Source organism: Nelumbo nucifera, chromosome 3 (genome assembly GCF_055504915.1).
Source record: "Nelumbo nucifera cultivar China Antique chromosome 3, China Antique-T2T, whole genome shotgun sequence".
NCBI lineage: Eukaryota > Viridiplantae > Streptophyta > Magnoliopsida > Proteales > Nelumbonaceae > Nelumbo > Nelumbo nucifera.
Genome location: NC_142651.1, coordinates 31,313,858 through 31,371,996, shown reverse-complemented (window position 1 = coordinate 31,371,996; position 58,139 = coordinate 31,313,858). Strand labels below are relative to the sequence as shown.

General features: G+C 35.3%; 3 protein-coding genes across 30 annotated transcripts; all 3 read left to right on the top strand.

Moving 5' to 3' along the window:
- The first annotated feature begins 3,317 nt into the window (after window positions 1-3,317).
- Window positions 3,318-6,949, top strand: LOC104589501 (increased DNA methylation 1-like). The gene is made up of 2 exons (XM_010247877.3): window positions 3,318-3,603; window positions 4,485-6,949. The coding sequence occupies exon 2, from the start codon at window positions 4,791-4,793 to the stop codon at window positions 6,552-6,554; it is 1,764 nt and encodes a 587-aa protein (XP_010246179.1). The 5' UTR covers window positions 3,318-3,603; window positions 4,485-4,790; the 3' UTR covers window positions 6,555-6,949.
- A 12,927-nt stretch (window positions 6,950-19,876) lies between these two features.
- LOC104589324 (Tetratricopeptide repeat (TPR)-like superfamily protein) lies at window positions 19,877-41,126 on the top strand. 27 transcript variants are annotated; one of them, XM_088901888.1, is made up of 6 exons: window positions 19,877-22,965; window positions 37,977-38,057; window positions 40,176-40,277; window positions 40,398-40,442; window positions 40,605-40,704; window positions 41,013-41,126. In XM_088901888.1, exons 1-5 carry the CDS (start codon window positions 20,110-20,112, stop codon window positions 40,692-40,694), a joined length of 3,174 nt encoding a protein of 1,057 aa, XP_088758014.1. In that variant the 5' UTR covers window positions 19,877-20,109; the 3' UTR covers window positions 40,695-40,704; window positions 41,013-41,126. The 27 variants fall into 27 exon arrangements, 16 of the variants coding, with proteins under 16 accessions (XP_088758014.1, XP_088758013.1, XP_088758015.1 ...); XR_016084392.1 differs by having other exon boundaries at window positions 19,878-22,965; window positions 40,176-40,273; XR_016084391.1 differs by having other exon boundaries at window positions 19,878-22,965; window positions 40,176-40,273; window positions 40,398-40,500; window positions 41,013-41,027.
- Window positions 41,127-49,116: 7,990 nt separating this feature from the next.
- On the top strand, window positions 49,117-50,890 carry LOC104589195 (uncharacterized). 2 transcript variants are annotated; one of them, XM_010247529.3, is made up of 5 exons: window positions 49,117-49,354; window positions 49,489-49,646; window positions 49,734-49,821; window positions 50,189-50,377; window positions 50,461-50,890. In XM_010247529.3, the coding sequence occupies exons 1-5, from the start codon at window positions 49,264-49,266 to the stop codon at window positions 50,739-50,741; spliced, it is 807 nt and encodes a 268-aa protein (XP_010245831.1). In that variant the 5' UTR covers window positions 49,117-49,263; the 3' UTR covers window positions 50,742-50,890. The 2 variants fall into 2 exon arrangements, with proteins under 2 accessions (XP_010245831.1, XP_010245761.1); XM_010247459.3 differs by having other exon boundaries at window positions 49,124-49,354; window positions 50,165-50,377.
- The last annotated feature ends 7,249 nt before the right edge of the window (window positions 50,891-58,139 follow it).

The window sequence follows — 58,139 nt, the reverse complement described above, 5'->3', positions numbered from 1 at the left end:
TTCGGTTTAACGATGTTTGTGATGAGATGCAAAGTTCCTCTGCAACACAGTTCAGGTGGTCTCTGTTTTTTGGTTAGATGTTCATCCTCGTGATAGAAGCTCTTCCCAATAGGTGTAGTGATTGTTTGTAGCGGTAGAGAAATGAGGAAACAATGTGGGAAAAGAAGAAGTATAGACATTAGAGAGATGAAAAATGTGAACTGTTGGTGGCGATGATTTTAATTCATTGATTCAGTGAAGACGGTGGAGAGAGAGAGAGAGGGGGGGAAGATTCAAAAATTATAAATGGGCATTTTGGGGAACATCGTCCGTGTTTGGTTGCAGTGCAATTTTATTTGCACTAGTACAAAGGCATGGGAGTGCAAATGAAAAGAATGCAAAATTTAGTTTGATTTTATTTTGGATTTTATTTTATTTTGTTTATGTTTTAACTTACTTTATTTATACTTCAAACAAAACAAATTAAATTTTGAAACAAAATTAAGTCAAAATTAACATTCAAATCATTTGCATCGTCTCAGTGCAAATTTATTTGCATTACAACCAAACACAATCTAAAAGGATTTTGAACGTTAGTTCGGAGGTACCACCGAACTATCCCGAAACACCCGGGAAAGCAAAAAAAATTCAGTGCTCGGAGGTTGATTCAATACTACTGGACACCACCTAAGTTCGACATGCACTATCAAAAGCCTTTTACAAAATTAAGCAACGTTCTTCATCTCTGCACTATCCTAAACAAAAATGATCTTAAAACAATATATTGAAAAACATTTGCAACGTCTTAGTCAAAAGCAAAAAGAAGCAGAGATCTTGTATGCAACTTATTCAACAGACGCAGACCTCTAGTATTGTCCTGTATAATGGCCTGTTTGATTCACGGGAATGTCTAGAATCCGATTCCAATTATTTGGATGGGTGGAATTAGAATCTCATTTTTATTCCTGGTAGAATGACATCTCCTCATTTTGAGGGAATGGCCATTCCCTCCCTCTCCTTTAAGAATTAAATCTCATTCCAGCTGATTTCAATTTCTGTTTGAATCAAACAAATTATGAGAATAGACCATTCTGATTCTAATTCTAGGGACTCTGGTTCCAATTCTAATTCAGATTTTGACTGCGAACCAAATGGTCCCTAAAAGAGTTTCTCTATTTTGGTCCTAAACTATCAATCCCATTTAAAAGCTTAGTGATGTTCACTGCATGCCAATTATTTCTTAGTCTTGTATCTATTCTCAAAAATAGAGTTTGAAAATGGAGAAGGATTTCTTCTTGGGGTGCAAATGGATCGGATGATCTGATCAAATAGAGTTTAAAAATGAAAAAGGGTTTCTTTTTGGGGTGCAAATGGATCGGATGATCTGATCTAATCCAAGATTCGGTCATATTTTGTCGAATTCGGATCTCCCCCAATTCGATCCAGATCACCACTATCCAATCTGATATATATGTTATTTATTTATTTGTATAAATAACACACACACACACACACATATATATATTATTTATATTGTATTTTTATAAATTTATTATATTATTTATTTTTATAAAAAACATGTATATATATGATCAAAATAGTTGAAAAGATACTTGCATTTTTTGTGTTTATTTAAATTGTTATATTTTATTTTTCTTTTAATAATTTATTTATTTTTTAAAAAATATAACATATCGAATTAGATCTGAAGATCCAACTGTCCCATCGAATTCAAATTCAAATCTACGTTTATGATATTTGATTGGATCAGATCTCTCCTTAACAGTGTCAAATCGAATTCAGATATACCCTGTTTTGAATCCAATCTAATCCGTTTGCATCCCTAATTTCTTCTTGGTGGGAACGGGAATGTTTTATTATAAGTTTCCAAAAAGCAAAAGAACATAGAAAATTGGTTTGGGTGCAACTTGGGTGGGTCCAACTCAAGCTCGGATCGATCCAGCCTGCAATTTTACAAAAGTTGTACTTGGATTTCTGGTCCTTTGCTGTAGGCTTAGGCCCAAAAGTTCAGATTTTTCAATTTTTAGGTTGGGCTCGGGCCTTGTCCTTAGTTAGCCCAAATCTGGCCCTAGCCTGACCTGACCTTATCCCATTCCAAGCTTGAGCACAAACCCAAATTTTAGGTAGGGCTGATTTTCAAAAGCATGATTAAAATTTGAATTCGAATGTATTATCAGATATCTGTCTCGATTAGAATTATATTTATATTATGTAATATAAATAATATATATTATTTATATAATATAATAATATATAAATAATATATAGAATAGACATATAATATCTAAATATTATAATATTTCATAATTAACGGATCGAATAAGTCAATATCCGAATTCATCTATTAAGTTAATTGATGGCTTTTCCGATCCAATCTGATTTGTTAGGATCAAGAGGTATATCAGAGTCCACCTCTTAACAGATCAGTATCGAATTTGAATCGGATCTGGTCCAACTTATTTGCTGCCCTAATTTTAGGCCCAATTCTTAGGGTTGGGCTAAAACGTGGTCCATCGTGCTTGTCTTGCATCCCTAAACGTGGATGAGTTTAATTAGTTGTGAGTGAACTTAAAAATAGTCTTATATTTAATTTTTCAAATTAAGAAAAACAAAATTCTAAGAGTTGGAAAGCAAACGAGTAATCTAATGTAGACAATTGCGTTTTATAGAATAGAATCTATAGATTATAAGTTATTATTACGAGAAAAATAAGTATTAAAATTGAGGTATTTGGGAAAAAAAAAACAAAACGTATCCTGACTAGAACGTAATCGGGCATTTTAGAATCGGATTCAATCCAATATTCGGGAATTCAGATTGGATTTGGATTAATCCGACTCCGTTTTATTATCGTTAAAATAAAGAAAAATAAAAAAAATATTTTTAAATTGATGCATATATATAAAAGATGTACATAAATACAAAATATCATATCATAATGTCTATATATCTAATATTATTACGTATAATTGAATTCTGATTTTTTATCAGATCAGATGGGTTATATCTGCATGACTGCATCTGATCTGATTAATGAACGGATGCAGGTTTTAACTTATAAGTTTTGACATCCAAATCAGATAACGGATTCGGACCCACACCATGTATACGGAGCATTGTCATATTCACTCGCGATTGGTTACGTAGGCGGTAGGCCGTTAGACGCAGCGTGGCGAGCAACAAATCCCGAAATCCGGGCTCTTCAAAACGTCTAACGTGAGGATGCGAACCAATTATGATGCGCCACAAATGCATGTTATATGGGACCCACAAGTACACAGTTGACGTGGCGTATTGTGATTGATCCAGTATTACTCGTATAATTCTAGACAATTCGAACCTGAAATGGTTTACTCGGAAAAGGTCTCTACTCTCTACTCGTTCAATCGAACAAACAACCCAGCCAAATTGGAAAAAGGTTTCCTAAAATCCAACCGACTCCCCTCTTCATAACCGTCTCCAAATTGGAAACCCAGAATAACAGTTTCAATTTCTTGTTGTTCAGTATATGATACAAGGAATGAGATGCTATCCGCTCGCAGAAAAGAAGAAGAAGAAGAAGAAGAAGAAGAAGAAGGATCAAAAGTTTTTCGTCACGTTTTTGTAAGTTTTAAATTAAATTATATGTTCTCTTCTAATGAAATAATCCTTTTTTCTTATTTAGTTCCAATTAATATTTGCATCCGGGGAAATTGTTCGGATCATTCTGTTTTTCTTATTTGTTTTCGATTAATTACTTGCTATTTTTTACAAAAAAAAAAATACTATCTTTATTTGCTTGATGGTTTAGGGAGAAACTTAATTCATCGGTTATTATTCTGTATTAGTTATGCACTGATATTGTTTGTGGAAATTTCCGTTAGATTATGCATTGATGGTTTGAGTTTTTCAAATGCATGGCCTATGTTACCGAAAAGAAAACACTTATAATCGTAGTAGAAGCTATGAAACTCAGATTCTCTCTCCCCCCTCTAATCATCATCACTATCAGTAGATAGTGTGAGATGGTGTGTTTGAATGTCTTTAACAGCAGGATCTTCTGAAAGCAAAAGTCAGATTAATAGCGCTATTAATCTGTTCAAGCTCAAAAAGCTTGGGTCAATCCATGCCATTTTTTCAGCTCAAAAAGTCAGATTAATAGCGCTATTAGAATATTATGTTTATTAGTTTTAAACATAGTGCTGACAAAGAAACATATAGAAAAGAATTTATGTACGTGTATTGTTTTCTATTTTTGTACATGTAAATGCATGCATTTTTTATCCAAGTTAATGTTTAATTTGGACTAAGCACTCAAATTGATTCAATTATTTTTGTTTATTACTCTTTCTTTGATTTTGTATCTTTTATAATGTAAATAATAGAAGATTGAGATCATTCCTCTCTGGCTCTCTGCCTTATCTTCTCTTTCTTTTCTTCATTTGATTTTTTTGTATATTTTTTATATCATGCATGCTAATCAGGATTCAACTTATAATGCCTAGGTTAACAGACAACACGAGGCCCTATCAAGTCAATTAGATAAACCAATTAAGTGAACAAATCTTGTAGCCAAGGTTGCCTGAAAAATGGATTCAGTTGTTATTAAGGTGATTGAAGAACCAGAGTACTGCCCTCAGGCTGTGATTGATTGGTGCAAGCTTGGAGTAGACGAGATGAAGAAGAATAAGCATCTAGGTGTCAAAGCAAGGAAACATCTTTGATCTTTCAGCTGTTGGTTAGCTCCAAAGAAAAGCAAATTTGAGATGTGCTAGTCTTCTCCTGCAGGGAAGTGTTATTATTCACTTAAAATGTCTTGCAAAGGCTGCATTGAAGAAGGTTATCTTTATAGAAGTGCCCTTCAGAATTCTAAGGCACAGTTGAATTTCCATATGAAAGATGGAAAAGAAGAGGTTGTTCCAGTTTTGGGATGTAGAGAGCATACACATACACAGGATGGTGATAATGGCTACATAGATTCTGCCAAACAGATCAAAGGGGAGATTTCTGGTGCTGTTATCGAACAACATGAAGCGAATGTAGATGTTGAAATCACGGAGGGAGCTAATGAGACTGCATGTGACAGTTCTAATGCACCATTGAATGCCCATTTAAAGATCGAAGAAGACAAAATTACTGTTTTGGGGTCTCTCTCTAGAAAGCGCAGCCTCAAACCAGCTGAAGAGAACAATGTAGATTCTGTCAAGGTGAAGAAAAGCAAAACTTTTAAAGGCTCTCAAAAGAAAAGGAGAGAAGACTTTGATGTGAAACGTCCAAAGAAATCTAGTACAGTGCGGTCAAACAAAGGAGCACAAGCAATTGTAGTACCTCGACGCTATCCTCCAACTAATCTATCCATGCTGGTGGACAAGGGGGTGGTATTGTCGAATGCTATGGTTTATTTTATTAATAGAAAGGATGGCCGTAGGATGGCTGAAGGGAGTGCAACACGTGATGGGATTAGATGTCATTGCTGCAACAAGCTGTTTACACTTAGTGCCTTTGAAGCTCATGCTGGTAGTACCTTTCGGAGACCAGCTGCCTGCATATTTTTGGAAGATGGAAGGTCTTTACTAGATTGCCAGATTCAGATGATAACAGAAGAAAATAAGATGATGAATTTCATTCAAGGTCCAAATGAGAGAACCCAAAGGAACCAAACCTGTGAAGACAGTGATAATATATGCTCTGTTTGTCACTATGGTGGTATGCTACTGCTGTGTGATGGATGTCCCTCTGCATTCCATTTGAGTTGCCTTGGCTTAAACCATCTACCAGAAGGAAAATGGTTTTGCTTCTCTTGTAAATGTACAGTATGTGGTCAATGTGGAAACAAAGGAGATATCGAACTATCTAGAGAAATGACTATTTGCTGTGATCAATGCAGGCGCAAATTTCATAAGGAATGCTTAAGCATGGAAAGAAAGGTAGTGAGAGGCAATTGGTTCTGTAATGGAAAATGCCAACAGATATTCTTAGATATCCACAAGCTTTTAAGAAAACCAATTCCATTGGGTGTGGATAATCTGACTTGGACCATATTGAAATCCATGGAAGAGGACCATGCTGGATTCATGACTGAGCAACACAAGAAGCTAAACATTGCACTTGCTGTGATGCATGAATCTTTTGAGTCTATTGTAGAACCTCGCACTCACAGGGATCTTATGGAGGACGTTATTTTTAGTAGGGGATCAAAATTAAAGCGTTTGGACTTTAGGGGATTTTACACTGTACTACTGGAAAGAGGGGATCAAGTGGTTTCTGTAGCTCTTGTCAGAGTCCATGATGAAAAAGTGGCAGAAGTACCCCTTGTTGCTACCCGACTTGCATTTCGACGTCTTGGAATGTGTCACCTCCTCATGAATGAGCTTGAGAACAAACTCATGGAGTTAGGGATAGAAAGGTTAGTTTTGACTGCAGCTCCTCAGGTTGTACATACATGGACTACGTCATTTGGGTTTTCTACAATGACAGAGTTGGATAGACTGAATTTGCTAGAGTACACCTTTTTGTATTTCCAAGAATGTATCATGTGTCAAAAGTTTTTGACAAAGACAGTGATATCAATATAGATTGGTGAAGAATTTCTTTTCGGTTTTTTTATGGAAAAACTTGTGGGTCTGTTATTAAAAACAAGCATTATAGTGTTATCAATTGCAGCTTGAGAACAGACTTTTGGAGTTAGGGATAGAAAGGTTAGATTTGACTGCAGATCCTCAGGTTGTACATACATGGACTATGCCATTTGGGTTTTCTACAAAGACAGAGTTGGATAGACTGAATTTTCTAGAATACACCTTTTTGGGTTTCCATGATTTTATGATAGTATCATGTGCCAGAAGTTTTGACAAAGATAGTGATATCAATGTAGATTGGTGAAGAATTTTCTTTCTTTCCTTCTTTTTTTTTTTTGGATGGGAGAGCTTGTGGATCTGTTATTAAAATCAAGCATTGTAATGTTATCAATTGGAGGTTTTTTTTGGTAAGAAGAGGGAAATAACTTGACCTTTTTGTAAGGTTATGAGGCTCAAATCTCATTTTATATGTAAAACTTTCTCAAAGTTTCAAATGAGTGTAAAGTTCTATACAGCCTTAAGTATTAATGTCGTGTTCCTCTCTTTCAGCCACTTGAAGGTGTGATATTCCAATCAAAACCGGCAATCAGATATGATTTCTTCTTGATTGTGTTCCTCTTAAGTACCCCTGTTTATACCAGTTCCTGTCCTTCTCTCCTCCCACAAAATCATTTGATTTTTTTCTCGCCAAAATTACCCATTAAAAGATGGCCATGATGGTGGATAGATACTGAGATGAATGTGTGAAGCACATGTATGTTACTGCTTGTGAGATTCTTCTATCATGTAAACAGTTGTGGTCCAAACCATATGTATAAACTGATCAAATCATATATACAAAACCCGATTGAAATGAACCCATTATTACCAAGGAAACTGTGTAGGTATGCAAGAAACAATTAAATACTAAAGACTCACCTTGATTCCTGATCAGTCCAAAAATCCATGGGTAAATTACTTGAACCTTCTCTGTCTTTTCTGAGAAATGCTTTGACCTCCTCAGAAAACTCCTTGAAAGTGATGTTCATGATTTGAAATACTTTAGGTGCTGTTTGGATAGACTTTTTCAAAGTACTTTTGTACTTTTGAACAAAGGATGGAGTTGGATATGGAAATGTTCCATGTCCCATCCCTTCAAGAGTAAATTTCTTCGTGGACTTCTTCCCTGGACAGAATTCTTACTGTGGATCACCTTACATATAGGGGTATGGTGCTTGAAGACTGTTGATCACCTCTCTGGTCAAGAGGATGAGATAGTTAAATCACCTCTTACTACACTACAGCTTCGTTCACAGAATTTGGTCCTTTTTTTTTTGAAACTTTTTAACAGACTTGGGGTAATGCCAAATGAGTTTTCATGTATACTATCTGTATGTCCTTCTAAAGAATTTAGAAGTAGGGGCAGTACATTGTGGAACCTGGTCACTGGTGCTTGTGTACTGGGCAGTATAAGTGGAATACAATAGCAGTATTTTTGAAGGCAAATTTAAAGAGGTGGAAGTGATGATTGGCAGTATCAAAAGAAGGATCTGTTCTGATGGGATGGAGCTTCAAACAAGTTCACACACACCACTTTTTTCTAATTTGAATCTCACTGGGGACAAATCATTAATAGAGGTTATTTGCTAACTTCAATAGCTTTTTATTCACAGGACATATTTTGTATATAAGAAGTTTGGATAGTCACTGTCAAATACAGGCTTAGTTTGGGAAGAGTGCAAATACAAGGTTTTGCATTGAAAATATTTGTATTTTCATTCTTCCCAAACTGATTTTGGAAAGAGTATAAATACAAATATGTACAGTGCAAATACTTGCAAAATAATACAAAATACAAGCTTTTGCACTCTACACATTTGTATTTATACTCCTTCCAAACTGAGCCTTGGAAAGAATACAAGTACAATATGTACAGTATAAATACATACTAAATACAAGGTTTTGCACCCTACAAATTTGTATTTGTAGTCCTTCCAAACTGAGCCTTAGTTGAAAATTGCAGTATAACTATTTTTGTTAGGAAAATCTCTCACTTAATAATACAAAGTTACTTTCACTTATAAAACAAATGTGGATTGAACCTAGTCAACTCAAGTAAATTTCATGTGTGGACATGCTTGGACATACCTAAACTTCTGACTCAATTTATTTTTTTCTCCTGTAAACTCTCAGCTCATGGAGGCAAGCTAGTTTGATCATGTCTTCTGCGTAAATAGAGAAATTGGCCATATAATGAAGTTGGCACTGTTCATATTTAGTGTCTAGATTGTATATCTGATAACTGGAGGTCATCATTTCTAAGAAATATCTCCCAAATATACGTCATTCCTCTGTCTTGGGTGTACAGAAGAATGGGAACAACATTTTTCAGTGATTCCCACTTGATTTCTTGCCTCAGTGTGCCAATTACTAGATAATGCTAATAGTCATAAGTAGATTGTTAAAAATAAGGGTGAATGACTGTTCAGCACACTCTAAGAATTCTTAGTCCCACCGTACAGTTGGGGTAGGTGTCAGTTCGGAATTGATGCCAATTCACGGGCGGGTATTGGTGTTTTAGGGTGGGGATGTTTGTCATTTTGAATTATGTAGGGTTGCAGTGGAATTCAAAATTCTGTAATTGGTTACAATATACTTTTCCGCAAAATGACATATAGGCCGACAAAAAAAAAAAATAATAACATGTGACACTTTTCAAACAGTGAGGCCTTGAATGAGAAACTCTAACTCAGACCAACTCTCATCGATAGGAAGGAAAATGTTATGCATATGATTTCAATAATATAAATAAGCTTCCTTATCCCAAAAGTTCATGAAATATTGACATTTCCCAAAAGTTCAAAGAAACCTAGTGTGATCTTTCCTTTGAACTTAAAAGGCAAAGGCAAAAATTAACCACAATTGTTTTATTTTAATTAGAAAAGAAAAGGCAAAGAATTAATGGTCAAAAGGAACTCTCTTCAAGAAATTTGGGAGTTAAGTGACAGTCTTTGCTGAGCTCTTTTCTGAAGTAACTAATAAGGAAGTTTAAGTTTTTAGTTATAGTAATAACTTAGTGTCACTATAGCTCCTAATACTGTCATTATAGAACCACCACAATAGAATTTAGCAAATAAAATTTCTAAGAAGACGGTATACCTTTTAAGACGGTTTATAGCTAAATCATCACTATAAATAGGGTAAAAGACTTAAACCTCCCCTAAGGTTTAAGATAAATACTTACACCGCCCCTATGGTTTCTAATTAGACTTAGACCTCCCTTATCAACAAGATATATCGTCATATTTAACAGATTCAATAAAATAACATTGTCCCTTTTTTATTCTTTAAATTTTTAAAGAAAACTACCAAACTGTAATAAAAAAAAAGTACGGGACTGAACAAAGAAAGATAAGGCTTACAAATCCAGTGAGAAGATCATCAATCTCAACTAACACTTCCATGATGTTATGAGAGATCAGAATCAAATACAAATTTTTTAATTATAAACTTTGTTGTGGCCTCTGTTGCTTTAAACCAAGCATGTTAGTCCATTGTTCAGAAATCAGAACCTTTTGATTTAATCATGGCTTATTTCATGAAATAACGTCATATTATTTCATTTGATTGTTTTTACATCTTTACTACAATCATGTCCTCCAACTATAATTCTAGTTCAAATATTTATTTATTTTGGTTTTTTTAGGTTTTCTGATATAAAAATTAAGTTTAGAGACCTCTGACGTTTGTTTGCCCCATGTTCCACCAATCAGTCCATTTCCTGAGAAATTAACAAAAGAAATAATGTAATATGATATAAGGTGGCCAATGTTATCATCCAAATCTTCTAGTTCCACCGTTGCCAATCTTAGGTTCAGGTTTGGTGAAGGGCCTGAGATTCAAGATTTGTGCATTAGAATGTGATGCAGTCCATCTGGTTGGGTCCTCCCCCAAAAATTTGTATCAATTAAAACACCTTCTATGAGTGTGAAGATGGTTTGCTTGATGTCACGCATGGTTTTTAAAATCGGACCGGACCGGAAAAACCAGGAATCGGTCAGATGATGGGTTCCATTTTTTTTAAAATTGGGTTTTTTCCTAAAAATCGTTGATATTGGTCAGCAAACCACTGACCCAGGCGGTTAACCATTCGAACCGTTTGAACAGTTTTGATCATTTTTTATTTTTTTATTTATTTTTTGTCAGAACGGACTGACCATTCAACCCGGGAACCAGACCCCTGACCGGTTCGTTTGCTGGGTCAGTTTTAAAAGCCTTGATGCCACGTATGAATATACTGGCATCTCTGTTTCAAACAACGGTTTTGGAACGTTGACAAGGTTCTTGATTATCAACTTTCTTGCTATATATTCATTGCATTCAAGTCACTAGCACTCCGAATCTAAATATTAGAATTTGAAATTGAAGGATCCGCCAACTATATTGTTCAAGACAGAGTAGCACCACCGCTGGCACATATGCGAGTCATGGAAGATGCAAGAGGAAATCATGAATAAATTACTCCTCCAGGGGGATGAAGAAAGAATATATAGATGGGCAAAACTGGGTTTTGAAAAAAAAATAATAATAACCAGCACATAATGTGATGTACAAACGGATCTGGATGGAGTGTAACGGAGGGGGAAGTATTATTCCTTGATGTCACTCAATGAGGGAGGTCTTAGTCCAATTTAAAAAAAAAACAAGGGATGTTTCAGTATTTAGGAGAAATCTCAAGGGAGGCTTAAGTCTCTTACCCCTATAAATAACATCACTGCAAATAACAATCCTTGTACAAAAATCAAAATAAAAGGGTAAATGACAAGGACCCCCCCCCTCCAATATCTCCCTGAACTTTCATTTGCGACAAGGCCTCCCTTAACTTTTTAACTTTGCAACAAATACCCCTTCCATTAGACTTCTGCCTGTTAACTTTGAAAAAGGATTCTCATTTAGTTATTTTTTTTATCTCAAACTACCATTTGCTTATTTATTTAAATGATTTATGATTCTATTAGTTTTTTAAATATAGTATTGAAGTTCTCTTAGTTGCTCCAATAGATTTTTGCAGATTTCTAACTGGATTCAATATTCAAATGAAGTGGTAGAGGTTTCTTTCTAATAGATGTAAATTTATGGTTTCATTTAATTTTTCTTGATTTACTGGAGAAAGGAGTAGATAATTTTTATGTTTAAAGATTAAGAGAGACACCCAAGACAGTGAAATGAATCAAGAATTAAAAAAAAAAAATCTTTTTTTTTTTTTGCTATGCAAGTGAAATGATTCTTGTTATTTTAGTTGGTTTCATTTGGAGAGTTGGGAGTATTTTTTTTGTCAATTAGGGTTTATGAGGAAAGTGTGAGGAAAATAAAATAAGGAAAGTTCAGGTGGGAATTTCGGTAATTTAATGCATTCTATCATCTAACATAAATGACCTAGTGTATTTGACCCAAAGTGAAAATTTAGGGGGGTTTTGTCACAAATGAAAGTTTAGAGGGTATTTGTCATTAACCCCATACTACAAGAGGGTCTTTGTAATTTATCCAAACAAAAAAAAAATTAAGCACCCACAATTTGACAATTTAACAATGGATGTAGCACTGAACAGAATGGAATGACGAAACCGGATTCGTGTAGATGACCCCATATGTAGGGGTGAATTCAAGCTGAATTGAGTCGAATATCTTGCTATTCGAGCTTGAATCGCCAAAAAACTATGAGACTTGAACTTGATTCGAGCTAGAGACTTGAACTTGAATTCGACTTGACTCAAAGTTCGTAAGTTTGAGCTTGGCTTGGCTCAAGCTCAAACAACTAATTATTATTATAATATAAAAAATAAAAAATTATATATATAATATTTTAATTTCTTATCTATATATACATATAAAAATAATATATGTATTTATATATATATGTATGTATAAAAGCTCTATTTTAAATTGAACTGAATATAATTGGAATAGCTCATGAAAAGCTATATTTGTATCCACCACTACCCACACGGTCGGGGCAATGCTTAATGCTTAAATGAATACATGAGAGTTAATTGACAGAAAGCTAACGGTCTGGCCAATGTGCTAGAATCCAAAAGTTTCAAGGATCTGCCACAAAACATAGTTAGAGGTGCTAAGTATCAATACCCTCCAAGCATAATGTGGGTGTTTACAATTTACCCTTTAAAATACCCAAATTCATGTAAAGGCGACAATGCCTATCCCCATCTTCAATGTTAGTTAGTTAGAATAAGCAAACAAATTCATCCAGAGTGAAATTGTAAAATAAGTATTTCTCAGATATTACATAATTTATATTGTTAAATAGTTTATCTACGTTAATGGATAAAAAAAAAAGCTAAAAAGGCAAACTTTTCATAGGTTGAAGCTCAAAATTTCATTTACCAAATGCAAATTTAAAATTCTTGCTACGTGAAATTAGGTTTCTGGGGCTGACACGGATCAGGGAGTGAACATGGAGTGATGCATGGACAATTCAAATGGTCTTGTAGCACTTGGACAATTGGGAATTTGGGATTGATGAACATTATCCATTTCTATATCATGCATCACAAATTCCTATTGGACTCTGTTCGCTAGCATAGCAAACCTTTAGGCTTAGTTTGAAAGTGTAAATACAAATATATACAGTATAAATACATACAAAATATATAATTTTGTACTCTATATATTTGTATTTGTACTTCTTTCAAACTGAGTCTTAGGTTCTGTTTGGTTATAATACAATTGTTTTTGTACTAGTACAAATGCATAGGAGTGCAAATGGAAAAAGAATACAAATTCTAGTTTAATTTTGTCTTAGGTTTTACTTTATTTTGATCAATGTCTTTATTTACTTCATTTGTATTGCAATCAAACAAAATAAGCTAAAATTTAAAATAAGAATAGGTCAGAATTTACACTCAAATCATTTGCATTGCCATAGTTTTGCATCAGTATAAATTTGTTTTCATTGCAACCAAACATAGTCTTAATGGTGAAATTTGAACTCTGGTCCTGCAAGAGGATGGGAAGTAATCAAAACACAGTTCCTCAAAATGCGATTACAAACCCACCTCAGATAGTTGTCATGCTCCAATCAAACATTTCTTTCTATTCGATTTTAGCTAGGAGTGAGCATTCGGTTTTATTTGGTTAAAAATTAAATTGAATAAATCAAATTTTTTCAAATTGAAATAAAAACCAAACGGAAACCAAAACTTTTAGTTCATTTTTGGTTATTTTGGTTAAAACCAAATTTCACTAATATACATAAAATATTATATATTATAAAGTATAATATATATATATATATTATGAAACTTAATTTCATTATAATATATTAATCTTACATATAATATATTAATATATAAATATATAGTATATTATATATTACAAGCTATATGTTATATATTGTATATTACATGTTATATAATGAAATTTGATTAACCTACTAATTTCTTGTTCTAAAAATTGAAATCAAAACCAAAATTTTCAAAAATCAAATTAACCAAATTAAAATTTTCCATTCAATTTTTTGGTTTTAATCAAATAATGCCCATCCCAATTATTAGACCTCATTTATCTCTCCTCTCCATCAATGCCTCAACATCCTCCCCTTAGAACCTTCATTGTGCACAGTCTGGATCAAGTAGTCACATATTATGCACACGTTGAACAAGTACTTGAAGTTTTTTTGACACTTGTCCCTTAAAATACTCCTAGCTTACCTTTTATAAAAGATTAAAATCAACTTTTGATATTGACGTAGAATATTTATTATGTATTCATTCATTATGCTTACAATGTTGCATGGTTTTCAAAATCAGATCGGACCGGAAAAATCGCTAACTGGACAGCCCCCAGGTCCGGTTTTACTAAAAACCGGAATTTGTTAAAAAACATAGAAAAGGTAAAAAAAACCGCTGACCCAGGCTGTTGGACCGCTAAATCGTTCGACCCGGGCAGTGGTTCATAGGTTAGTATTTTTATTTTTAATGTTAAAAAAAACAAAAAATAAAATTCCTATTATATCTCAACCATGGTCGACCCAATCCCTTATTCCCTTTAGCTTTAGGGTTAGCCCGAGTTCTCTCCTCAGTCCCCTCAACTCTCACACCCTACCGATTGACCACCTACAGCGGTCATCACCTTTGGCATCCGATGGCAACCGGCAAGCTTGCAACGGCGAAAAGAGTCACCCTCACCAACACTTGTAGCGGTGTCCGACGGCGAAATGGTTCACCAGCACTTGCAGCGGCGAACGGTGAACACTGGATGGTCAAGATCTATGATTTTGGACTATCACGAGTAATGACGGAGAGTCCCATGAGATATTCCTCTTCTGCAGGAACTCCAGAATGGATGGCTCCTGAGCTCATCCGCAATGAACCTTTCACAAAGAAATGTGATGTGTTCAATCTGGGTGTGATAAGTAGGGCATAGAATATGTTTGCTTTCTATGTTGCAAAAGGAAACATAGGACCCTCCAACATTGATTTGTGTGCAATGATTCAGGTAGCCTATGCAGTTGCTAATGAGGGATCGCGGCTAGAAATTCCTGAAGGTCCCTGGGCAAGTTGATTGCAAGTATGTATTAGATTATAAATTTGATGCCGGATTTATCGTTGGTGACAATTGAATGGGAAGCTCACCTTGTATAACTGCAGATTGTTGGGCAGAACCGAATGAACGACCTAGCTGTGAAGAGATTCTCTCGCGCTTGCTTGACTGTGAATGCACACTCTACTAATTCAGTTTGTATTGTATAGAAAACAGTGTAGAGGTCACATTGCCCTCCTCAAATACTGCCAGAGCCACTATACATAGAGATATGAATGCCAAGAGATGGGTACAGAGTGTTTGAACTTCCCTCTATACTGATAGAATTATAGAGGGAAGTTCATTACATGTTCTTGCTTACATATTTTTTGGAAAATTTTCTATATTTTTTGAAAAAATTTCTGTATTTTTTAGAATTTTTTCTATATTTTCTGTATTTTATTATTTAGATATTTTTATTTTTTCATATTTTGTTCTTTTTCCTGTATTTTTTGTATTTTATCTAAATTTTGATGATATTTTTTATTATATATAAATATTTTTTGTTTTTCATTTATTTATGACATCACAGGTCAAACTGTTTGACCCGAATAGTTGAACCATCAAACCAGAAAATGGTGCCCTGACCGATTTGGTCACCAATTCAGTTTTAAAAACCATGTAATATTGTGCCAACTAGATCCAGACTCCACTGTGTGAAACAACTTGCACCTTCACAAATGCACAAATGTACTGAACATAAGGTCCTGGATGGCGACCATTTCCTCTTGTTTTGCCAAAATTTTGAATGGACCCAAACCTGAAGCAGTGTAAAGTTGAGCCATGAACAAGTGTAGATTCCTCATCAACAACCTAATTGACATGTAATGTAATTCAAATTTGTCCCCTTATCCTATACTTGCCACATCTTAGAGCAAAGTTCCAATTGAGACCTATAATCACTTAGAACTCAATTCTAGCTAAGAGATTTGATTTGCTTCACACCGACCTCACAGTGCATCACAGTTATGCATTGAGAATATCTCCCGTTAAAATTCATGTGAAGGTTGGTGTGAGGCACGTTCTAGAGGAACGAATCCGAATCCAAATTCTCTAGCTAGATCCAATGAGGACGGCCCATTGGGGCTATGCTTGAATGGCATAATGAGTTCCAAAAACCCATTGCAATTAGGATCTTAAGAGAGGCCTCCTTAACATGATAAATTTTAGGCTCTCTCATTGATTTTGAGGATATGATGTGCCTGAACTTTTCTCCCTCCTCAATTAAGATGCAATTTCAACGAGGATCCCCCATTGCAAACTTAAAATGCAAAATCATTTTAAAAATAAAAATTCTTTAAGATCCCACCATATAGGTGGTGTTAATTGGATTGGATTTGGTCCAATCCGACTTGGTTCAATATGAGTCCATTATAGATGGATCAGGTCCTATCCAATTTGATGAATACTTTGGACCATTTTGGATTGATCTAATTCAATGTATAGACAGACCAATCTGTTTAAATTGACTTTAATTTAGATTGGTTACAACCCAAAACCTGGTCCATTGACACATGTACTGTTATCTTCTTTCAATGGACCAATTATTGGTTTAATCTGACCCAATTTAATAAGGAAAAATTGTAGATTAGTATTTTGTATTTTGTACTTTGAACCTAATCTTACTTCTTTCCTGAACTTTAAAATGTGTCAATTCAATATTTAAACTTTCAAAACGTGCTAATTTAATAACTACAATTAACCAATCACCATTATTTGTATCACGTGGTGACATATACTACTTAATTTTTTTTAAGTCTTAAAATATTTTATTCATTCAAGAGATTGATACAAAGAGATGTTAAAAAGTGATTTGAAATATTTTACAGTCTGCAATTGAAGCAAAGTGACTTAAAATCACCAACAGTGGATAAATACATCTCCAAACCACCATAACTGGCAAACATAACTGATAGGGCAGGTTTCCAAATCCATAAGCCAAGATCTGTAACTTCCGCCCATTCGGAACCAATCCGCAAAGAAACCAGAACTATAACTGCACACCGGAAGCCTGGACTCGGGAGAACTAAAGCTACCTTCCAAAACGCTAGGAACAGCAATGCAAGTGGCAGCTTCCACCAGTGGTTAATGCAGAAAGGATTCTAGAGAAGAAACTCCCAATCAAAATGCTCGCAGAAAGATCGAACAGACTGACAGATGAGAACCTGGGGAGAACAGAAAGGAATAGGGGAGAACTTAAAGGAGAACAAACAAAGAACAAAACGAATAGAACGAACAGAGGGCATACGAACAGAACGAAGAGAGAAACAGAAAAAAAATTAAACAGAGGGCAAACGAACAGAACGAAAAGAAAAACTCAACAGAAAACAAACGAAACAAAGAGCAAACGAACATAGCAACAAAAGAAATTAAACAGAAAGAAAAAGAAAACAAAAAAGTACCCTCTGAAACATCCTTCATCATCTTCTTCTTCGTAAATTAAGACATTATTCATCATGTGTGTCGTGTTCTGCTTCTGTTGATGTACTCGCGCTTCGTGTCCTGCTTCCGTTTAGCAAAACTATCTCAAGAATCATATTTCTGATCTCCAAAGTATGAAACTTTGGATGCTAAAAGGCCAATCGTCAGAATCCCAGATGAATCATTTGATCTGATGGACGGTATAGATTATCCACGTGATCTTTGCAGTTGCACCTGAATCCTGACAATAGGAAGCGAGTTTTACGACATGAGATGAGTGGGACACATGGACGAGTCCGATCATCGTTAATCTCTCCTCTTTTATTGGCTGTAAAGCGCAAACATACCAATTGACATGCGTGAATATCTCGCTCAAGGGGTTAGAGTTCAAAAATCTATGGTTTTTGCTATTGATTCAGCTGGGGTCGGAGGAGTAAGACTGAGATACTGGAGAAAACCAACAGGGTAGTAGCTGATACAGCTAAATTCTTGATCTGGCTTATGTGTTTGGATTGCAGACAAAAAGAGATTAAATTTGCCATAATATGCTTTCAATGGAATTCTCAACCCAGATTACAAGTGTGGGCCTCCTATTAGAGTAAGCCCAACAGAATTTCTAGACCCAAACGGGCTTCAACGGACAGGCTCAGCCAATGCAAGTTGGCAAGTTGTCTGCAACATCACTCGGCCAAAGGAGAAGACATGGTTCAAAGTATCGATACAACGGTGCGTATCGTATCGTATCTTTTGAAAAAGATACGGTCTGAAATGCCTATTTTCAGGTGTTTCGGACCCCTGATTTTTTTAATAATAAAAAGCATGTTAAAATCTTTCTAGAAAAACAAAATGCGAAAAAAAAAAACAAAAAAAAAATAAATAAAGTTTTGGCCGTTTCTAAGTACCGATACGATACGACCTTGGGAGAAGAAGTCTCACTGCTGTGTTTCATTCTTGGGTTTCTACAACGGCCAAAGGAGAAGAAATGGCAAGTGTTTCTCACATGGCAAACGTTCTTCACATGAACCTATGGAAAAGAGTCTTCAAGGGACACAAGTTTGATAGTGGGATATGAGTTTTGATCTGTCCGGAAAGGCAATAGCAGGAAAACTAGTTCTTATGATTGATAAAGAAAATTAGATGACACTCAAGGGCATTACATCCTTTCTCATGCCACTTTAATGGTGATTAACGGATTTGTACTAAATTGACATGTTTTGAAAGTTTAGGTACTGGATTGACACGTTTTAAAGTTCAGAAATAAAAGTGAAGCTATGCCTAAAGTACAGGGGTACTAATTCACAATTTTCTCTAATATTAATCCTTTATAGATGGACCCCAAAATTTAAACTATAATAATAAATTTTTGAACAATATATTAATATATCATGATAATCTACATATGAAGTTATACAATAATATGTGCTAAATTATATATTATATTTATTGAAAATGAATTTTTAAAGAACATGAATAAACTTGAGAACCACCGAGGCCATAATCAACCTTGAAACCAACTTTTATAGGGTAAGTTCCAATTCTAAAAACATGGAACTGACCCTGTTTTACTGTCAGTCCAGGATGGTGCTTACTTAGTTTTTTTTTTGGTCTTTGTTTGTCTGTTTGGGATTGTTTTTATGTTGTTTCTTGACCAAGATCCAGGTTCTACCATGAAGTTGAACTGAACCTAACCATTTTCACCACTAATTGATGGCATCAATTCCTACAATTGAAGTGAATGCTTGGTGATGTGGTAGTTGTTTTCTATATAGACTCTTATGAGATACTTGCTTTACTAGATTTTATTTACTTGCCAATTTGCCTTGTATGGTGCATAGTTTACAATTGATTTACACTCTAACCATCATTGCTTTTGCAACACATTGGATTATGCCTTACATGGATGGTATGATGGAACAATATAAGGCTAGGCCAAGTTTGGGAATGCTTAAAAATAAATATTCATTTGAATAAGCACCTATTTTGGATTGGATTACACCAATAAACACTTATTTGTATTTGGAAAATAAATTCAAAAATAAGTGCTTATTCTGAGAAAAAAACACTTATTTGAGAAGTCCAAAATTCACACTTTACGTGTCATTACATACTTATTCAAGAAGTGCATATTTCCTTTTTGGTCCACCATGTCATTTTCAAAATACCTATATTACCTCTGTTTTAAGTAAGTGATTTTTTTGCCAAATGCTCATAAGTGTTTATTAGAAAAATCACTTATTTTTGACCACTTATTCAATAATCACTTATTTTTTCAAATAAACACTCCCAAGGCTGATAACATGATGTTCAATTCAGAAGGACGGCAAAAATCACTTATTTTTTACCATTTATTCAATAATCACTTATTTTTTCAAATAAACACTCCCAAACAGGGCTGATAACACGATGTTCAATTCAGAAGGACGGCTGGGATTGATGAACATCGCCCATTTCTACATCATCTCAAATTCCTATCGGACTGTGTCTGTCTGTTTAATGGCGAAATTTGAACTCTGGTCTCTGTAGTAGAAGAGGGAAAACATGGTCCCCCGACGACATGCGATTGCAAAGCCACCTCCGACACCACCGTGTCACGCTTTCATCAGCATTCTTCACACATTTCTTTCGGCTATTTATTAGCTCCAATTTCTGTCATCTCTCCACCGACGCCTCAGCATCCTTTCCATGGTTTCCCCTCCTTCGAACCTCCATTGCCCGAAACGACTTGCGCCTCGGAAAATGCACGCACGCGCGTATCATAAGATCCCGCCACGACGGCGACCGTTTCCTCATCAACAACCTAATCAATATGTATTGCAAATGTGGTTCTCTATCCTACGCTCGCCACCTCTTCGACCAAAGTCCCGGACGAGACCTTATCACTTGGAATTCTATTCTAGCTGGATACGCGCTTGCGTCTGAATTCGGCTATGATAGTATCGAAGAGGGGTTCCATCTTTTCCGTCTTATGCGCAAGTCTGCTGTTCTTCCAAGCAAACTCACTTTAGCGCCAGTTCTTAAATTGTGCTTACACTCGGGACTTGTCTGCGCTTCGGAAGCTGTTCACGGTTATTCAGTAAAAATTGGTCTCGAATGGGATCTCTTCGTCTCAGGAGCTTTGGTGAGTACCTATTCAAAGTTTGGACGAGTTAGAGATGCGCGTGTTTTGTTTGATGGGGTGCTGGACAGAGATGTTGTGCTGTGGAATGTCATGCTTAAAGCTTATGTACAGTCAGGTTTACAAGAAGAGGCATTGACGTTATTTTCAGAATTTCATCGTAGTGGATTACGTCCGGATGACATCAGCATGCATTGTGTTCTTAACGAGGTTTCTGAAGTTAATTCTACTGAAATTAAGAAGATTGTGGAGCAGATACAAGCTTATGGAATTAAAATGTGCCTTTTTGATGATAATTCAGATGTAATTATGTGGAATAAAACCATTTCTCAGCATTCCCAAGCCGGTGGTTATTGGGAGGCTGTTCAATGCTTTAAGGAGATGAACAAGTCCGGTGTAGCTAATGATAATGTGACATTCATTGTGACCCTTGGTGCTGTCACTGATGCAAGCGATCTGAACTTAGGTCAGCAAATTCATGGCATGGTTGTTAAAACAGGTTTTGATTCAGATGTTTCTGTCAGAAACTGTCTCATTAACATGTATGCAAAGATGGGCTTCTTAGATTATGCATGGGGAATTTTTAATGACATGAAAGAATTGGATTTAGTTTCATGGAATTCAATGATATCAAGTTATGCGCAAAAAGGTTTGGGAGAAGAGTCGCTCAACCTCTTCTTGGGTCTATTACGTGAGGGCCTTAGACCAGATCAATTTACATTGGCAAGTGTTCTGCGTGCCTGTTCTGCAACCCCAGAATGCTTCTCTCTTGCCAAACAAATTCATGTTCACACAGTAAAAACTGGTAAAATAGAGCATGCTTTTGTTTTAACTGCACTTATTGATGTTTATGCAAAGAGTGGATACATGAAAGAAGCAGAACTTCTTTTTAATAATACTGACAGATTTGATTTAGCTTCTTTGAATGTGATGATGTCTGGTTATATTGCTAATAACGATGGCTTCAAAGCATTGGATCTCTTTTCTCTAATGCACAAGGATGGAAAGAAGTCAGACCAGTTCACATTAGCAACTGCAATTAATGCCTGTGGTTGCTTGGTCTCTTTAGAACAAGGGAAACAAATTCATGCCCATGTAATAAAGGTTGGTTTTGAATTGAATCTATGTGTCAGTAGTGGGATTCTTGACATGTATATTAAATGTGGTGACATTGGGAGTGCATTTGTAGTTTTTGATGGTATCTCTGAGCCTGATGATGTTGCATGGACAGCCATGATCTCAGGATGTGTGGATAATGGAGATGAGGGTCGTGCTTTCTTGCTCTACCAGAAGATGAGGCGCTCTGGGATCCCATCTGATGAATATACCTTTGCAACACTCATCAAAGCCTGTTCTTACTCAACTGCTTTAGAACAAGGGAGGCAAATTCATGCAAACATAGTAAAGTCTGAGTATGTTTCTGATTCTTTTGTTGGGACTTCAATGATAGATATGTATGCAAAGTGTGGGAGCATTGAAGATTCATACAAGTTATTTAAGAGGATGCATGTAAAGAACATTGTCTCATGGAATGCCATGGTAGTGGGTTTAGCACAACATGGTAATGGTGAAGAAACTTTGGATCTTTTCAGAGAGATGATTCATGATGGTGTCAAACCTGATTCAATCACCTTTATTGGAGTCCTTTCAGCTTGCAGTCATTCAGGATTAGTTTCTGAAGCTTATGAATACTTTGATTTGATGTATAAAAGATATGGTATCAAACCAGAAGTTGAGCATTATTCCTGCTTGGTTGATGCACTTGGTCGAGCAGGGCTTGTAAAAGAAGCTGAAAAGCTGATTGAAACAGTGCCCTTTGATGCTTCTGCATCAATGTATAGAACCCTGCTCAGTGCTTGTAGGGTTAGAGGGGATGCAGAAACTGGAAAGCGGGTGGCAACTCAACTCTTGGTTTTGGAACCATCTGATTCTTCAGCTTATGTTCTTCTCTCAAATATTTGTGCATCTGCCAACCGTTGGGATGAGGTTGTTGATGCTAGGAAGATGATGAAGATGAGGAATGTTAAGAAAGATCCTGGCTATAGCTGGATCGATGTGAAGAACATAATTCATTTGTTTGTAGTGGATGATAGGTCACACCCACAAACAGATGAAATATATGTTAAGGTAGAGGACTTGTTAAGTATGATAAGGGAGGAAGGATATGTACCTGATACAGATTTTGTATTGCTTGATGTGGAAGAAGAGGAAAAAGAGCGTTCTCTTTACTATCATAGCGAGAAGTTGGCCATAGCTTATGGGCTCATAAGTACTCCACCAGCTACAACTATTCGGGTAATTAAAAACCTTCGGGTATGTGGGGATTGCCATAATGCAATAAAATATATATCAAAGGTTACTAGACGTGAAATTGTATTGAGGGATGCAAATCGTTTCCATTACTTTAGGGATGGAATATGCTCTTGTGGTGATTATTGGTAATATTGAAAATTTTCCTACTTTGTTCATTTTTCTTTGCTCTTGTTAGTTGTCATCATTGTATCTTGCTAAAATATATGTTATTTCTTGTACTGTCGGGTGTAGGGGTATATTTGTCATTTTACATCTTATTATGACTGCCCTATAAATAGCAATAGAATGGTGCCATCACTTATTTTTTTTAAGATTAATAAAGAAAAAAAATATTTAATTAGGAAGAAAGTACAATGATTTGGTGACAAGAAGTCACCTCGACTCTTACAAAAACAAAAGCAGAGAAAAAACAAAAATTACAACTTTGGTGGCATTCAGTAGTGTGTAAATATCGTGGATAGGACTGTTTTGGTCTTATCCATGGTAAGATATGGTGTTCTGCTATGTGTGGACGGTCCCCGTCCACAAAATAGCACGGGCAGGGATGGGCCAAACCCCAATTTATTGTCCACAGTATTTTCTCGTGGATGGTCCACACTATGGTGTGGAGCGTTTGTGGGAAGGTTTCAGTGTAACACACTTGTGTTACATTGGTCTAATTACTCATTTTATTTAATCTTGTAATAATTTTTAAATTTTAATATTTTATCAATAAAATAATAATTTTTAATGTTAATTCTAGCACAAGTCTGACAGTTCTCCTTCTCCACTCTTTTTTCATTATTTAAATATTAAATTTTTAATATTTTATGAATAAAATAATATTTAAAATAATATTTTTAATTATTTAAAAAATGCAATTGTTGCCTACATATTAATTTATTGATGCCTTTTTTCAATTTATTTACCATATAAAATGCAAAAATTAGACATTTATGATTGACTGTGTAGGTCTCCCACACCTACAGAATGCCACTGTGGGTGTGGACTAGTTTGGTCCACACAATCTATCCATAGTTCAGAACAGCTGTGGATTGTGGTGTGGTGTGGACCAATCCACACCCACAAATTTCTCATCCACACTACAGAACACCCTTAGACTTATACATTCAAAGTGTTCCATAAGTCATCTCAAAGTTTGCTTTGCCTTAAAAAATTCTCATCCACACTACCTTTGAATTCTGGCAGAACTAAGACCCACCCTACAATCCTTGAACTGATGACAGCCTCTAACTCTCTATTGCTTCTTGATTTGCCTTAAAAAATTCTCTTATTTCTTTCTTTCTAGACTTCCCAACATACAACAAATGGAACACAGGTCCAAATGATTTTTGATTTGATGCTTCCATGTACCCTCGGCCAACATCCAAAAATCTCCATGTAGTCACTAGGATCTCATCCATCCATGTTAAACAGCTTGAGAAAGTAGGCCCACGAAATGATTTTTGATTTGATGCTTCCATGTACCCTCGGCCAACATCCAAAAATCTCCATGTAGTCATTAGGATCCCATCCAATCATGTTGAACAACTTGAAAAAATAGGTCCAAATACTCCTAATGTAACTGCAATGAATCAGAAGGTGAAGAATAGACTCCTCTTTTGACAAACAAACGGGCATCTACTTGGAAACTGATGGCCTTTCTTTTTCATATTGTCTTGAGTCAGGATACTTCCTATTGAAATGAGCCAAGCAAAAGCCTCCATCCTTGGGGGAACTGGCTTCCCTCAAACTCCTTTAACTATGTAATCCAACAAGGGAAAAAATAGAATAAAGGAAGAAAAGACAGAATAAAAAAAGAAGAGAAGAGAAGGCGGAAGAAGAAGAGAAGTGTTCTATTCCAAAAGTTGTAGCTGGCGGCACCTAAGTTGGCATTTATACTTAGGGCGACAACTTATAACAAATAGAAAGGGGAAATATGAGAAATACCCCTACGCTAGTAACATATTACAACACTCCCCCTTAAGTTGGAGCATATATTTCAATCATGCCCAACTTGTCATACAACTCATTATGCCATAAATAGTGAAGACCCTTTGAAAGGACATCTGCTAGTTGTTCCTTGGAACTGACATAAGGAGTACAAACTTCTCCCTTTTCAAGTTTTTCTCTTATGAAATGCTTGTCAACTTCAATATGCTTGGTCTTGTCATGAAGAATTGGGTTGGTCGCAATATTAATGCCTGCCTTGTTTACCAATTAAAAGCCCAATACTCAGTTTTACCTAGAGCACTTCGGCAACACCATGAGCCATTAGCCCTATACTCAGTTTCAGCACTAGATCTGTTCACTACACTTTGCTTTTTGCTCCTCCAAGTGACTAAATTTCTACCAACAAAGGTGCAGTATCCACTAGTCGGTTTCCTATCATCAACTGTGCCGGCTCAATCTGCGTCTGTGTAAACTTCACTTTCATATGATCATATTTCTTGAATGATATGCTAGTCCTTGGATACTTCTTCAGATATTTGAGAACCCTCTTTGTTTCCTTTAAATGGGAAATTCTTGGAGCATGCATAAATTAATTGAGGACACCAACAACATATGCTATATTTGGTCGAGTCATTGATAAGTAGAGAAGTCTTCCTACCAACCTTTAAAACATCTTGACATCTGTCACAGGCTCTCTAGTACAATCACCAGTTTGGTTTTCATCAATAGGAGAATCTATAAGCTTTGCTCCCAACTTTCCTATATCTTGTAAGAGATCTAGGATATATTTCCTTTGAGAAATGAAGATGCCCTTTTGAGAGTGGACAACCTCAATTCCAAGGAAATAACACAATTGTCTCAAATCCTTAAATTCAAACTACACAGCTAGGGATTCTTTGACCTTTTGAATCTTAAGTCCCAGTTCCCTGTAATTACTATGTCATCTACATACACAATCAGGACCACAACATTTTTTTGGTTCCTTTTGACAAATAGAGTGTGGTTAGACTGGCACTGCATGAACCCAATTTGTTGAAGAGCCATGTGAAATTTGCTGAACCAAGCCCTAAGGGATTGCTTCAACCCATATAGGGATTTTTTTTTTAGTTTGCAAACTTTCTCCACACCCTTGTGCTATAAACCCAGGAGGCAGCCATCATATATACTTCTTCTTCTGGATCTCCATTCAAGAAAGCATTCTTAATATTCAGTTTGTGAAGCTCCCAATCAAAGTTAACGGCCAAGAATAACATGATCCGAATAGTGTTCATTTTAGCAATTGGAGCAAATGTTTCTGCATAATCAACCCCATACACCTGTGTGTACCCTTTTTTAACTAATCTGGCCTTATACGTCTCAATTGTTCCATTTGCCTTGTGCTTCACTGTGAATACCCACTTACACTCGACTAGCTCCTTGCCTTTAGGAAGATCCACCAACTCCTAGGTGTTGTTTTTTGTGTAGAGCACAAATCTCTTCCTTCATTGCATATGTTCATTCGGGTATAGATAAGGCTTCTACAACACTTGGGAATGGAGACACAATCAATGGTAGTTAGAAAAGCACGAAATGAGGGTGAGATGTTTACATAGGATAAGAAATGGGCAATAGGGTGCTTAGTGGTACACCATCTAACACGTTTCCTATGAGCAATTTGGACATCAAGATCATTGGTAGAATCATCAATGGCAATTGGCTCAGTAACATGAAAGGGAACGAGGATACTTGGATCTGCCTCCAAGGAGTCAGATGATGTTGGATGCATAGTTTCTGGCTGCTCCACACCCTTTGAACTTAGCTGTCCCTTACGGCACCTTAGGAAAGCACAGAATGGAGAAGAGTCAGGAATAAAAGGGAGAGGAACTTGAGGAACTTGCCTCTCCTCCTCCATACTATTCTCCCCCTGAAGAGAGACTTGGAAGAAAGGTTTAGACTCAAAAAATGACACATCCATCGATACAAAGTACCTATGTGTGATAGGATTAAAGCATTTATAGCCCTTCTGGGAGGATGGGTAACCCAAAAAAATCATGGGATAGACTTGGTGTCCAACTTACCCCGGTTTGGAGACAAATCATGAACAAAGCATTTACATCCAATGATCCAAACATGTGTAAAGGAATAGAAAACTGAGGAAATTGGAACTGATGTGGGGCCTTATATTGTAAGAAACATGATGGCATGCGACTGATAACACAAGTCACGACTATTACAACATCAACCCAGAATCGCTTGGGAACATTCATTTGTAACATCATACTACGAGCAACTTCAAGAAGATATTGGTTCTTCTTTTCTACAACACCATTTTGTTGCGGTGTTTTGGCACGAGAGCTTCGATGAAGAGATCCATGAGATGTAAAAGTTCAGCCAAGCCACGATGAAAGTATTCTTTCGCATTATCTGATTGGAAAATTTGTACTTCAACATGGAATTGAGTAGAAACCATGCGATGAATATATTTCACAATTTCGGATACCTCTTCTCTAGAATGCATAGGATATATCCAAGTATATATGGAATAATCATCAATGAAACTGATAAAGTACTTCTATCCGCCCTCATTGGGTATGTTCATTGGCTCAAACATCAGAAAACACAACATTGGAAGGCAAAACAAATATATGTATATATTAAATTTGTTCTACAATGCTTAATCAATTGACATGTTTGACATTGCAATCCAATGATAGACACAAACTTAAATAGTTCAGGAAACACAACATTCAAAGACTCAAAGGACAAATGACCAAGGCGATTATGCCATAACCATACTTGACTTTTAGTAGATTGATTCACTGGCTCACTCGTAAGACTCACAAGAGCTGAGGTCGTAGGACCAGCTTTATTCTCCAAGATGTAGAGGCCATCAACCATATCTCCTTTACCAATTGTCCTCCTGGAGGCCTAAATCCTGAAAAATACAAGAACAAGGAAAAAAGGTTAAACAATAGTTTAGGGATTGAGTAATACTACTAATGGACAACAAGTTAATAGGAAGTTTGGGAACATGAAGGGTATGGGGTAAAACAAGTCCATCCGGAAGGGATACAAATCCATGACCAGCAATAGTGGAGAAGGACCCATCAGCTAGTCTCAATTTGTCCTACGGGAGAGAAGGGTGTAGGTCTGAAATAAATTTGACTTACTAGTCATATGATTTGATGCCCTTAAGTCAATGATCCAAGGGGAATTTGAAATAGAGGTAGACACATGAAATGCAGAAATACTTTTACCTAATGTAGAAGCAAAGGAGGTAGAAGGGGGAGAAGCCGGCCTATCCATCTGTCCAGGGGTCCTATCATACAGTTCCAAGTGATCTCTGAAGGAGTTAATGATGTCTTCCTTAGGGTTAGAACCAACAGAATGCTCTTAAGAAGTGCCAATAGTCAAGTTATTTGATTGAGAATCTTGTGTAGCTAGATTTGTAGAGGTAGATTTCTTTTGAGTAGGATTCCTTGATCTATCTTGGTTTTTGGTTGCCTACTTGGGCTTCCCAACAGGTCTCTTTGGTGTCTCTAGACCTTTGGCAATGAGTACACCATGGTTTATCCCTGTCATTATTTTCCCTTGATTCACCCTTTTTCATTCCAGTGTTGCCCCCTCTTGCAGCTAGGGTAACTGGCTGCTCGCCTTTAGAAGCATTTATTAGATTTATTCTACTCTCTTCAGATTGAACCAAGGCATATACCTTCTATACGGAAGGAAGTTCACTACTTCCAATATCTGCACCCGAAGTGGTTCATAAATTGGATTCAGCCTCAACAAGAAAGCAAACACTCTCTTTTTTTTTTTTTTTGATAAATAGCAAACAAAGCAAACAAACACTCATTGTTGGGAGACAAGTTTTTTGTAGGCTTTAGCATCCTCATCATTCTTCCATTCAGTGCCCTCATAATGGTCCAACTCCTTCCATACAGAGGTAAGGGCTGAATAGTACGCAAATAGGCTATGGTCTCCTTGCTTACAAGTAGATGATTCTGCTTGGAGCTGGTAAATCTTAGCATAATGTCTCTGTTCTAAGTAGGTTGCTTTGGTTTGTTCCCAAATCTCAAAAGCTGTATCAGTCCATAAGAAGTTTTTCTTTACATGGGGCAGCATGGAACCCAAAAGTCATGACATAACCACGTTGTTTTCTTGGTCCCATCTATCATGTTCAGTTGTATCAGATTTTGGTTCTTTAACCTTCCCGTTTATGTAACCAGCTTTCCTCCTATCCGTGACATATAGTTTAATTCCTTTGGACCACTCTGGATAATTTAGTCAATCAAAGGGGGGGAAAAGAGACAACTCAAAGAAGAAACGGAGAAGAGGAGGAAGAAGAAGAGAAGTGTTCTATTCTAAAAGTTGTAGCTGGTGGCACCCAAGTTGGTATTTATACTTATGGTGACAACTTATAACAAATAGAAAGGGGAAATACCAAAAACATCCCTATGCTAGTAACATAACATATTACAACAAACTAAATCAAACTCTACCTGATTTTTGGACAAAGCAATGTATAGAGATTTAACAGTAAATCTTCCATTTCTATTTCCTTTGCACCATCTATCATTTGGAATTGAAAGACATACTTCCACCTCTTGAAGCTTCACCAACAGCCCTGCACATTCCTCTATTTCTCAATCAAACAAAGGTCTTCTGAATTTAGGACACCACACCACTGCCCCATTGCGGAATTCATAGCATTGAGAAATAGTACACCCTTCTTGCTTAGACTGTAAAGCCTAGGACATAACTTACACAGCTTTCTAGGTACTCAGAGGGGAAGAAGCTATGAATGAAGAGATGAAAGCCCTAATGAAAGCAAGAACTTGGGAATTAGTGGATCTGCCAGAGGGGAAGACCACTGTTGGGTGCAAGTGGGTATTTACTGTAAAGCACAGGGAGGACGGGTCCATTGAAAGGTACAAGGCCAGACTTGTGGCAAAGGGGTTTATTCAGAAAGAAGGGATTGACTACAAAGAAACCTTTGCCCCGGTAGCAAAGCTCAACACAATTCGGGTTCTATTGTCACTAGCAGCAAATTTTTCATGGGAACTTCATCAGTTGGATGTGAAGAATGCCTTCTTAAATGGTGACCTTCATGAAGAGGTATTTATGGAACCTCCACCAGGCTATGACTTTAGTAGAAAGGTGTGCAAATTGAGGAAAGCATTATATGGGTTGAAGCAATCTCCCCGTGCATGGTTTGAGAGGCTCTGTGGGGCCATGAAGAAAGTGGGGTACACTCAGAGTGGTGCAGACCATACCTTGTTCATAAGGAGACAGGATAGCAAACTTACTGCACTCATTGTTTATGTGGATGATATGGTAATTACCGGGAATGACTTGGAAGAGATAAAAAGACTGAAGGAGTTTCTAGCTTCTGAATTTGAGATCAAAGACTTGGGTCATTTGAGATATTTTCTTGGGATTGAAGTTGCCAGGTCAAGAGAGGGAATCTACATATGTCAGCGGAAGTATGTTCTTGACCTCCTAGAGGAAACAGGCATGATGGGGTGTAGGCCAGCAGATACTCCAATGGAACAGAACCATGGCCTGCAGGAATCAGTAGGGGAGGACTACTATGATAAAGAGAGATATCAAAAATTGGTAGGGAAGCTGATATACTTATCCCTCACTCGGCCAGATATTGCTTATGCTGTGCATGTTGTCAGTCAATTTATGCACTCTCCAAAGATTCCTCATATGAAAGCAGTTGAAAGGATTCTCAGGTACTTGAAGACTTGCCCAGGGAAGGAAATTCTCTTCAGGAAAAACAATAGAATTGAAATTGAAGCCTACACTGATGCAGATTGGGCTGGGTCTGTTGGAGACAGGAAGTCAACCTCAGGTTACTGTACATTTGTGGGAGGAAACCTAGTCACATGGCGCAGCAAGAAGCAGAATGTAGTGGCTAGATCAAGTGCAGAAGCAGAGTATCGAGCTATGGCCCACGGGGTTGCTGAACTCTTATGGCTCAGAACTCTTCTTAATGAACTTGGCATTAAGGCTGAAGGTCCTCTCAGGCTGTATTGTGACAATAAAGCTGCCATCAACATTGCCAACAATCCCGTGCAGCATGACAGGACAAAACATATTGAGATTGATCGGCACTTTGTTAGAGAAAGAATTGTCTCGGGTGAACTCTGTGTGCCTTATACTCCATCTGAGATGCAAATTGCGGATGTACTGACTAAAGGGCTGGCAGCAGCAAAGTTTAGGGACATGCTTGGCAAGCTAAACATGATTGATATCCATGCTTAGCTTGAGGGGGAGTGTTGGATTGAAATCTTTGTATGTATGAGTATTCAGCTGATAAGAGTTCTTATTAGCCTATACTTAAGTTTAAGTTGTCCTGTACTGGGCCTTTGTTAATGGGCCTAATCCTGTTTAATGTTTTAAGCTGTTTGGGTGTCCCATCACTAATCAGGGGCATTCTAGTAACTTCCTGTATCATTGTACTACACCATAATATAAATAATAGTACTGTCGACTGAGGAGAGAGTTCGACATTCCTACATCTCTTCTTCTTCTTCTTCTCTTTTCTGCTACTTCGGCTACAGTAATTTAGCTTTCATGGTATCAGAGCATTAGCTTCTTCCTGGTTTCAGCCGGCACACACTCTCTTCTCTTGTTGTCTTTTCATCTTCTCTCTCCCTTTTCTGGGTTGCTGTAGAGAAGACCTAGGGGTGTAAGAGTAAAGCAAGTTCGAACCTAGGGTTTCTCTTGGTTGTGGGACTCAAGGGAAGTAAGACCCAGAAGTAGATGTCCTACTAGGTTATTTCCAGCAAATAGTAGCTATTTGGCTACTAAGAGAGGTCTGTGTAGGACAGACCTAGTTGAGGACTGATTTCAGCAGCCCTAGCACTAGCCGAAAGGGGCTTAGCTACTTCTACAGTTACAGCTTCGGTGCTCCAGCAAGACTTGCACAGACTTAGCTTCTTCTACAGAGCCACTGTTCACTTGCTACTGTTGCGGCCTCGAACTGTTCACTCACTACTGTACCCGAACTGTTGCAGTTTTTGGTTCAGCCCAAGTGAAGTCTATCTAGTGTTCTACCAGCACTGTGAACACTTCTACCATCATAGCAATGTGGCAAACAGCTCCAAGTTCAGGGTGGTTATCAGTCCGAAACCCCTCACCACTGCTGTGAGATTACCTAGGGAGCTGCCAGCTCCAGATTGTTCAGCACTGTGAACCCTAGTTGAGGACTGATGTCAGCAGTCCTAGTATTGGCCGCAAGGAAGGGCACTCTCTTTACAGTTGCAGTACTCAAAGTTCAAGTGGAGTCTGCATAGCACAATAGTTGAGAACCCTTGGCTTCAGGTCGGTTACCAGCCCAGAACTCCTTGCTTGCTGTTGTAACTGAACTGTTTCAGAACTGTGACAGTCTCGGCAAGTCTGAAACTGTGTCGAGTGTTGTCAGAACCTGCTGTGGTCATTTCAGCTAATCAGATCTGCTCCAGAACTGGTTCAGAACCTTCAGAACTGCTTCGGCTAGTCTCAATCAGTGTCACCTACACAGTGGCTACAGTAATTTAGCTTTCAGGCATGACCCTTTGTTAAATTTTGTGTTTCTTTTTTTGTATTTTTTAGGCAAGGTGGTTGGTTTAGGGGCTCATGAGCTAGAGTTATGAGCATTCCATTTTAGCTAATATCTCACCTCTCCCGAGTATTCTCCTTCTCTCTCTCTCTCTCTCTCTATCTATCTATCTATCTCTTCCCCTTCTCCTCCCTTCTTCCCCCTTCTCTAATCCCCCCTTATTCTCCTTTTCATAATCTATAATGGTTAGGGATGGGTGTTCCTCCTCGTCCACTCTCAACCGAAGGGAAGGTCTCTGGTTAGGGCTTAGGGGTGCATAGACCTGGTAAGGTTTCACTCTCCCTTCTTGAGTTATGTTATTCTAGGGTTTTCCTCTTTTGGTCTTGGTGAGATTGGAAGAGTTCAGTTGGTTGTGGTTGGGTGGGTGTTGAAGGATTTTTTTTAATCCAAATAATATTTAAATAATTTATAACCCAAATAAGTGGGTTGCATAACTACAACTTCTTTGTATCAAAAAGAAAAGAAAGAGATAAATGTATTGTTGTAGAGTTTCTCAATTGTATTTTCTTTTTTCTTCTCATTCTTGTGCATTTGATGTAAAAGAAATGCAAATGAAAAGTTCTTTTTTTTAGAAGTGTACACTATTGTTCTTTTCTTTTGTTTTATGCATTCATTTTTCCAAGTTAGAATCAAAAGGTGTTCTCTACTTTCTTGTGGAGATGTAATCAAGGGGAACGATCCATATGATTCCCTGAATTGTAAAAACTCAATCACTTGATTGAGTGAATTATGTTGCATGAGAATTTATTAAAATTTTCACACTAACAGTGGGTGAGAAGGAAATGATCGCCAATGGTGGTATAGCTATTTTTTATGCTATTTTTCTTGTTCCTATTGTTTGTTATTTTTATGCTATGTTCATGTTCTTTTGTGTTTGGGTTGTTCCAGTGATTTAAAAAGGTGTGCTTGAGGTGCGCCTAGGCACACAGACGAGGCGCATTTTAAGGTAGGTGCCTTGCTCAGGTCCTAGGCGCAACCCTTTCAAAAGGTGCATACTTGGTGCGCTTGGGCATGAGCTTGATGCACCTTGCTTCTCAGTCCAGGCGCCTTTTGAAAGTTTGACACTTTTTTGCTTTTTTTGAACCTAGCGACTAGGCCGGGGGCTCTGCCCTCAGACCCCCATGCCACAACCCTCGAGGCAAGCCCAAACAAGTCCATGTTAAGGTCCTAAATTCTTAGTTCTCACACAAAAAAATAATGATTTTATAATTTTAGTTGCTTTTTAAGATCTTTTAGTAGGATGAATGAATGAACAACATTACCAAATAGGGGGTTCACAGAGCTTCGGTGAGCGAGCGAATTAAAATTATAAAATTATTTGGTAATGTTGTTCATTCACTCATCCTACTAAAATATCTTCTTAAAAAGCAATTAAAATTATAAAATCATTATTTTTTGTGTGAGAACTAAGAATTTAGGACCCTAACATGGACTTGTTTGGGCTTGCCTCGAGGGCCGTGGCACAAAGGTGGCTCGTAGAATCAGGAATGTAATATGTTTTACATCACATTAGCTACTTTAAGTAATGCAATTGAGGAAAAAAAGAGATTGTGAGTTTTACATGCTAGAAAATGTTTTATATGTTTGATTTTATTTTTAATTTCACATTTGAATATGCTTTACATGTTATGTTTATGTATTTTAATTTTAGATAATAGGTTTTTTAAAACATTTATTTTAAAATTTAAAGTTTTAAATTTTTTTGCAATTTTTATTTTTTTGGCATTTTTTAAATTTTTTCTGACTTTTTTTTTATTTTTAGCATTTTTTTTTTAATTTTTGCGCCTTACTTCAAAAAGGCACACGCCTCAGTCACAAATTGACCCCTGTGCCTTGCACTTCTAAAACACCGGGTTGTTCTTTAAAACTTTGTTGGTTCAATTTGCCTAGGATTCCATAGACCTATTTCCTATCTGCATTGTTGCAGCTGAAGTTCCAAATTTGCCAGTTCCCCATCTCTCTCTCTCTCTCTCAGATTTTTTGTGGTTTGTTCTTTTTTCTTCTTTTCATTTATTTCCCCCTTTTTGATTTGGCTTAAGGATTTCTCTTTTACATTTGGATTTTTTGTTTGCTTGTCTAAAATCACAAGTGAACTTAATGCAAACTTGTTACATCCCTATGATAAGTTTTGTAATTCTTTTTCCTTTTTTGTTTTTCTTTTATTAGGGTTTAAGTTACGCGATTCCAGTCCTGTTGCTTGCTCTCTAGATGCATCCATGTATTTTGTTTTTACTTTATTGTTGCTCCTTCCTTTTAGTTTACCTCTGTTGGTTGAATTCCAGTTTTGTGAATCCTGATGTTTTGCTATACTAACAAAGTTTGCCTTCTAAGTGCATCCATGTAATTTGTTTTTCACTTTATTGTTGCTTCTGCCTTTTAGCTTATCTCTGTTGCTTGAATTCCAGTTTTCTGAATCCTGATCTTTTGATATGCTAACTAAATTAGTTTGTTAGTTCTACATTCTCAATTTTTAATAATTATTGAAGTTATGCTATCCTGATTATTTGGTTAAAAATATTAACAATTCTAACTAGATTAGTTTGTTAGTTGTATATACTCAGATTTCCTGTTCTATTTTTTTCAGGGTTTGAGGTATTCTATCATGATTATTGTTGCTTCTTATTTTGTTAGTTGTATATACTCAGATTTCCTGTTCTATTTCTTTTAGGGTTTAAGGTATTCTGTCATGGTTATTGTTGCTTCTTCCTTTTAGTTTATGTTTATGGCTTTAATTCCAGTTTTGAGATCGCGATTTGTTGATAAGATTCTTTTGTTGTTTCCCCTCTTTTAAACTAATAATATTTATAATTAAATTTGTTAATTTGTTGGTTGTACATACTCAGCTTTTTATGCCTTTTGAAGTTTTAAACTCAATTTTTTTAATATTATCATGATTTATTTATAGATCCACTCACATGGTTTCTACCTTATATCATGGTGGGTGGTTTCAAGCTTTTTTTTTTTTTTTTTCATTTACTTCAAGCTTCAGATTCTGGTTTTCTTTAAAATTGGGGTATGTTGGGCATTTTGGTATCTTTTATTAGTTCCTTTTATTTTTCAAGTTTTTATGTCTGAAATTTCTTGATCATTTTATCTATTTTCCTTACATTCAATATGCTTTTTCTAGACAATAAGTAGGTTATAGATCTCTTGGCTTTCTTCAGGGTTTCCTATCCATTGATTCATCCATAGAACCACTAAGCAAACCAAAATGGGAAGTTCTTTTTTCTTTTTTTGCTGTAAATGCTTCTATGGTATGAGAGGAATGAAAATGGAAAACTTGCACACAACTATAGTATTTCCTCTAAGTTGAATAGCCACACTCTATTTTTTCAACATCAACCCTTTCATTAATAAAATCATGTAAGATGTTATGGGATGCTAACTTCATTGTTTTTATTGCTGTGATTGCCAATGGTTAGTTTGATTGATCTTGCCATCATATATCTGGTATGGAACTGTATCTATTATATCAAAAGGTTCTTGTACAACAACTGAGTTGAGGTATTACCCTTGTTTCTATAAGAATTCGGAAATGTGGCAGGGTTGGCTAGACTGAAACTTTATTTTATTTTCATCTTCTACTAATTTTTAGAACCTCTTATTTTTATGGTTTCAAATCTTTTGGAACTTGTTGACTGCCATAGCATAGGATTAGTGGGATTGAACCAGTTGTAGTTGCTGCAATCCTCACAATGAAGTTTACCAAGGGAGGCTTTCAGTTCTGTTGAAGACAGTGTAAATTTTAATCCTTTATCTGGAAATGTTCACTCTCTCTCTCTCTCACTCTCTCTCTCTCTCTCTCCGTGAGACATGAATATACTCACACATTTAGAAAACAACTTTGGATCTGCTATGCACCATGAACCTTTAGTTTGTGAGGCATTTTAAAGAAAATCTGGTTAGGCTGTATTTAGGTTGCAGCTGGAACAAAATTCCCAAATCTGTATGAGATTTTACAATATGGAACTGGAAAAGCCACTATAAATCTAGAAATTTTCAGATTTGGAAGCAGGGGAGGGCCAGTGGTAGAATTTGATTTCATTTTTTTGGTTATTGGTGTGAAATTTGCTGAGTGTGCAGGCTTCTATAACAGAAGCATCAGTGGAAGGACTGAAAGGTTGCATGACTGAAAAAGGACACAGACCCGACTAATGTGGAGGGTAAGGAGGACAGCTCTGTATTTTCTTTCCCATCTGTCTTGGTGAATTGGCCTCAACATTGTCCTAACAAGATCCCCTTCTTAACTTCTTTCTTTTTTATTAACAAAAAAGGTTGACATGCTGGATATACTTGTTGAAAATGTTATTCAAAAATAGGGACAGTTGGAATTGGTTCATCTTTTTTGATTTTCTTGTTTTTGCTTTTTACTGATATTTTATTTGCTTTTGCTATGTGGTATTTCAAATGCATATCCTCTTACGCATCTGTACACATTTAGCAAGGTAGGAAATGGAATAAAATCTAAAATATGGAAATCTTTCTTCATTTCTTTCTCTTATTTGACAAGGCAGTGAATGAAAACTCAAACTAAGCCTTGTCCCAACCATATAGAACTGTCTACATGAATCTGGTTCCACTATTCCACTCAATTCAGTGCTATATCCTTTGTTAAATTATGGACCCTTATATCATTTCTCACTACTTCAATGCAATCCCTTTCCTTTTTGGCCTGCCCCTTGCTCCTTTAGACCCTTCAACCTGTAACTGATCACTTCTTTTAATTGGGTGCTTTAGATGTCAAAATTAAGAATGATGAAGAAAATCTAGATGTTCTTCAATGAATTTTGAATTTACTAATTTTTAAAGTTTGATTGGTAAATTGATACTATCATGTCTGGACTCTGGACATCTCTGAAAGTCCTAAGGACCAAGTAAAATCAACTTGAAGATAAAGATAGGGAAGATGGTTATTTAAGCAAATTTTCTTTGGAGGGGGTTGAGTGGGAACAGTGGGTGGTTTTCATACAAGCAGGTTAATGGTTAGTGGTTTAGTACATCAAGAACCATCAATTCTTAGGCCCATGATATCAAACTCTTGCAAACTACACCACTAAGCAACTAATAATTTTTGCAACTTAATTTTTTTTTACTAAAAGGTTATCTTTCACAGGTATTTTATACTGTTAAGATTTCAAAATTCATCAATTATCTTCTGAAATATGGAAAACTGTTTCATAGATTCTAACCAGAATTGTGAAATTCAGGGATGTGGTCATTTTCTAGGATTTGTGGACTGTATTTACTTGAATGCTCCCACTGTGTTGCAACTTGACAATGTGTTTGGGTGATCTAATATCCATCAAGAATACCAAGTACTTCAACTGAACCTTGCTTGTGGTTTTTTCACTTTTATCTTCTTTTTATAAAAATTAGTATTGTTTTCTTTAAATGACTTGCTTTTATCTGGAATTTCCTTGATAAAAGAATTCTGCTTCAAGTTTTTCTCTTTGTAATTCCTTTTCCCATGCAGTTGGACAGATTGTGTCTTGTGGAACCCTTATTTACGGATGGAAACTGCTACCAGGATTTTGCCTGCGTTGAAAATGCAAAGGTAATGAAGTAATGATGTCCTTCATGGATACCTGGTTAGATGATTATGCTTTTTCCACAGTATTTACTTCTCCTCTCTCTCTCTCTCTCTCCACACACACACACACACACACACACACACACATATATATATATATATATATTGCACTAAACATATTTGTATTTGCACTCTTCCCAAACTGAGCCTAAGGCTGCATTTGGTTGTAGTGCAAATTTAGTTGCATGAATGCAAAACCACGGTAGTGCAAATGATTTGGGTGCAAAATCTGTTTTATTTTTGTTTAAAATTTTACCTTATTCTGTTTGATTGCAGCACAAATGAAGTAAAACAAGACCTGAAGCAGAATAAAGTAAAACCCAAAATAAAATTAAACCAGAATTTGTATTCTTTTCATTTGCATTCCCATGCATTTGTACTAGTGCAAATAAAATTGCACTGCAACCAAACACAGCCTAAGGTGAAAAGTGTTTAATGCAATGATCAAGTAAGTTTATTGAATGCTCTCCCTTCTCTATAACAACCTCAAATTGGAAAAGTTTAGCTGGAGCCTGAGCAGTCATGGGTAGCAGAACCGCATCTTAGATTGGATGAATTGAAGCTTTCTTGAAACTTAAAAGGTTCTCAGAACTAGCCCTTGTTTCTTTTTATTGGTTCCTTTTTCAACAAGCTTTTAGTTTCTTAATAACTGTTACTGTAACTTGAGTCTCCAGAAAGAGACGAGTTTCCAAGATTCTCTAATAATGTAAGTTTTGTTGATATTATGTGAAAGAATCCACCATAAATATTTTGTGCTACTGGAAACAATGAATCTTCATCCTCTTCACCAATAATCCCCACAAGAACAGTTCCCGTGTTTGAAATGGTGGAATCTAGTCATGTCAAGCATGACAATCTCGTGAGAGTAAATCCTAGAGATGAGTTTTGTTGCTGTATACCAGTTGATTGCCTGTAAACTTTGGATTTAAATATGCGTATCTTATCCTATATCTACCTTATAACTTTTTTTTTCTATATCCAGATTATAACTAATTAACTAACTAAGCCTATCTTAATTTTAAAATATAAATTAACTGTAAAATAAATTAATGACACCTTAGATAAATTAGATTAATTGAATTTAGTTAACCCCCAAGTTCAAATCAACCTCATTCAAAAGATTAGATTACATCCAAGTATTAACGTCTCAATTTTTTTCTATATTTTATAAACTGGCCCCATCCTACCTTTCATCTTTTAGGCTTTCTCCGCCCATGCTTAGTACAGGCCCCCTACTCTATGGTAATTTAACCCATTTTGGAGAATTAGAATGTGATCTCTTTGAGCTATCTAACAGATTGTTGGAGCATCTCATCCTGCATGCCACCATCTATCTGCTTTTACACTTTTACAGGGTGTATATGTAAACCAACACCATCATCTTTTCTCTTTCATTCAATTTGATATCTTTTTTTTGAAAAAAATATATGAATTTTGTAAAAAATGCACATTTTTATATTTTTTATAAAAATGTTTGACAATTTGATTAGCTATACATATATAATCTACCAATTGACAGTCTTCTTGCCTGTGCTTAGCATGGCCTCCCTCTACTAGTATATATATTAAAGCAAAGGGCCTGCTTTCACTGGGTGCAAAATGGAACTACTGGTGCGAGTAGACTGATTCCCCCATGTGCAATTAATCCATCCATGTGAATCTCTCTCTCTCTCTCTCCCCCTCGTCTTTCCATTTCCATCTCTCTCTCATTTCGTTGTATCTCTCCCTCAATTGAGAGTTCTCTGTCTAGATTGCTATGAAGGGTTCTCTGTTGCTGAAGTGATTTTAGCAATCCTAAAACTAATTTTGGAGGGGTTTTGTGGGTATGTTTTTTTCCCTTCTTTGTTAGGGTTTAACGATGGAGAGTTTGCATTTGTCCTTTTTTCTCTGACCAAATACAGGGGTTTTCTTCGTTCTTCTCTTATTCTTCTCATTCTCTTATTTTTCCATCCTTTAATTTTTTCCCCTTTTATTAGGGTTTAATGACGAAGGGTAGGATGCTATATAGACATGTTTTCTGGAATGTTCTTACTTTCTATTGTGTGTTCTTGTTGTATTTTTATTCCTTCGGGTTTATGTTAGGGTTTCATTACAATCTGGTTTGGTTCCATAAAGACAGTGAAGACGGCAGAGTTACATGTTCATCTCCAAATTCGGCCTTATATATGGAGAATGGAACTGTGGGTACTTACACATCCCCTCTTTTCCTTCTTTGGTAACATTTTTTTTTTTATCATAGATGAGTGTTTGCTCTTCTCTCTCTCTCCCTCTCTCTTTCTCATAGGATTTATTGTTTGATTTAAGTATGTTTCAGGCATCAGTTTCAGAACAAGCAATGAGCCTTTTAAGGTCCTCGCTTCCTCCTCTGGCCTTGCTTTTTTCCCTTCTTTTTTCTTTCCTCTTCTAGGTAATTATTTGTTGCTTTTAAGTTTTGTATTTTGGTTCCAATAGAGATGGGATTCAATTATTTATAGGTTGGGTTCTACTTCAATTCTTGTGGTTTTGATGTAGATCAGTGAGAATTTGGCCAGAGTGGTTATCGATTACAGATTGCGCTTGACACCTGAACATAACCCGATTCAAGAGGCAGCTTTTTCTTAAGATTTATGAGGTTTTTATTTGCATGTCATTTTAACTTCTGCCCTTCTTGATATTGTCAGTATGCCACCGGTAGTGAATTTTTCAAACATATATGCAAAATTGAAGAGAGGGTCTCTTTCTCTCTCCTTTGATATTTTTCCTTTTTTTTTTCTTATTTCTTTTTGAAATTTCCTGGTGAAATATTTCTACTAGCAACGTATCTCAGGTGTCAATTACTATCATGGTTAAGTCAATAATTGTTTAGAAAACCCCATTTTTAATGAATAGCTGTCACCCTTTCTCTGAGTGAATCTAATCTATTTTTTACTCCTATGCAAGAAATCTGTCATAGAGATTTGAAGCAAGAGAACACATCATTGTATGGAGGCCCGAACCAGGCTTAAAAAATTTGCGGTTTCAGTTACTCAAAAGTCAATAATTGATCACAAGAGAAGAAAATGTAATAAACAATAACTTCTAAACATATTTTTTCATAAATGTGAATATTTCCTGTTTAGTTTAATCTTCATATAGTCATCTCTACTATATTCAAGGCCTAAATAAATGGTGGGAACTCCTACTAGAGATATTTCCCTGGCAAGAATACGACAAGGTAATTTTATAAATTTGTCTATTTCTATGGACAAATCGATAAATGCATCCAAGCTTATATGTTTAGTTGGAAATGTGCAATTCATAATTCCAGGGTTTCATTTGATTTTGTTTTTCCAATTGAGTTTTTGACGAAAATTTACAGTTCCTTATCTATCTATCTATCTATCTATCTATCTATCTATCTATATATATATATATATATATATATATATATTAAAACACAGCAGTGAAGAAATTTTCTCATTTTTTGAAATTTTTATTTTTTTATTTTGTCATTTTTTAAACAATCAATGAGATGCTCTCCTTGCCCATAAAAGATTATCTAAAATATCTCTTACCCACACCTTCCTAATAACCTAAATTATATCCTCTCCCAAAATTTCTCATAAACTATCTCCCCCAGTATTCCCCACTCTATCCTAAATTATCTCTAATTCCTATTTATTTCTTAAATTATCTCTAATTTAGTATAGATTTTCTCTCCTAAATTATCTCTAATTCCTATTTATCCTCTCCCCCACATTTTGTCTATAACTAACTAGAGAAAAATTGAATTAAAAAATTTAAATATTCTAACAAAATTATATAATAATTTTAAAATATTTATTAAAAACAAAAAAATTATAATAAATTTAATAATATTCATATTATAAATAATTTTATATTTAACAATATAAATTATGGTTTTCTGGATTATTCAATACAAATGTAATTCAAACAATAAAAAATAAAATGTTATTTAAATATTTCAATAATTAAATGTTTTAAATAAAAATATTAAAATAGCTAAATAATTATATAACAAAATATTTAATATTACGTAATAAATTTAAAAAATTTCTTAAGACTATAAAAATAATTACAAGTTTACAACATAATCTTCAATTTAATAATAATTTAATATTTTATAAAATTAATAATGGAATTATGTAATAATAGTATAAACTATAATTTTATGGATTATTAATTTCAACAAATAATTAATATTTTAAAATTTAAATAATGATATTATTTGAATAACTATAATAGTATTGTATATAATTAATTTCACTTATATCAATTAATAATTATATTAAAATCTTAATCTATATTTATTATATATTATATATACTAAAATTAATATTTATTGTATTTTAAATAATCATCTATTGTTTTTTGTGATAAATATATTTTCAATTATTATTGGAGATTAAACTACTATTATTTAACTTTTTAAGTTTAATTTATTGTACTTATTGTATTTATTATATTTTTGTTATAATTTATTGATTAATATTTATTAGATTTAAACTATCATTTGACATTACACTATTTATTAACTAATTTAATATATTTTTTAGTGTTTAGTATTTGTGTAATAGTTGTATTTATTGTTTTTATTATTATTATTATTATTATTATTATTATTATTATTATTATTATTATTATTTATTGTATTTTTATCATCAAAATATTTTCAATAATCGTGTATTTTTGCTATAAATTTTCAATAATTATTGGAGATTAAATTATTGTTATTCATTAGTGATTAGACTATTAAGTTAGAAAAAAATAGGAGTGTTCACAGATTGGTTCGGTTTAGTTGTAGGTTGTTTGGCTAAATAAATCGACTTGATCAGGTTAGGGAGTTTGTCACTTGAAATTGACTGACTATTAGTGAATCGGCCAACTTGGGTTGTATCAGTTTGGATCAATTTTCGGTTTGGTAAGTCTGTTTAAAAGATTTAAGCTTAAAAAATTAAATTTAAAATTAAAAAATTAGAATGACATTATTAAAAAATAAATTTATGATATAAAATATTTTATACAAAGAAATATGGGGATTTTTCCACTTTTCTGTATTAAAAACTTATATTAAAATATAAGTATGGTCGAGTTGCTCAATTTGGTCGATGTACAAATGGCCCAAGTGGAACTGATCCAGCCTGGTCAGGTTGGGAAATTGTTGGTCAATTTGGTCGGTTTCATCAATTTGATGAACAACCCTAGCTGAAATTAATTATTGTTATTTTTGTATTGTAAAAAAAATTATTAAAAGTAGTATACAAAATATAAGGGAAAATCTGTGATGCGGGAAAGATATGGTATTGGAAGAGTTTTGGCCAATCAGAATCCACCCATGAATTTTGATACATTACACCTGATTGGCTACCATGTTTTCAATACCAGTTGATTGGTAAAATAATTTGTCAGATATCATATCTTTCCCATATGATAGTTGAACCTAAAATATAATAGTTATTAATTATTTAAAAGTTAAAAATATAAAACAATTTCTATTATTTTGCTTTCGCTTAACAAATCCTGTGCACCGCATGTATCAAGCTAATATTATAGAAATTCTGGTTCAAAAACTTTCTAAGTTTCAAAAACCAGAATTGTTCAATAAATGGTTTGCTGACATTCTTATGTCATTGGTTCAACTCAAGGCTTCAATGATCTAAGCTCCTTATATGATGTCAACAACTTCTTTTCCTTTGAATTCTTTGTATTTTGACATTTTTTTTACTTAGTTCTATCGAATATGACCAACTCAAACATTTTTGTCTATGATTTGACCACAAATTTGTAGTTTACTTATTCACAAGACTCAATATTTTGAAGTGGTAATATCTCTATCTTATCATTTTAGGTTTTTAATTGAAGGTCTTCCTATCATGTATTTACCCCAACAAAATCACAAAGGAAAGTGAATCAGTGAATACATGGATGGCTGAGATTTTTGTTGCCCAAGAGTGTCCCTGTTTCTCTTTGTTGTTAATTCAAATCTCCATATTTAAAAAGAAAGAAGAAGAAACTATAAGTTTCTATTTTTATATGAGTAAATTAAATGCATCCCTTCTCCCTAGAACCATCTAAATGGTTCAACCGATTCTTTTATCACCTAGATTATTGCCTAAAAGCCTAGCCTACTTATATTGTCACCTAGAATATTCTCTCCTATTGGTTCTCAATTTAGGGGTGTGATCTATGGTACGTATATTTCTACTAGGCAGTCTAGGTCATTAGTTGCAACTTGCAAGGAGTTGGGATGGAAAAATAACAAAAATACTGAAATACAAAGTGACCCTTTTTGTGCAATGAAAAGAATTAAAAGAAAAAATGGGTAGGGATTCATTGCAAGAATCAACATCACATGTTTCTTGCAAATGGTTAGTGTTTAAAGAAGATGTTCATGCTGGGATTGTGGTGGTTGGACAGCCATTTTATCATCAATTTATCCTTAAGTGGTTCGAGAGGCTATTCTTTTTTTTTTTTTTTTCTCATTCTTTTCAGACTTAAGGTAGTGGCACATTTCTTAAGTGGATCTTATACTGGTTAAAATACATAACCATCATTGCTTATTTGGTTATGGGTATGTATAGCTTGGAGAGTAAAATTCTTTTATTCCATTTTTTTCAATCACACTGTAATTTTTTTTTCAATTTTATTAAATTACTTTATTCCAATTAAATTGTAATTTTTTCAATTTAATTTTATTTCTTCATAAATGATTAATTGTATGTCTATTTTCTTTTTTGTTAATTTTTTTTATTTTATCCAAAATACTTGTCATTTTTACTTAGCAAAAGAAAAAGTGGAAAATATTAGAAAAGACTCAAAAAAGATCAGCTCCACAGCCCAGGCTTGTGGCCCAGTCCGACCCGGCATAGGCCCATCTAGGCTCGTTTTGTGGGTTATGCCAAACCTCCCCTTTGAGGGATTCCAGGCCAGTAGGCACGGCCCACCCAGGCTCGCTTGTTGGCATGGCACAACCTCTACAGTCTGAACGACCCACAATCGTGTCGGGCCCACATTACACCTCTAGTTGATTCTAGTCTTCTATTTGAGTCTTGCTTTAAACACTACTAACTAGTAGCCAATAAGCTACTCAAATTTTCATTAAAGAAAAACAAACAATATAAAAAGGAAAGCAAGAAAGAAATTGGAGGCCTGGATCAATATAATCCTACTAACCAATATATCTATTCAATTCCTATGCAAAAGAAAAAAAAAAAACGAGTTAACTGGATGAACTCAGAAAAGAACTCTAAACCTGTGTTTGATTTAACAGAAAAGTAGAGAGACAGAAAATGAGATAAAGTTTTTAAGGAATTTTACAAAAATCATTAAGAAATTTCCAACTTTCTTTCTCTATTTTTTTTTTTTTTTATCAAACCAAACATGGCTTAACTGACCTATTTAGCCATTTAAGCTACATTTTCCATATCAAAATAGTAATGAAAAGTAATTTATACCAATGGATCTTTCCTTTGTTCCCCATCTGCCCCCTCTTCTAAGGGATGATGCATGCGGTCAATCAATACAACTCATCAAACAAACAGTAGACTCTTTGCTTTAACCATGTATTCACTTTCTTAGCCCTAGCAAGCTCGGACCTTCTCATCCATGGAAACTTTCGAACACACCAGGGCAATCTGAAGTTTCAAAATTTAATTTAAAGAAGTAGACCAAAGAGGGCGGTAGCTGCCACAACCAACTCAAATGCACACGGAACATTCGATCCAAGCCGGTGGGAATTACATTCACCAACTTTACTTGTTGAACAGCCCGACTTTTTAGCATTTTTTATGGGCTCCACTATTCTTTTTGTTTCTTCTTTTTTTTTTTCTTAAATAATGAGTTCCACAAGTATGCTGTATATCACTAGTTTTAATGCAGTATGCTTTAGTGCAACATTCCACACCATATGTCTAAAAGAATCACCTTTTCTCTATTTTAATAAAATTTATTTTGAAGGATCATTTACTGAAACACCCCTATCATTTGGCTGATAATTAATCTATTAAAATTATTTCATAGTTTGCGATCCATTTACTTAATCACTTTTTGTTAAGAACCATTTGTATCGTTGTCTGAAAATAGTGGCATGATCATCTAAACCAAGAAACAATGTTTGGTTTTAGTAGAATGAAAGAGAGAACAATAGTGTCTTGGTTTATTTGTAATGATGCATCTTTCTTCTTCAAACATAAAACAAAATATACCAATTATTGTTCATTGTGTTTTACTATGGGCAAGAACAACATTTCTATTTTTATTTTCTTTTCCTTCAATTTGTTCAAACAGACATTAGGGTTGAAGTTGTCATTTTTCACTTTTGTCTAATGAAAAGTTGATTAAATAAACAATTGTAAACTATAAGGGGTGTTTCAATAAAATGCAAAGTATAAGATAGGTTATAGTAAATTTATAAAACTATGTGTATTTTAATAAAGGAAAAATTTATGATGCGGGAAAGATATATTATGAAAAGAATTTTGACTAATCAAAACTCACCCATGAATTTTGATAAATAACACTTAATTGGCTATCACATTTATGATTCTAGTTGACTGGTCGGAAGTTTTAACAAGTATATGTGGTATAAAGGTGATAAGCAAATCGCCTACTCCTTGGGTGGCTGAGATTGTCCAATTATGATCGATCTAGTAGAATTGTGCTTTTATTTGAACAAACAATAATTTCTTATCCTAAATGGTGGAAGAAAAAGGCTTAGCTTGGTGTTGGGTGCTTATAATCTCAGGGCACTATTGTTGGGTCAGGGATATCTAAGTACACAGTCTCTGACTCTTGAATAGCAAATTATGCTCATGAGCATCCTCACTAAAAGCAACCAATAGCATATTTCATTCATCATCTGTCACTATAAATGTCTCCCACTGTCTCATCATTCCTAAGCGTTTGACCAACTGATACTTTTTGTGTCTAGTGGTCATTAGAGGATATCATCTTTTTATTTAAGTTGATGAACAGTTCTGGTGATAAGACAAAATGTTAGTGCACCTCAATGCATCGATTCACAGTTCAAAGTTACGGAAGTTTTAAATAGTTAGGCTGCGTTTGGGGATAGAGTCTAAATTCTAGTTTACTTTTTTTTTTTTCGTTGATTTGGTTGTCTTATTTGTTTGTAAAAAATAAAATAGGAAGTAAAATGGTACGATCCTTCAATTCTCACGATGGAGGTAAGAGGGTTATTTGTTTGGGAGTGAAGTAAGAAGTCAAGATGATGTGGTCCCCACGTTATATGAGAAACAGAGATTGAGGTAGGAAGAATGTGGTGCAAAATTTACATTGCTGATGAGTACAAATGAGATAAAGTACAAATTCTGCTTCCGGGTAGGAGTGCAATGCAAATCATATATTGTTACAAATAGGGGTGAGCAAATGGGTAGGTTCTACCTAGAACCGAATGAAATTGACCTCGAACTGGCCTTGAACTAACCCTACCCAATTTGTTATAGGGTAGGGTCTGGTTCCAAATTCTTAGAACTGAGCCCCACTCAAGCTGGTTTTAGGGTCTAGGGATTTACCCTACCCAGACTAACCCGATGAATCAGCCTTGGTGGAACCTACTTTGGAACTAAACTTGCCTTGAAATAAACCAAAATAGTTTTGGGGATGTGAAGATTTGAACTTAAGCAATCATGGTTACAAAGGCCATAGTCTCACTTGACCATTGAGTTACTTAAGTGTTTTGATTATTTGTTTTCATTTTAATATTTGAATGTATACAACAAGTAATGTAAAAGGTAATATTTACAAAATTTAAATTTAAATTATAAGTTTTAAATGATAAAATGATAATTTACATATTAAGCCACTCAATTTAATCAATAAAGATAATACAAGTTTTAAACTATATATTATATTTATTAAAAATCAACATTTTAAAGAACATGTTTCTTTATTTTTAAAGGGGGTAAGTAAAAAAATAACAGGTTCCACGGGTAGACCCTATAATCACCAAGGCCAGAACCAACCTTCACAGGTAGGTTCCGCTTCTAAAAACCTAGAACTTACCCCTACAAGGTAGGTTCCAAGTTATGCCATAGAATTGAACTGACCAATGCTCATCCCTAGTTACAAATAAACAACTGCACAAGAAACTTATCAACTAAGTGCAAATTTTGTATTTTGTTCAAATATGCACTACAACGAGATGCATGCATTGTAGATTTATGATGAGATCCTTCTCTATACTATGAGCAGAGGATCTGGTATTTGAATCCTTGAAGTCTCACCTAACAGATTACCATCTCATAAATCCTTTGTATTTCTTTTATTTTGGTTATTTAATGACTCTCTACTAGGGTTTATGATGTTAGAATTTTTTAAACATTTATAGAGACGAGTTCTAAAGTGTTATGGAGAGAGAGAGAGAGTCAAGTGACTACCATCACTCATTGCTAACATCCTTGAGACTGGAAGAAATTGCAATACCTCTCTCTGTAGAAACTAGAAACTAGAAGACTCATTGCTTTGTCTGACTTTTCAAAATGAATTCATTCAATATCCGAACTCCAAACCCTGTAGATTTTGCTTCAAGGATGCATTCTGCAGCTGCAAGCTAAACTTGTGTTCCATCACAGGTCTGACCTGCTCCATTTCATACCCAAATCAAATCCCAATCAAAGATGTGTGCAGGGTCCCTTAGCAGACAAGAAATCTATCAATTGGGCCCACCTATGTTCCCACCCAGCATGCAAAAGTGTGATTACACCAGTCAAATGAAATCCACCCATTGCTAAGACTGAAGATCCTGAGGTGGAAACGGACCCACCATGGGGCTGAATGTGAACAAACAGGTGGAAGTGGGCCCACATGACCCGGCAAAGCCAAAAAGGAAATGGGCCCACCTGACCCGGCAAAAGCCAAAAAGAAAAAGCCGAAATTTGAAATGTGTCTAGCACGTCCATCCTCCAGTACTCCTGCCCCCAGTCAGCCCCTGTAGTCTGTTCATGCTCTTATGCATCACAACCACGCCATTATTTAGTCCCCCACAGCATCTACCAAAGAAAAAAAAAATGATAGAACCCAAAAGAAAACGTTTCAGAATCCCAATAAACTTCACTTTAGCTCCCTCCTGCCGTTGACTGATTCCTTCTACTGCATCACCTTCTCCTCACTTTTTAAAAATTTTCTCACTTTAAATACTACAACCATTCCATTTCCTTCCTCATCAGTTCACACCATGGCGTACAGTAGCAATCTATGTTATCCCTACCCTTCCCTAGCTTGGGATATCCACAACATTGGAGTTTTCAACGCAGACATGTCTATGGGTATCCTTTCTTCTCTCGCTTCTTTTCTTTCTTGTAATCTTGTTCATATGGACATAGTGTTTCATGGCTGGCGCAAATCATCATGCATTTGACGTACAACTTTGTCATTGTGTCTGTGTCTGTGTCTGTTTCAGTTATGGAGTCCACCGAAGCATTCCTCTCGTCGCCGGCCGATTTATCGACTGGGTATCTACAGGATGCATTGGTCGAGTGGAGTGACCGGTTTAAGCGAAGACGGTTGCAGTTTTCCAGCAATGATCAAACAAGTTTTGATTTCGATCATCTTCTACAGGTAAGGCTTTAGTCTGAAAGTGAGTTAATTTTAGTCTTTCTAGTATGTTAGCTGTTTGTGTAGAAGCTGATGATCTTTTGTTTGCAGAGCTACTCCAACTCGAATTGCACCGAAAACCCACTTAAGAATTATAACTGCTTGAGCCAGCAGACCACCGAAATCAATGGAGTTTCAGGTAAGCTAGCTAGTATCCCTCCATCAAAATAGACATTTCTATTTGTTACTATCTAGAAACTACAAGCTGTAAAGGAACTAATGGCGACCCACGTTAGATGATTTGGCTAGCTTGGACGCCATAATTATGGCGTTTCAACTTTCAATCTCCAACCAGTGTCAAACCCTGACCAGATGGTCATTTCATTTTCTTCGAGGATCGAGAATTCCCAGAAATGGTTCAAAATCAAGCACCATTTCATCAAACAGTCGTCGCACGAATATGGTACTTGATGAAAACAGATTTAATTAATTTCTTCACTGGTGATTATATTATATATTGTTGTTACTTGTATGTTGATCAGGAGATGAACTGTTAAACTCTTCAGCAATGAGCAGCATCAGCGATGAAGAAACAATAGTCTCGGAGATAAAAACAACCGAAGAGACAATGTCAGCCCCAGAAACGTTAACACACGGTTCTTCAGGCTCCTCTTGCAAGAACCCACAGAAGCCAAGCTCATGCACATATGACAAAGACAACCTACTGATCTCAAGATACCCTTTATCTTCTTCTGGTACTCTCTCTTTTCCTTGGCTTCATTCACTTTACGCTTCTGTATCGGTTTTCCAACTTGTTGCTTTGGCTCTTCTTCATCAGAAGGCCGCTGTCAAAGGAAGAGGAAAGTAATAACAGGCGTGGCGTACCCATTTGCACTGGTAAAGCCTGGAGGAGTTGAAGGGGACGTGACGCTGAATGACATAAACCAGAGGATTCTCATGCCTCCGACTAGGCCTGTCCGGCACCCCGTGGGGGACTTCGCTTGCCGTCCGTGCGTTTCTCCGTCCGGAACCGGTCTCTCCGGGAAGGCCGTCGTTGCACTAACCAGAATCCACACACAAGGGAGAGGAACAATCACAATTATTAGAACAAGAGGTTGATGAGTGATTGCTAAAGCTTAATTCATATATGGTTGTTAATTATGTATAATTTTCATTAATTAATTGTGTATAGATATTATCATTTATCTACATATGTAAAGTTTGGATTTTTAGTGAATTCAAGGTTATGGTATACTCATACCTCACAAGTTAAAGTGCATTTTTTTGGACTCTCCTTAACGCTCTAAAACCCTTAAGAATTTGTCTCAAAGTCCTTAATTAATGATTTGGATGAGTTACGAACTAAGCATACAGTACCTAAGTTAGGAGGACTTCTTAGGAGGTCACCCATCGTAGTGAGTATTCTATGTTTATTAAATTAAAGGTGTGTTTGGTTTGAAAGAAAAGGTAAAGAAAGGAAGGGAAAGATAGGGAAATATATTCAAGATTTGTTTAGGTTTTCCTATATTTTTCATCCTTTCCTTACCTTTTCTTTCAAACCAAAGCACAGCCTAAGGGTCTTCTACAAGATGGACATTTTTGTTTTCATTTGGGAAATTGTCTAAAACTCATCATGAATTTTCAATATTTCTCTTAAACTCACCACAACTTTTCAAAATGTCTAAAATTCACCAGGCCAGTAAGTTTTTATTTTCCAAAATTCACCTTTCGTTAATGCACCGTTAATGCTTCTTAAAAGAGGTGTCCATGTCAACATAAATAACAATTTTCACGACCAAATTACCATTGAATGGTGAGTTAGAGGAAAAATGGTCATTTTCAGTTTTCAATTTTCTTTTTTTTTTTTGCATTTTAGTGTTTTGTTATATTTTGCAGTGTTTTTTATAATTTATTTACATTTTTCTATTTTCTACAATCTATAAATTTTCCTATATTTTATTATTTATTTGTAATTTCTGTGTTTTTCTATAATTTTTGGTGTTTTTTCTACAATTTTTATTTTCTGATTTTGTTTTTCAATTTCTATAGTTTCTATAATTTGAAAATATTTTTTTATTTTGTTTGTAAATTATATATATTTTTTGTAATTTCTATGTTTTTATGTATTTTATATTTGAAAATATTTTTTGGAATTTTTTTCCTTTTTTCATGTCTAAATATTAAAATGGTAAATATTAACTCCCATTAATTTTTTTTGTATATATTTTATATTTTTCTATGAAAGTGTTAAAATGGTAATATATTAACACCCGTTAGTCTGTTTAACGTCAAGTTAGTGACATGGTGAGTTTTAGACATTTTGAAAAGTTGTGGTGAGTTTAAGAGAAATGCTGAAAACTCATGGTGAGTTTTAAACAATTTCCCTTTATTTTTAAAATTGTCACATCAGCAATTAAAAATTAAAATAAAATAATTGACACACATTAAAACCCATTTTTGTTTGATGAGAAGCAAAAATAAGTTGGTTTAACTTAAAAAAAAATCACTATTTTCTTAATAAGAAATTAATTAGTGAACATGTTCCGGCCATTTCAGTTTTGGAAAGAAAAGGCACATAAAGTCAATAAATAAGATGTTTTTGGTTTAAGAATCAATTTGTTTTTAAATAATTTGATTTTGATTTATTGTTTAAACTCACAGCAAAAAAAAAAAAAATTAAGACAACACACATTTGATAACATCACCCAAGTCATGCATCATGACCCTTAGATCTGATTATCAAAATAAGTCGATTCATGAATCCTGGAGATCTTGGGACTACCAAAAAGGGTTAATAATTGCAGTTTGGATAAAAATTTGTCTATGCTCATAGTTGTCAAATAAGTGATGTAAATGGCTGTAAGAATGATGAGACTTATTCTCTTTTAGGGGATGCTGCATTTCCACTGTGTAGACCTGACCAAAAATCTGATGAGGTAGACCTGAATATGAATGAAGCTAGATACATTATCACTTTAAATTTCTTTTTCCTTTTCTATTTTATAATTCCGTGTCTTAGTTTCTAGGAGTACGTGAGAATATGTGCTTTTTCTTTCACAAATCCCAAATGTTCTTTTGGGATTTCACCGGACCTTCTTCAAGAAGAAAGATATCAATTGTTGCAGTGACGACATCTGACCTCTTCGTGATGTCATTGTTCTATATCCAATGGTTTATGAATTGTGCTCGTATTATAGTTCATATCATGGTTTTCAAAACCAGATCGGAGACGGTCGGATCGGGAAAATCGGGAATCAGTCATCTGACTGGTTTTGTTTTTTCCTAAAACTGTTTTTTCCCCAAAACCATTGATTTTGGTCAGTAAATCGCTGAATCAGCCAGTTAACTGTTTAAATCGTTCGAACGGTTTTGACTGTTTTTTAATTTTTTTTAGTTTTTTAAAATTTTTATTTTTTTGTCAGATTTTCTTTTTAATTTTTAATTTTTTAATTGACAGTATTGACCATTCAAAACGGTAACCGGACCCCTGACCGATTTGGTCACTGGTTCGTTTTTAAAAACCATGGTTCATATAAGAGATGGACTGAGGTTCCAAGTGATCACCTGAATTAGAACTATGAAAGCAAAGTGGGGTTTGATAGGTTTCAAAGTGTGGTGGCCTAATCCACCGATTTAGGGGTGCTCACGGTTTGGTAATTGAACCGTGAATATGTTTTTAAAACCGAATTACTGTCATTGGTTTTTGCAATTTTTTGAATCAAAACTGAATTGGTACCACCGATCAACTGGTTTTTCGGCTTTTGATCAGTTTGGTTCTCTGGTTTTCGATTATATATAGTGTGTGTATATGTGTATCTAATATTTTATATTACAAATAATAAATTATAAATAATATATATACATATGCATATATAAATAATATACGATATATTAAAAATAAACATAAAAATATATATATACCAATTAATTCGGTTAATTACATTTTTTGGTTCAGCAACATTTCTAGCTTACCATGTTGTTCTGCATGCATCATTCGCAATTCAATCAAGATTCAAAATATGAAATAGAAATCCAAAATGGAATAACTCATTTCATAAGGCTGCATTTGGAAGTAATGTAAAACGTCATCGATGTAAAAGTTTACATCAATTCAGTTTTGTCAATGTTAGGAGGAGTACAAATCAAGATCGATGTAAACCTCTACTTCAGTTTAGATTTGTTGGTGTTTAGATGAAGTAGAGTTTTACATTATGCTTTTCAAAGTTCAATAATAACTTTTTTACGGTTCGGTATAAAACCTCATCAATGACGTTTTCCATCAGAATAATTTGATTTCCCCATTATTCCTTCACCTAAGAAAATAAATTGGACTGTGTATATAAGATTGATCAACTCCGGTGTCCCACCTTATATACGAATATTTTGCAATCATGTTAACACATGGAAGATTCATGGATTGTTTCGACTTCAATATATATGTTTTTAACCTTACTCATCACTAAAGACAAAAGTATTTGCTCTAACTTTGCTAGCATGTGCACCTTTTGCTAATTATTTATGAATTCACATCTTCACCCCACAAGGGGCCGCCCCACAGCACATTCCCGCCGTGTGCCTTCATGAGATGTTTCCAATACAGGGCGGGGTGGGGCATCGTGGGGCGGAGATGTGATCTCTTTATTTACTAAGTGCTTACTAGATGAGGGAGAATTTTCCTTTTTGATAGGCTGAAAGCAGATTCGATCTCCTACCATTTGTTTCTTTATTCTTCTTCTTCTTCTAGAATTTCTTTTCTTTCTTTCTTTTTTAGTGTATATTTTGTCTTCTTCTTTTCCATCTTCATCCTATAGTGTAAAATGTTGAAAACGGCAACTTATAGATGCCACTCGTTATCTAGGGCCTGTTTGAAAGGGCTTCTGCAATGACTAAACTGCATCATTTGAACTACTACCTAATATAGTTTCATTAAAAAGTCAATTTTTTCACTTATGTAAGCCTATTTTCAAACAAAATATTTAGAAAATGAATGTGGCAAAATGCAAATGCTAAGATAGTTGAATGGAAGAATTAGAAATGATAGTGATGAGGGCAGATTGGGCCCTCCATTGACATCATGACATGTGGCATCTCAAAAACAGTTGGATGACACCCGACACCATGTAGATGATGACCTGCCTTAGCCAAAATGATGGAAACTTGAAGACCTACCCCTAGAGATCTGATGGAGACCTGAAGACCTACCTCCAGAGACCTGGCGACCTACCTCCGAAGACACATGGCATCCAAATTATACCTCGACGCCTAGTTAGCGAGCTAACTCAATAAAATTAGCTTGGAGCATCTCACCCAGGCTGACCTTTACCTCGGCAAGACCAAACTAGCTGACCCCGTAGGATTATGGCAAGCTATCGTAGGATCCGGTTGAGCTGTAGGGACTTAAGGCGACCTGCTAAGGAGAGCTCGCTAACCACCCCCTATAGTTCCCAGTACAACTCAGCAAGGCCGAGTTGGCAGACCCATAAGATTACGGTGAGCTATCCTAGGAGTCGGACGAGCTAAGAGGACCTAAGGCGACCTGCGAGGAAGAGCTCACTAATTGTCCCTAGTAGCTCACTACCAAAAGCACCAATAGCGTGACCGTTAGAACGGCTCACCATACAGTACACCAGTACGCGAATGAATCGTAACTCCCGCAAAGATCTCTCAACGGACACCTTAATGCGCCCGAAAATAGGGAAACAACTCCATACTACCCGCGCACCTTCACCTCCTTTCTTTTTATAGCTCACACTTAGCTCGGTCACACAGATACCAGCTCGGCCATACAACTTGCCACTTTCAAGTTGGACCCCTGTTCGAGCCAGATCGCAAGACATGAGGGAGCGTCCAGATTGTGCATCACTAGATAGAATTATAAATGAAGTCATCTATTGTAACCTAGGAATAGTTCCACTAAGTGCATGACAAAATGACAAAGAATAAACTAAGATGGTTTGGTTAGTGCATTGAAAACCACCTAATGGCTCTAGTTAGAAGAAGTGACTTGTTACAAGTAGTGGAAGGGAATAGAAGAGATAGGGGTAGACCTAAAAGGACATGGGGTAAGAAATGATTTAAGCATTAATAATTTAACTGGATATGGCTTTAGATTGAATGGATCAATGAACTAAGATTCATGTAGTCGATCCCATATAATTCGGATAAGACATGGATGATGATGATGTAAGCCTATTTTCAACTTTTTGATTTTTTACCAAACATGACTTCACAGGTTTTCAGATTTCTCAATTTATGTAACTTAGAAGCCAATACTTGAAAATTCACCCAAACAAGCATGTAATGTCCTAGACAAAATCAACTTTCAAACTAGACTAGGCCAAGGTTACCACATATTGGGTACGTCAAGACACATGTTTTGGGCTCAATGTGTTTGGAACTGTGGGCATTTGTTGAATAAATGCTGCCACATAGGCACCACTTCAGCATTTCCCCATTATGCGGATCCGTATGCATAGAAATTTGCAAAAGCAAGCTTTGATTTATGTGTACATCTACCGTTAGGGGAAGCTTCATTTTAGTGCTTCCCCTAACGGGTAGGTGTTTATTCATTGTTTTGCTGATGTGGTGTCTAATGGTGTCTAGTGGATTTGGACAGGTACATTATTGCTTTTCTCAGCTTTGCAAACAAATAAAGTACAAACTTTTAATGAACAAATGCTCATGGTTCCAAACACATATGAAGTCCAAACAACTCAACCAAGGCCTCCTTTAGAGTCCTCATTACAACTTACGACGTTACATTTGTTATATTTTCTATATCATATTATGTCTGAATTATAGTTATTGCATAGACTCAGTTTGGAAAGAGTTCAAATACAAATATATATAGTATAAATAGATATAAAATAATACAATATACAAGGTCGAATACTCTACATATTTGTATTTGCATTGTTTTCAAACTGAACCATCAAATATGTACAGTGCAAATATATACAAAAATATAAAGTTTTGTACTCTGTATATTTATATTTGTACTCCTTCCAAACTGAGCCATATGTAAGGGAAGGCTTTTCACCAATCAACAGTGCCTAACCGCCTTATGTGATGTCTCATTTATTTACTGTGCAATTTCATTTGTATAGGTCCAAAAGTATGGAGGTGACTGGAGTAAAGATTTGTGAAAATTTGCGTTCCAATGAATTTATACAAATGAGATTGTGGTCTTCTTGTTTGTAGTGCAAATCTGAACCAGATGCAAATTTTTGTTCACAGTTCAGATTTGCATATATTTGTTTTAACAGCGAATTTCATTCTTATCTTATGCAAATTTTACATTTCTTTTGTTTTATTTGCACTCATTTGTAGAACTCTAACTTTTTTATCCCAAAATCCAATGCAAAATTTGTACCATATTTCTCCTAGCTTTTAATAAGTAAATATAAATATATTAACACACACGCGCGCACACACACACACACACTCACACTCACTATAAGAATTAGGGGTGTCAACGGTATTTGAAAATTTGATTTTGAATTCGAGATTTGTCATAACTGAATCAAATTCGGATAATTTGAATATTTAATCAGTTGAATTCGGATATCCTATTCAAATCGAATAGCTAATCGGATTCGAATTCAAATATGACCTGATTTGATTTAATAAATATCTGAATTCGATTTACTATTTAATTCTTATATATGATATATAAAATATTTAAATGTTTTTATATAATTTATAAATTTATATACTTTATATAAATAAAATATTTATTTTATATATTTATTAATTACCTAAATTTATTAATTGGTCGAATTCAAATTGAATCAAATATTTAATCAAAATCGAATATTAATTTTCAATATCTGTCGGATATCAAATCGAATTCGGATACTGAATTTTTTAATCGGTTTCGAATTCGGATATCAGATTTTCTAATCATATTCGGATTTGGATATTGCCTGATTCAAAATCGAAATCAAATAATTTACACCCATAATAAGAGCTATACAAACTCTTCTAGCCATTTGAGCATGAGAGGGCCAACAACAAAAGGATGATCAACATTTTTGGCCCTCTATGCAAATTTCTTGAATGCTTTGCTTTGGTAGTATTCTTATTTTTTTATGGGGTAGCCCATCCTCCAACCCAGGTACAGGGAGCATTTGATCCCATGTATCCGCTACGATCAGAAGGAGACCTTACCAGCCAACTGGTTGGAACCTTTGCTTCAGCACTATTCAATGCTTTCCCTAAGGCTGTGTTTGCTTTGAAGGAAAAAGTAAGGAAATGAAGGAAAAGGTAAGAAAACCTTTACAAATCTTGTATAGGTTCCCTTACCTTTCCCTACGTTTTCCTTCAAATCAAACATAGCTTAACTGTCCACCTGCAACCAATAACACTGTTCTTTTTACAAAAAAAAAAATAAAAGACAATTAGAATCGCTTAATTAAGTGACAACATTAACCATGCTTTGTAGAACACTATCAATACATTTTAGAACACATCAATAAGAATGATGAATATTTTTGAAAAGGGTTAGACCATGATGGA

Excerpts from the sequence above, each read along its gene's own strand:
- LOC104589501 (XM_010247877.3), top strand. The coding sequence starts at position 4,791 with ATGTCTTGCAAAGGCTGCATTGAAGAAGGTTATCTTTATAGAAGTGCC.
- LOC104589324 (XM_088901887.1), top strand. The coding sequence starts at position 20,110 with ATGCGATTGCAAAGCCACCTCCGACACCACCGTGTCACGCTTTCATCA. Across the intron at positions 22,966-37,976 it reads CACCAGCTACAACTATTCGG|TTGGACAGATTGTGTCTTGT; the intron begins GTAATTAAAAAC and ends TTTCCCATGCAG. Across the intron at positions 40,278-40,397 it reads TATGGAGAATGGAACTGTGG|TATGTTTCAGGCATCAGTTT; the intron begins GTACTTACACAT and ends GTTTGATTTAAG.
- LOC104589195 (XM_010247459.3), top strand. The coding sequence starts at position 49,264 with ATGGCGTACAGTAGCAATCTATGTTATCCCTACCCTTCCCTAGCTTGG. Across the intron at positions 49,355-49,488 it reads CAACGCAGACATGTCTATGG|TTATGGAGTCCACCGAAGCA; the intron begins GTATCCTTTCTT and ends TGTCTGTTTCAG. Across the intron at positions 49,822-50,164 it reads CGAAATCAATGGAGTTTCAG|GAGATGAACTGTTAAACTCT; the intron begins GTAAGCTAGCTA and ends TATGTTGATCAG.